Source organism: Homarus americanus, unplaced genomic scaffold, assembly GCF_018991925.1.
Source record: "Homarus americanus isolate GMGI-L3 unplaced genomic scaffold, GMGI_Hamer_2.0 scaffold14467, whole genome shotgun sequence".
Classification (NCBI taxonomy): Eukaryota; Metazoa; Arthropoda; class Malacostraca; order Decapoda; family Nephropidae; genus Homarus; species Homarus americanus.
The window spans coordinates 6428609-6500697 of NW_024733734.1; the positions used below are offsets into that span (position 1 = coordinate 6428609).

Genomic DNA, 72089 nt, shown 5'->3' on the forward strand with positions numbered 1-72089 from the left:
TGCTTCCTTTACACCATTGGATTAATCTCTCTCGTTGTAAACAAACCAACTACTATACTGACTTAACTGTTGTGTGGAAATGACTAAATACTCTTAAGCATTTCTTTCTTATTTTTTTTTTATAGTTGATGGATTATAGTGTCGTTACTACTAGTCTTGTTACGTGATTAAGGACATTAGTTGTTGAAGTGTAGTAATGACGTAATACCAACAGCAATTAAATTAAGTAGTTTTTAAGACAATTTATTTAATTATCTAGGTGAAGAAATTAACTGTAATATAGACGTCATTCTATAAGTAACCTAACCTATTTACCTTCACTAACCTAACTTAAGCTAACCTAATTTAACCTAACCTAAACTAACTAAACCCCATTTAACCTAACCCAATCTGTTATTTGTCCTGATATCCTAGACGATAAAGGTTTTAATGTGGTTTAATTCATGAAGTACATGAAGGCATTTTTGTCTACATCTTTTACATAAGGAAGACAAGTTTGTCATCCTCAAGAATGTTCTGAAACATCAATATCTTCTGATTTAACTTCTGGTGCTGATGTTGTTGACGTTATAATGTATTAGGTTAGGTTAGTTTAGGGGCCTGAGATAAGGTACAGTACAGAAGAGTTACCTACTACTACTTTGCTGTCACTTGGAACCAAGTATGACGATCATCCAGCTATGATACAATGATATGAGTTATTATGGATGTCATCTTCGTTGGTGAGTTTTAAGGTGACTAAAGAGACCGATACGGGACCGGCAGGGTCGTTCACAGACGTTGCACATGTGGAGGGCTCCATTTAGTGCGGGAGGGGCGGCGGCAACGTCTTTCCTGCGTTGGCGCTTGTCTGCCTCAGTTTGCAGTCGGGCTAATTCGAAATATTGACACCTTCTCTTGTGGTGCTCCTCCAAGCATTACGGTGTGGATTATCATCTCCCAGGTGAGGGGGTCGATTTGGCACCTTTTCAGGTTTGTCTTAAGACTATCCTTATGCCTTTTCAGTTGCCCGCCAGCGTTACGTTTACTATTCGCTAGATGACTGTAAAGTAGCCGCTTTGGCAGTCTACTGTCGTCCATGCGGGTAACATGGCCAGGGCCTTGAGGTGCCTCCTGTTTGTGACCCACGTCTCGCTCCCATATGGCAGCGTGGGGAGGACCACTGCTCGATATACGTGAAACTTTGTAGATAATTTCAGCTCCCTACAGCTGAAGACACGGTTTCGGAGTCTGCCAAAGGCTTGAGATGCACATCTGATCCAATGTTGAATCTAGTTACACACCTGTTCTAACGTACCTTGGGGAGGTAATGAGGCATCGTCCAGAAGTCGCCTCTGTTTGGTCCTGACGATCGGTTTAACTTCTCTTTAAGTTCATAAAGGTTGTCATCAGGGAGTTCTTGTCTACCACGGAAAACCCTTCTGTAGCGTACACCGTCAGCGACCACTGGGGAGTTTCGCTGCTGATGGGAAACACAAACATATACTATCACCTGCATCGTGACTTCCTGGATGGGACTGGTAATTAACGTTCAAGGGTCCTGGAGGCAAATGAGCGAGTGAATATTCAGCAGATCTCAGTGAGTAAAGTTACCAGGGAATTGACAACGTTAAGGTCTACTGTACCTCACCTCTCCTCCGTCCCCTATACACTCTCTTGGCCGCTGCAGGTATATACACGGTAGGGAATTACTCCTTTCCTCTTAATTAAACAGGTAAGCCGCAACACATTTATCCGTGTCAAGGTGTGAGGGTGGGAAGGTGGGAGGGGGAAACACTGGTAATTCAGGTGATATTCTGTGTTATATAACAATATTCTTGGGTGTACCATTGGAAAGATTAGGTCGTGTCAATATTGCTTTTGATCACTTTGTATCTGTTTTATTCTAGCTAAAGGAAATAATTTTATTTTTTATTTTCTAACATAAAATTAGACGACGAGCATCCTAATGACCAAAAAGCTAATGAATTATTGAACTCTTCTGAAAACAAGTGAATTACCTATATCAGAGACTTGGTTGATATCCCTTACTGATTGTTCGAATGACTGTGTTCACAACTTCCTCACACACACACACACACACACACACACACACACACACACACACACACACACACACACACACACACACACACACACACACACACACACACACACACACACACACACACACGTAGTAACAACATTCATATCTAAATCTTCCACCTGACACGATGGAGAACAAAAGTTTATGACACTCGTTCTGATCTGTGATATTCCTGACTCTCACAGCTGCCATGACGGACGTTTACTCTTCATTTACTAGACAAGGCACAGAGGGAAGAGGAACCTGTGGCATCACCATTCCTCCACCTAGAGTATAGTTCAAAAGGATTCTCTTTACCGTGACCCCGTGACCTACCTGTGGATGACAAGGCCAGGTGATATTAAACCATTAACCTTTTATTTAAAACAAAAATTACAGGTATCAATTGTACGATGTTATTCATTATTATTACATGTTAAACTAAGGTTAAATTCTTGATATATCCTGTAGCGTCCTCATGTCTACTGGCCTACTGTCCTGAGGTTGTTGACTGGATGTATTATTATTAATTTCTATTGGTGGTGATTAATGTTTTTACTAACCTAGATGGCGCACTTAGAGACTTAAGTTGCTGAAGCGCAGTGTAACATATCAATAGTCTTAAAGGCGTGGTGTTAAACTGTTATAGATCTACTGTTATGCCTTATAAGTAATACATTAAAGGGCTCTAAGGGCACACAGAATTAAATACCTTTACCCGGTATTTACCAAACCCTTGTTACTTTAAACCTAATATAACTATAGGAGAGAGATATTCAGGGGGAAGGGGGAAAAGAATGAGGGGTTAGGGAGAGGTGATAGGGAGATAAGAGGGTGTTCCATGCACTTTCCTGTGACATTGATGCCTACAGACGGTGGCTCGTGGTTGTGTTCCTACTGTGTCCACGGTAGAGCAACACGTCTTTACTCTAAGGAAAATAGAGAACGCTGGCTTAATCTTCTTTGTGTGTTAACTTAGTGCCAATGGTAGCAAGAACAGAGAGAGAGAGAGAGAGAGACCCCATCTTTATTCGTTACCTAACTTCCTGTTGCTGCAGATAAACGAAGCTAACTGATAACACAAACATTAACTGTACTCAGTCTGGTTTATGAGAACATTCAGTTAAACACTTAAGAGTTAATTGAAGGAAAAGTTATTTGTGGAGACTGGATGGTGGAATTAAATATATTTTTCAGTGGATTTATTGTCATTAACACAGGTAAGATATCAACGATGGACGAGTTTTGTGAGAGCTTTGAAGACTGAAATGGCAAAATATTAACAGTTAGAGGACATCTCCATAGGAAAAATATATTTACTCTGTCATGCCTAAAATACTCTGTATCTGTTATCAAATGAAATATTTTTTTGGTTCCACTTAAATCTTAAAATGCACAATATTTTTTTTTGGGGGGGGGGGGTGAAATTGAAGAAATAGAGGAATTTCAACAAATAATTATTCTTTTTGGCACATGGAGGATGACGTCACTAGAGGGCGGGAGAGGAGAGGAGAGAAGACTGCTAGTTAGCTATTTTCTAGTGATCAATACATTGTAAAATATAAATTAGATAAATAGCCACAAATTTAGTGTTAAATATAATTATAATGAAATTACTTAAATTATGAATATTCGTTTAAATAATGTTAATGAGTTTAATTACTTAATTTATTACTTTTTCGTGTGATATAAATTATTCTGAAATGGACCTCTAGTAAATATTCTGAAAATGACTTTGTTCTGTTAAATGTTGAATGTTGATGAAGAGAACACTCAAACACACACTCTCACCTCCCCCATACACACACACCCCACAACCACACCCTCTCAGTGAAATTTGGTAGGTTGGGTAGGTTAGGTTTGGTTAGGTTAGGTTTGGTTAGGTTAGGTTAAACATCTCCAATACAAAACAATATTTTTTTTTATATACAATTAATATTTTTTTAACAATAATAAAAAAAACAGTAAAAAAAAAAACACCCAGAAAGACAAACAAACATATGTGACCAGGCGTCTGTTTTTTTTTTTTTTTTCAGAGAGTTGGTTCAGATTCACGCTCGGCTGTGGTCGAATCAAAGCGTTCCATTAAGGTGATGGCAACGACGAGGACTCTAGTTGTATCTTTTGGGCTAAAACACGAAAACAATTGAACTTTTTTTTGTTTGTTTTTAATCCAATCAGATACAAACATGTATGTTGGATAGTTTCCTCTTGGAGTCGTGTTTTTTTTTTTATACTTTTTATCGTTCTGCAAGGACGGATTAAATTTGTACTTGATCCTTATGGTACTTGATGATGTACGTTACATAGAACCCGTACGTGCATAATGTTAACGCTAATAGGTGATGTACTGTACGTTACATGAATATACCACATGTTACCTGAGAGAGATAGATTACATACAGGTATACTCACAACCTCTTGATGGAGCACTATATGAACCACGAGTATATCCAGGTTGTTAAAGTATTTCAAAGAGGAAGTTTAATCCGGGTTATGCAACAGTGGCAACAGTGAATCGTATCTAGTATGCAAATGAGCAAAAAAAATAAAATAATGAATTTGGTTCTATAAAAAATTATGGTAATTACTTCCTCTGTAACCTCGTACGTTAAGAGGCTGAAAATAACACCAGCTCCATAATCGTGTCGTTGCTCAAGACAGCCAGTTAGACGCTCTCTCTTACATCATCAGCTGAGAGGGAAGATTTTACATGAAATCCTTAATTCTTGGAAAATCTGAATCCTGGCTGATAACGAACGCTTTAACTTAGATCATTTGTTTGACCCGAGAGAGAGAGGATCTTGATTAAATGCATTATACTTCAGATAATACTGTTACGAACCGCGCCACCAATTGTCATGATCTACCTTCCCAGCACCACGAACCACGCCATCTATTGTCCTGATCTACCTACCCAGCACCACGAGCAACGCCATCTAGGGACGAGACACGAGTATGACTCGTCTTAGTTACCACTCCGGGGTTTCCCTTCTCCATATCCTGGTTGTTGCGTCACCTCCTACAAGTCTTCTTTGTCAGCTCGAGTTCGAGGAGAGAGCAGTTCACTCTGGGAAGTGACCACAGGATCACCTATCCTGGAAACCTACGGCACAGTGACTACCTACCGTCTTCTACCATACTCAGCCTTACTCGTCAGCCATCTCAGCTCCGCACTTAAGTATTTATATTCTTATATTGCCTCCCCGCGTCCACCTTGCTTCAAATTATTGTATGCTTGTATAAATATGTATATACTGTTAATGTTTAGGTTAAGTATGGTTAAGGGTAAATTATAGAAAGCTGAATATTTTGTTAAGGAATTTATGGTACTTTATTATACACAACGAAAACTCGCATCCTTTGTCTACCCTTTTATAGTCCGATTGTCTTTGTTTTTTGTTTTTTGTTGACTGTTGGGATCTGGGTAGACTTTTAACTATATTCTAAATCCCCAACTCGTAACAATACGTATATATCACCATGCATTTATTCTATACAATAACCAGAAAGTCATCATGAACTAGTATGAAACACAGGCTCCCTCCTCCTCCCCCCTCCTCCGGTCAGTAAACGTCAGTCAGACCGAACCACTCAACCAGTCAACAGTTCTCGTAGGTGTTAGTGAACGTAATGTTATTATTTAATTTTTTTCCTCCACTATAATATCAGTTTAAAAATCCCATGCCAGTCAACATTTCATTAAAAACTGTCCATAACACTTCCAGTATACAAACTTGATTTACCAGCAAAATATTTCTACAACCATGTGAGGTAGTATATATCTTTATACAGTATATATAATATGTAGATATACTAGTCTATATATATATATATGTGTGTTTATAACGATGATATATATACTATAGAATATTAAAAAAAGAGTCGACGAAAAAATCTCTTCCTCGCCAAAGCTGTGATAAAGTTGAGTTCTTATTCCCGCTGTGTGGAGCCAACGAAGCGTCCTCCTCACCCTAAATGACCTTTTAAAGGGTTTATTAATATTTCAACAGAATCCGAATTTCGTTCAGTCTCCCCTTCCTCATTTTCCTCCCCTCGTCACCACTCTCCCTCACCTCCCATCTGTCCCTTGCTTACCTTACCCCTTCCTTTCCCTTTCCCTCCTAAGCCTCCTTCCACTTCTTCCTCCCTTCCCTTACATCCATCCTCTCCTTTTCCCCATTTTCCTTTCCTTGTCATTCTTCCTTTCCCTCTTCCCTCTCCTAAACACCCCCCCTCCCTTCCCTGCGTTCCTCTCCTCCCTGTAACCCCTCCCCTTCCCTCTCATCCATCCCACCTGCCCCTCTTCCCTCCCTCCATCCCTCGCCATCCCTCCCACCCGAGACAAGCGACTGGTCTCAGCATAACCTCTCTGCGTGTGCCAGTTTAGGACCGTCTGGATATACAGAATTATAATGGGAAGATATCAGGCAGGACATTACACTAAAGTTTGCGATATTTTTTTTAAGTGGTGGGCCATCCAGAGGGTTTTTTTGTGGGTGCCCGGTGGTTACGCTGTTGGTTCTGTGGATGTCGATAGAGAGGAGGGAGAGAGAGAGAGAGAGAGAGAGAGAGAGAGAGAGAGAGAGAGAGAGAGAGTATTATGAATAAGTTACGAATGGATGAGGAAAGAACAGAAAGACGGGATCGTAACCTAACCTAACCTAACCAAAATCCACGTCACTCCCCTTCACCAAACACCACGTCACTCCCCCTCACCAAGTATCACGCCCTTATGATACGAAAATATCAACAAAGAGAAAAAGAGCGAAACCTAATTTCTGAATCAGCCAAGTGTCCCGGGGCGGCTCATGGTGATTCAGGATGTCCCGGGGTGGTTCAGGATGTCCCGGGGTGGGTCAGGATGTCCCGGGGTGGTTCAGGATGTCCCGGGGTGGTTCAAGATGTCCCGTGGTGGTTCAGGATGTCCCAGGGTGGTTCAGGATGTCCCGTGGTGGTTCAGGATGTCCCGGGGTGGTTCAGAGTTCTCAGGGGTGATTTCGAGGTACTCAGGAATGGTCTACACGTACTGTTCCCTGACTAGAAAGATACTGACTACTGTAGGTGTGTTAACTACTGTAGGTGTGTTAACTACTGTTGATGTGTTAACTACTGTAGGTGTAAAGTAGTGTAGTGGTCGTGTGGTTAGGTTAGGTTAGGTTAGGTTAGGTTAGGTAAGGCACTTCCAGTCCACCCAGCTATTAAAGTATATCTTCCTGTACAGCTGAGGAAGTGAAGATGGTCGAGAGGCGTGCCCGGCCATGCTGCCTCCTTGCTTACCGAAGGCTTAGTCTGCAGTGTACTGTATCCACATTGTCTCTAAGGTAGCGTCATGCGTATGGAACTCAACTTATACTACCTCATTTTCAAACACAATTAGACTTAAATTAGCGTCGTATGTAGAAATATTACAACAGAGTGCACATAGCTTAAGTCTCTGGTTATAGCACAAGCCACAAAACTTCGCTTCTCCTCCCTTCTAAAGCAATCAATAGAGTTCTAAACACTTTCACCAAAATCTTGACCACAAAATACGATGATGAAAACTTTGCCTGATGGAGGGGCTTTCACTCACCCAAAGTTTACATCCTAAAAAGATAAAATAAAGAAGAAAGTGTAAAAGTTGTTTATATGAGATCTTTTTTACCTAATATGAATGAAAGTATCTTGGAGGCGGCAGCTTAAAGTTGATTGTTTGAAGGTTGAATTAAGATGTGTAGTGAGAATTTAATGGTTTATTTCTTTATATTTTTACGTTCATTGCATTCTCTCTCTCTCTCTCTCTCTCTCTCTCTCTCTCTCTCTCTCTCTCTCTCTCTCTTTCTCTTATCTCTCTCTCTCTCTCTCTCTCTTTCTTTCTTCTCTCTCTCTTTCTTTCTTCTCTCTCTCTCTCCATGCGACCCACTTTTTTTTTTCAGAATTGTTTATGTTAAAGTTAAGTTAGGTTAGGTTAGGTTAGGTTAGGTACGGTTAGGTTAGGTTAGGTTAGGTAAGTATAAACTAGATTACTTTAGAAGATACATCAAATTAAATTAAACTAAATTAATTCAGGAAATATCCGGGCTTGACGACATCTCGGTTACCCAATAGCCAAAATAATAAGTCTCTTTTATAAACCCTATCGGAAATAATTAATTTATATACGTATAGATAATTGTTATAAGACGAAGCACTTGAATGACCAAACAAACTAACAACATTGATTTATTTCGTAATTTATTTTAGTTTTTTATACTATTTTCTAGGTTAAATAAATACAACGAACCCAAACCATTTTTTTTTGTATACACGTAAATAATATTCAGTTAACAAGCACGTATTAGGAAGGAATACTGGACGTGTTTTGAATGTGTGTGTCACGGGAGTAAACAATTCATTTATACAAAATACACAGAGAACTTTCAAGTCAATAAATGGTAAATTGAGTAAAAATGGTAAGAGAGAGAGAGAGAGAGAGATAGAGAGAGAGAGAGAGAGAGAGAGAGAGAGACAGTCAGTAAAACAGACAGACAGACAGACAGACAGACAGACAAAAAATAGTTCCGTCATCATACCATAATATACACTCTCATTAACAACAAAATTAACATACAATAATATTAATAGAAAATGATAAATTACTCACTCTCTCTTCAACCAACAAAATGCAGATTTATGCAAATTTCATGAATAATGCATGACACTATCTGCACACAATGAATCACTGAAGTTTGTCTATATATATATATATGTATCTGTATATATGTATAATGTATATGTAATGTTTATGCATGTATATGAATATAAGAGCGAACATTAGTCTTTTTTTTAGGAGGAATGTGATTAAAAATTTTAGTACCTCCTTAATAGGGCCGTTTTCTGTTTATCTTCCGATTTTTTTCCCAGGACGCCATAAGGCAATCATTAACCTACACATGCTCACTCGTGTTTTTTTTCAGTATATAATCAGTTTTTTTGTGTATGTGCATTTGTTTATTTATCTTAATAATACAGTTGTCGTATATATATACATAGTGAGTTTGTAATATTTTTTCCTTATGAGAATACAGGAGTGAGGACTACAGGTAGAGTCATGGTGAAATGTAGTGTCGCCTCTACCTGCTTCGCGACAGTCCGCCCTGGAGCTTCGGACTCGTGAACCCGAAGCAGTAGACAGTGTTGCATGAACCTGTCCATAAATACTTCGTAATTCAAAAATATGAGTCTCGGTGTTCGTGGAGTAGCAGTAAAGACGATAGTGGTTTTGACCGTAACCGTACAGTACTCTGAATTTGTAAGTACTATAAAGAATTCTCATATTTTCCAACAGGTAAATATATATATATACCGTAAAACCTGACAGCCTTCTACGGGGATTAGTGTGATCCATGGCTATACATCTCTGACCTGACTACCGACCGTTGCTGTGCTTTTTAAAGATTAGTAGGGTCATTACCTAATACCTGACCATTGTGGACCTGGTCTCACCCTCCTCTGTATATATACACCTTGTTTTGTACTTCTCTTTAGTCTGTACTCACCCCTGAAGATGTGAATTACACGAAAGCGCTTGGGAACTTCGTGTTTTCTTCTTTCCTTGTGGTTATCAGCATATACCTAGATCACGCGCACCTACAGTGATTTACTTGCACATATATATATATATATATATATATATATATATATATATATATATATATATATATATATATATATATATAGATTCACACACGAGCAACCAAAAACTTACCCCATTGGCCGCTGACCCTCGAGTGTGGGAGAAAGAGACGACTGACAGAGACAGCTGGAGCACATATAAAGAAAGGCCCTGGCAACACCCTGCGGGGAGAAAGAAGCAGCTTCCTACCCCCCCCTCTCCCGCCACCAGCTGGGAATATCTTCTGATCGTTGCCTGCTAAGACCTAGTTAAAGTCACACAGACACACACACACATACATCGTTCACTACCACAGATTAAGGACCTCTCCTTCTGGCACTGTCTACTGTAGCTGCCTGAGGGTCAACATGCCGACTCCCTTCCCACCTCCTTCCTCTCAGCTTCTCCCCCACCAGGATGCAAGTGCAAGAATTGATTACAAATCCCCACGACTGATAACGAAAGGGGCACTTTCAATTTGAAAAGGAATTGAAAAACAAAGCTAGTTGTCATCAAGGGTCGTGACCGGCATCTGAGGCTCATGTGTGAAAAGGGGAACTTGGGCCAATACCTATAGTCTCACAACATCACATGAAAACTCCTTCTAAACACCATGTGGCAGTTATCAGCCAGGGGGACAGAGCTGCTACATCATCCTCACCACTAGCCATCGTGGAATGGATCCCGTCCAAGAGCAGCTGTCCAATATCACAGCTATATTGTTTCCTCTTCTTTTTGTAATGAAAGCTTTTGTTACATGACCCATTCCCAAATGTCTTCCCATAAAATCTTTGTTCATTCTCTTCATTGTGTGTTTTGCGTCTAAGGCTGGTATTTCCCTTCAATAAACCGTTCGTTCTTCTTCTACTTCTTCTTCTCGTTCGCTCTATTATTATTATTATTATTATTATTTTTATTATTACATGTAAACATCACTGGAATATTTTACTCACTTATATACAACATTTTCATATACTTTACAAACACCACTACCAAGTTATTATTGTACCACCATACCGTCAATACCATTATACTATAAAGTCATCATAATTGCACCACCATACCACTAGCACCTCATCACCATCATTCCACTAATACCTAACCACATCACCACCCCACCATTATGCCACCATTACCACTCTACCACCATCAAACCGCCACACCAAGATCCAACTACAACTGTCACTACCACACAAACACCACACAACTATATCACCATCACCACTCTAATACACCACCATCACCATTTCACACTACCTCACCACACCACCACTACCACACTAAAAACCAACGAATACTACTACTCCTACCACCACACCATTACCACACCACCCCACCACACTACCACAGCCTCCATTACCCCACCACCCTCACCACACCTCCCTTACACCACCATCACCACACCACCATCACTAAGACCTCACAAAACCACATAAAACAATAGCCGAGGTATTAATCAGCAGCAGTTGGTGGGCGCGACGCATCTGGCCGGCGCGGTACAGCACGCTAACAGCAACTTAGATCATCTTAATGTGTGATAACTTCCGCGGTGTTTGTTGACCTAAACATGTGCTTAAGATTTACCCTAACCAGCTGACACTCCCTTGGTTATAAATCAGTGTGTGTGTGTGTGTGTGTGTGTGTGTGTCTCTGTGTGTGTGTGTGTGTCTGTGTGTGTGTGTGTGTGTGTGTGTAGGAATACTCAGGCATTGTAGCGCATCGACAATACATTCCATCAACCACTTCCTCTCCATCTCTCTCTCTGTCTCATATTCCCTCACACACACACACACACACACACACACACACACACACACACACACACACACACATGCATTTTTACTTTCTCCCACCTAATCTAACCTAACCTAACCTATCCTATATTGGTCTAACTTAACCGAGTCTAAGATAAGCAAACCTGTTTTACCTTAACCTAAGCTATACTAAGATAATCTAATCTAGGGTACCCATACCTAACCTAACCTAACCTATAATGCCCATTAATCCGCACAACAGGATCAGGGACAACTTTTTATTATTTTATTAGGTAATTTATTTTGTATTGTTTATAGACATTAATAATTACATAGTTGTAAAGGATGTGAGGGTGCTGTCTTAGTGCTGAGGTCACCGACTTAGTGCTGGGGTCACCGACTTAATGCTGGGGTCACCGACTTAGTGCCGGGGTCACCGACTTAGTGCTGAGGTCACCGACTTAGTGCTGGGGTCACCGACTTAATGCTGGGGTCACCGACTTAGTGCTGAGGTCACCAATTTAAGCACTGAGATTATGCCTTCAGCACTGGGGGTCACCGAATTAGCAAAGCCCCTGGAGGTCGTAGCCTATTGACGTAAGCCTTAGTAGACCTTAAGACCGAGGTTCTTGAAGGCGTTCTTGAGGTTGTCGATCTTCTGGTCACTCAGCGCCTTGACAGGGAAGCGGACGGGGCCCATCTCCACACCGGTAAGGAGACTGGTGGCCGTCTTCAGGCTTGCCACAGTGTATTCTTTGCCAGCTGGTGGTGAGAGACGGAACACTTGTTAGTACTAAACCAGGTAATGCGTGCAGGTGTAAGGTAGGTGGTGATGTATGGATGTATGTACTGTATGTGGCTAGAGTACATATATTAGCATAATTTAAACTCCTTGAACACGATGATTTAAACATAAATAGAATCACTTAACCCCTTGAGTACAATGTCTTAACCCCTTGAGTACAATGTCTTAACCCCTTGAGTACAATGTCTTAACCCCTTGAGTACAATGTCTTAACCCCTTGAGTACAATGTCTTAACCCCTTGAGTACAATGTCTTAACCCCTTGAGTACAATGTCTTAACCCCTTGAGTACAATGTCTTAACCCCTTGAGTACAATGTCTTAACCCCTTGGCTGCGATGACTCAACTGTTTGATTAAAATTACCTATTCTTTTGATTACTGTTGACACTTTACTCAGGTGGATAAGTAATTACCTGTCGGTGTTTAATCATACTAATGTGTTAACTAAAGAAAGGAAGATTCTAGAAGATTATGTGAGAGATTAACTTAACCCTAAAGCTACCTGGGGGGGAGGTGTTAGGTTAGGTTAACGTTCGGTTATATTAATTTAAATTATCCTTAGGGTGGTTAATCTTCAGGTGATCAAATAATATAAAAAAAATCGTCACCAGGTGGACCTCGTGACCTCCAAGATGAGGCAGTAGCCAATAACAACTTCCTGTACCTCTCCTCACTAACCTCCATCAATACCTGAACACGATTACAGATTCAACTTTTATCGATTCTCAATATTCGATTATGGAATCTTACCACCATGGGGATATTGAAAGTTTTTGACGGTTTAATTTGAACGTACGAAGAAATTGCGATTCGAGGCGAAGTATGAGGGGAAGAAGATGGTCCAAATTTACGTTGGTTTTGGGAATAATGTTCAATGAAGGTAAGGGAGGGAGGGAGGGGAGATAATGTGGTCTGGTCTGGTCTTCCCCCTCCCCCTCCCTCCTTTTCCCCCTTCCTCTCCACCTTCCCCCTCCCATGGAAGAGATGAGATATATTATATATTTTGGCAACTCGTCTGAAGAGATTTTGAAGTCTCTCTCTCTCTTATAATCCTGACGTTCAGTATAATAAATCTTCGTCATGGACATCCCAGGCAGAGTAATGCAGAATGGAAAAATATTACAATAAGGGGACCATGTGATATGGATGGTCTGACACACACACACACACACACACACACACACACACACACACACACACACACACGCATACACACACACACACACACACACACACACACACACACTTTTTATTAGAAGTAGAAAGTTAACAGATGATAAGTCATTTTATTATACTCAGCCTAATGCAAGTTGAAGTAGAGATCTGGGACGTATTTTGTGCAAATGTTTGTTTATCCGTTTGTCTGTATGTCTACCTGTCCGCTTGTCTGTCTTTCCGTCTATCTGTCCGTCTGTCTCTCTGTTTGTCTATCCGTCTGTCTGTATGTCTACCTGTCCGCTTGTCTGTCTTTCCGTCTATCTGTCTGTCTGGGGGTGAGAGAGAGTAGGACGGCAACACTCAGGTAAAACTATTGGTCGGGGCGAGAAATTTCCTGGGAAGGAAGACACAATTAACTGAGGGGAAAACAAGAGAGAAGGAGAGAAGAAGGGGAGGAAGAGAAAACGGAGAAGGAAGAAAATGAAGATAGGAGGAGTGGATGAAGAGGAGGAGGAGGAAGAAAAAGCAGGAAGAGGAGGAGGAGAAGAAGCAGAAGGAATAGAAAGAGAAAAGGAGAAAGTAGAGGAGGAAAAAAAGAGGGAGGAAGAAACGGTCAGCAGTAAGGACGTGGCAGGGGAAAAAACTCCGAACCAGCGGGAGGGAGGGGGGTGGAGGGGGAATTAAACACGGTGTAGAAGAAACATTTGGGGAAAACAGACAAGTGAAGGAAAAAAAAGTTGTCAGGGAGATACTAAGAGGGTGAGGAGGGATGAGGGGGAGGGGGAAAACCTTGAGTGAGGAGGAGGTGAATACTCGAGAGGGGAGGGGGAAGGGGGAGGTGAGCCTTGAGAATGAAGAGCATGTATGAGGTGGTGAGACTTAATGAATGCATATTTTTTTCTATTTCTTTCTTCACTTCATTCATGGTGTTGAGTCAGAGCTTATATTTCTGATAGATAGATAGATAGATAACCTACATACATACATTCATACACACATATTAATAGATATAGGTATCGTCTTAAAGTGGTCGTGAAACAGTTATATATATACATACGACCCATTACCACTCTGACTATCTCCTTACGACCCCCTCCCTGAACGACCCTCCGCCCTGAACGACCCCCTTGACAGATTTACCCCTATTGGTATTTTCCTCAAGTCATAAAGGGCATTGAGTAGAGGCCTGGTGTCATATTTTCCTGGTATTGTCCTTGACCGACATGGTGGGTGACAATTATGACGTAAGGGGAGAGAGAGAGAGAATGATAAATAGACAGACAGACAGATACAGAGAGAGAACAGCCAAAAAAACAGACAAACAGACAGATAAAGAAAAGAGAGAGAGAGAGAGAGAGAGAGAGAGATCAGCTGCGGGTCACACTAATTTTGGGGACATAAAGTTCTATATGGGTACTAACTCCCTCCCCTTCCTCCTTCCCTTCCCTCCTTCCTCCTTCCTTTTCCTTTCTCCTAATGGGTTGCTGCGTTGTCAGGCCACAAAGATTAGTTAGGTGAGGGGCTAGGTTCTTCCCTACCTCTTCGATGCTACAACCCTCCAATAACATGATTCTCACCTTTCCTCTCCTCTTTCCACATCTCTCTCCTTTCCATCTCACTCACCTCTCTTCTCTCACTCCCAAACACATTTTTTCTCCTCCTGTTATTTGAGGCGTCACAAACACCCTTCTTCTGCAACACACACGGCATATAAGTGTGTGGGAGGTGTGTGTGTGTGTGTGTGTGTGTGTGTGTGTGTGTGTGATGACCCAAAAAAAACATCATTGCTAAACAGTTATAATTTTTTATGCTGGGTAACATTTTTGTTCTCGAAAATTTAAGAATTCTTTTTTTTTCTCTCTTTCATTTTTTGTTTTATTTTCCTATCTTTATTATCTCATAATTTTTTCTTTCTTTTAATCTTATCTTAATCTCAAAGACTCTATTAAAATGGCTGAAGAAAATAACCCAAATTTGGAATAGAAATCCCCCAAAAAAGGAGAGAGAGAGAGAGAGAGAGAGAGAGAGAGAGAGAGAGAGAGTATAGTGACCACCAACACCATCGTCATTTTCTTTTGACCAAACCATTAGCTCTATAAGAGATCACGCCCCATCCTATCATTGGTTCACTTTTATCGACGTCCAGACCGAATGCAGAAGTACGGCTCTCTGACTCTCTGCGGCTGACAGTTCACCCATCTGCTTCAAGGCAGTAGGTAGTAGGGCGAGCAAGGAGAAGAGTATCGTCAGGGTGGTTGAAGGTAGAAAGGAGTAAGGGTGAAGAATAAGGAACAAAAGATTACTTGAGAATTAAATGCTCTTTCCTTTCTCTTTATTCCCTCCTTCCTCCTTCATAGAAAAATGGGAACAAGAGAAAGAAAGACCCTCCCTCCCTCCCCCTTCCCTCTCTTACTCCTCCCTCCTTCCCTCCCTTCCTTCTAACCCCCCACCCCCCTTAAAAAGTGGGGGAAGGCAAGGCACTGAAGAAGTAGAATATGAAGGAAGAAAACGCAAGAACAAGTGATAATTAGCTTTTAATAAGCATTGTAAAGCACGTACGTATTAAGGGAAGGAGTTGAACCTAATCATCCCAGAAAGGTCAAACGAGGTCACTGTCCCCTCGGAAATATGACCTAAATAGGGGTAATTCTCACCTGAGTTTCAACAAAGGTGAAGTTAAGACCAGGTAACTTGTTTTACTGACATGACTTATTACCTTTTGCCTGTGTGACCTGTTACCTGTTATAATCAAAACCTCAGTGACCTTAAATTATTGGTATTATCTCACAGGTAAGTTTCAATTACCTGTCACCTCTTTGAGAAAAACTCCAATAAGTCATTAATGGCTCGAGATACAGTGCCAAGCAAGATCTTATTGACTCAAAACTACCCTATTAAGATCTATCAAGAAGGAAATAACAACATATGATTTAATAAATAGTAACATGACTTATAATAGAACTGTAGACAATGGTTCAGATGATTCTCCCCTCCCCTATCCCCTCCTCCCCGTCCTCCCAGACTCTCACTACGGTCTCTTCCTGCTTCCACACTACTGAGAGTTGGAGAGAAGTAGGAAGAGGTATAGGCAGCCGAACCTCCTCTTACACGCATGGTAAGGCTGCACTCTGATGGAAAACAAGACGATACGCTTGCTAGTTACCTACTGCCGGGAGAGAGAGTGAGGGTGTGACGGAGAGAAGCTTAGAGAAGGAGAGAGAAACGGAGAGATAGAGAGATAATGATGGAGGGTGTGTGAGGGAGAAATAGAGAAAAATAGTGGATCTGAGTGTGAGATGAAAGAGAGATGTAAAGAGGGAATGGAGAGGAAAACAAGAGAAAGGGGAGACAGAGAACAGTAAACCCCTCCTGAGTTGGTTCCAAGCGATAAAACATTTGTACACACACACACATACACACACACACACACACACACACACACACACACATACATTCACTCACACACACACACACACTGAACATGTTTCAATATAAACCCAGAATCCCTTTTTGCCCATTTAATGTTCAAGGTACAAGAAATTACAGTTAGTGTCACTCACTTTCCTTGAAGATGACATCAAAGTGGCTGGAGAGGACCTCTTGCATCCTTTTGGCTTCTGAGACGTTCCCAGCTTCCATTAGGGAGAAGATCTGACTCCCGAACTGAGGTAAGAAGCTGAAGCCTCCGTTGACAGCGCAGGAAAAGCCCACGCTGAGAGCCTCTTGAAGAGTCTGTCAACGAAAGAGAAAGTGTATGTGTGACAAAGCTCTGTGGCGAGTGCTTGTGTGTGTGTGTGTGTGTGTGTGTCAGTCAGTCGGGAATCTTAACAGGTTACAGAGATGATAAGACCCACATAAAACCTAACTTAACCCAATAAAAACATCCCATAAATAAACACAAAGATAAAACTTAAGTGAAATAATTGATAAATAGGAAGAAAATAATAAGAACGAACCATAAAGCACCACACACACACACACACACACACACACACACACACACCCACACACACACACACACACACACACACACTCCACCTCCCTCGTAACGGGAAGATATTTACTCAGGTCAAAACACATTTATCAAAAACCATTATAAACACTCCATTACCAGCCTCTGTCTCTTGGTTCCTGGCAGTCGATATTTTCCTCTCTAACTGGATGTGTACGGCGAGCTACTAACTGGTTACGACAGATAAATTTCTTCTCTATTTTTCCTCAATGTGTCGTAGCTTAAGTGAAAAATTATAATTGGATCAGTCTTAGTGCGTCTAACTTGTTCACTTTAAAGTTATGACACGAGGATAATTTCTCAAAAGATCCTAAGACATTTTGTTCACCTAAGTGGAATTGTAAGAATGACACATAGTTGATTTCCTTAAGCTATATGACTTGAAGATGTTGACCAAAATGGCGTTAAATTTATATTGTGACTTTCCCTTTGATGTATGATTCCTTTACTAAGTTTAAGAGAGAAATGAACTTATGAATCTTGGAGACTTCAAAGTGTAACCTCTGTAGGGTGAAGGTTATAACGATTACATGTCTGGTGGTGATGGAGGAGGAGGAGTGTCGGGCCCAAGCGTCGTAGATAAACAAAAGACAAGAGAATGGAAACAAAAAGTTGGAAGTAGCTGTGTGGCTTTTATTGGCGTCTTTTGTTTCACTCCTCTATTCAGCTGCCACAGATGTTCACAATGTTTTCTTTCCGGTCCGTTCCGAAATTCTGGCATTATTTTTTTTTATACAACTGTTACGTAATTCTGAAATGTTTTGTCGAACTGTCAAAATAAATCTGGAACTTAAATTTTTTTTCGAATTAATACGTAAATTTCGAACAGTTTACGAATTGGTACGTAAATCTGGAAGTTTTTTCTCTCTTAACTCTGATGATGAAGGACATGGCTGCGTCTTGGGGAAGTTTGTAATAATATCATGTTATAAGGAAGCAAGTGAGAGTGTTTTTGTCGTCAGCAGCTGCCAAGACTAACCTAGTCGCTTGATGAAAGAACTTGGACAAGAGTTTCCGTCGCTTAGAGAAAGAGAGAGAGAGAGAGCGTCGACCTTAAACAGAGAAAGTGAAAGCGAGAGAAAGAAAGAAAGATAGCAAAAAGAATAATGCCAGAGAGAGAGAGAGAGAGACTGACCCACCTTCTTCCTCCATCTCGTGTTCTCCATCTTACATCACCTTATCACTCTCTTTCCTTCACGTCCCTTCCACATTTTCTCCATCCATCATATCCTTTTCTCTCTCCCTCCTTTACCTCCTTCCTTCCTTCCTTCTCCTCTTTTCCACTCTAAAAAATTTCTCTCCCTGTTTTTCATCGAAATCTCTCTCTCTCTCTCTCTCTCTCTCTCTCTCTCTCTCTCTCTCTCTCAGGCCACGACCATAGGGAGGTGACCACAAGTCTTGGAACACTTGAGACAGCTTCCTCCCTCTTCGGTAGCTCCGCCATCCTCACCAAAATTCTTCATCGAAAATCCATATGCTGGTCAGCCTTGGAAATACAGAAGAGAGAGAGGAGAGGAAGAAAGGAAAGAGGGGAAGAGAGGAAGAGAGGAAGAGGGGTAGAGGACATTCTCTGCTCCACCTCCCTCCCTCCCTCACATACGTATGGGTCGCAGGTGACAATTGAAATTGTTTCCTCAACACTTTGCGTCTGATTTCCCTTGATACGGGAGGTGAGGGTGGGGTAAGGGGTGGTTTTAAGGGGGGAGGGGGGACGAAGGTGAAAGTGGGGGATGGAGTGGGGTCAGGATAAGGGGTGGTAATAGGGGGATAAGGGATGGGGTGAGATAGGGGTGGATGTTAGGGATAGATATGAAGGACAAATCATACTGGTATTAATATTATTGAGGGATTCCTTCTATGCAAGACAAATTTTTAGTTAATTTAGATTCGGTTAGGTGAGCTTAGCGAAGGTTAATTAGGTTACGTTACGTTAGGATAATTTAGGCTAGGTTAATGTGATTAGGTTAGGTTATGTTACATTATGTTAGGTTACGTTAGGTTATTGGTTAGCTCATGCTAGTTTAAGTTACAATGATATTAGATTAAGTTTGATTATGTTAGTTTAAGTTACGTTAAGGTTAGCTGAAGTTAGGTTAGGTAAGTTTAAAGTACGACAAGGTTAGATTAAGTTAATTTAAGCCAGGTTAAGTTAAAGTTAATTAAATTTTGTTACCTTGGGTTAGGTATGTTTATTTATTGGATCAGGGTCTCTAATTAAATCCGGGTTATAAAATAATGTTCTTCTCTCTCTCTCTCTCTCTCTCTCTCTCTCTCTGATACAAGGGACAGATACAACAGAGTAACATTCACAGAGAGGAAGATATTTTGACCTTCGCCTGTGACCCTGACCTATACCTTCCTGAACTAAGTCCTCCAAATGTTAGGACGACTCATTTGCATTTCTCCTTTTTGGTTGAGTGAGTTAATGGGACGTACACGTGACAGGCAGGTGGAAGTACGAATCAAGTGATGACTGAATACTTCGATTTCAGTGAAGCATATCAATTGACGAGGGAGAACGAGAGAGAGAGAGAGAGAAAGAGAGAGAGAGAGAGAGAGAGAGAGAGAGTATATATCGTCTGCATGGATGTCACGCAAGAGCAAAGACGAACGCAATCTGTTGAGTTAACCTGTCCTCCCCTTGTACAGTGAGACGAGAAACTGACGCGAGGGAAAGTGTTTTCTTTATCGAGAGGACGGAAGAGCCAATGTCCCCTGAAGGTGTTCTCGGCACCTATTAGGAGGAATGATCTTGCAAGAGGCAGTCGAGTTTACCTGCTTCAGAATCAGTCTGTTTCTCCGAGGTGGAAGTTTTTTTGATTTCAGGATGAGGAAGGGATGTCTCTCCTCCTCCTTCTCATCCTCATCCTCATCCTCGTCCCCCTCACAGTGACCTATCGGAAGTGTGGGTGGTGGAGAGAGGAGGTGAGGATAATGAGGAAGTATGGATAATGAGGGAAATGAGGTGTGTATACAGAGGATATGACTTTTACACAAACACACACACACACACACACACACACACACACACACACACATACACACACACATGTAGGTTCGTTTGACCTTTGAAAGTCTTACTAATTTCTGATTCCGAACAGTCATAACTGGTAAATGTTCTATCTTCCTGGTCACATATATAACCAAATTCCAGTTTCATACACACTCTCCTCCTATGTACAGAGTCTGCCGAGGGGAAGGACCTTGCCTGCTGTAAGGGCTAGGTATGTGTACTGAGTCTCCACCGATGACAGACTAACTCTACTCACTCTTACAGATCACAACTAGGGTTAGCGACGCCCTGAGATACCTTGGGTTACGTGACGCCTTACGGTCATTGTCTTGTGATCGATACATGTGGACTCTATTATATCAGGCTTGAGAATCTGCGTCGTGCAAGACCTAAGAAACTACGTCGTACAGCTCTTTGTCTCACACAGTTATAACCGCGTCACATGGCCCCATATCTCATGATCTGGTGGTGTCATCAGTGTTGTCATGTCAGTCGACCTCCTATGCAGTATTGAATCTATTATTAGTTTGATAATGTTCTAAATAGTTGAATTAAATACAATCTTGTGATGGAGTCTTACGTCTTATACACACACACACACACACACACACACACACACACACACACACACACACACACACACACACACTGGAGGGGGGTCAGCTGGGAATGGGTGAGTAAGGGAAAAATATGATCCCATCAGCTGGAGTCAGTGTAAACAAATCTCCCTACCCTCTCAGTCCGTCTCCCTCCCTCCCGTAGACCATAACTCTTCTCCAAAAATTACAAGGCTTCTTCCCTTCCCCCGACTCCATTTTTACCATTTTTTTTATTTTTACTGGGTGATTATTTTTTAGAAGATAATGATAATAAGAGAAAGAACCACCTGGAGATTAACCAACCTAACCAAACCTAACCTAATCTAACCTAATACTAACCTTGCCTAACCTAATGTTTAACCAACCTAACCAAACCTAACCTAATCTAACCTACAGTAATACTAACCTTATCTAACCTAATGCTAAACTAACCTAACCGAACCTAACTTGAAGATTAGACACCCCAGCTTAATTCACATGAAGATTAATCACCCTAGCACTAATCTACCGTAACATAATGCTAACCAAACCTAACCTAAAGATAACCTAACGTTCACCTAATCTAACTTAACCCTTGGTAGTGTGAGGTTAGGTTAGGTTAAGTTAAGTTAGGGTGGTTCAACTTCAGGTGAAATAAGCTACGGCGTTTAGTCTTCAAATAGCTAAGGTAAATTATGTATAATTATGAAGGAAAAATGTTGAAATATTAAAGAAAATGTTGAGGTACATTGAACAATTGTGTTTCCCTTTATTTCCTGCTTGTGACTCTGAGCCTTCGTGAAACACCTCCATGCACGCGACTGTTCCAAGCACGCCAACCACGCCTTCATCCACGCCTTCATGCACGCCTTCATCCACGCCTTCGTCATATTACTAGTATATTCTATCCATCCATCCATCGTGTGTGTGTGTGTGTGTGTGTGTGTGTGTGCGTTAGTTACAGTGGAAAAATGGTTGAAAGATTATTATTTCATTGTTGTTGTTGATTGTCTTGTTCTTCTTCTCATCATCATCATCATCATCATCATCATCATCATCATCATCATCATTAATCCCATACCTTTATTTTATTCCTAAATTTCATACATAACCTGACGAAGAATTATCCACTATATCCACTGAGACCCGAGAAAATGTTACCCAACCTCGCTTACTAAAGGCAACAGTTTATATTGTGAATGGAATTGCTTGTGTGCTTGTAACCTACGACTCAAAAGCTCGTTAGCGTCTATTGATACCCATTCAGAGAGTCAGTGAATGAGTCTCTCTCGAATATTTGACCAGGGAGACTATGTCTGTATATGTCTTTGTTTATGAGTCATTGTATTGTTATGTCTATTGATATGTTTCACTCTCATCCTGGCGACTATCACAGAGTAGAACAGCCTATGTGGGGAGAGGGGTGTTTACCATAGCTTCTGAACGGTTTATGAGACAGAGAGAGAGAGAAACGACAGACAAACAGGGAGACAGACAGACAGGATACAAAAGAGCATTGTATCCACCTATTCTTATTAAATAAAGTTTCAGAAGCAAGATGAAGTAATTCCCTGTATTAATAATGTAAATACCGTCTTTACACTGTCTCGTTAAGTCATTCGTATACAAGAGACACAGTAAATTAAACCTTCCTTTCTTATACTGGTGATGAGTCCTAATATCTCTCTCTACCATATCCCTGAAGCTGTCGCCCTTATCATGGTGTGTTGAGGGAGGGAGAGGGGTGGGGGGGTCATCACAGTGGAACTTGACTCATGCACTCTAAAACACGAAGAGGAAGAAGTTCACGCTTGGCCTTCACACACACACACACACACACACACATACACACACACACATACACACACAAACACACCCACACACACAGCCACCAGACACAGGCGATCACTCCTCTCATCGTCCTCACTCAGACGATGAAAGAAGTCTTGTCCGGGATCACATGGAAGCTACAAAGCTCCTCCTTCCTCGACACAGAGATTACACATTATTATTTCCATCGACTGTCACTCAGAATCTGTCAAGAGAATCACTACATGAAAAACAGAGATGAAGTTTTTTAGTTCTTTTTTTGCCATGTAGTTGAGTGGGATGACAGGCTGCTAACATGAACTATTACCATGACTGCCACCACTACGACTGCTGCCAATAATGACTGCTATCATCACTACTACTACTACTACTACCATCATGACTATCATTATCAAACACTATTACCACCATCACTACAACCACCACCACAACCACGACCATCACCATGACTGTCATCACCACGACTACCACCACCACCACCGCAACAACCACAACAACCATCACCACGACCACCATAACAACTACCACCACAACAACTCCCACTCAGGTTTCTCAATGACAGGATTTGCAGTTGACGGACCTAGATGACTATAAGCAAACGTCTACAGATACACAGTGGAGGTAGATATTTAATGCATACTCTCACAGCGACACTAATTACCCTGACGAGGAAAAGTTCTCTTGGTGAGGAGAGAGATGGGGGGGAGGTGGGAGGAGGGAAGGGGAGGCTAGGGAGGGGTCTACCGTGGCGTATTCGTTATCAATAATCCTGATGAGAGAGAGAGAGAGAGAGAGTTTCCATTCCTCTAGTCGTCAGTGACTTATCATATTCGCTCTAGTGAACGTAATATAACACTGATTTACGGCGCCCTATAAAATACCGCTAATAAAGGCCATATAAATCTCCGGACCAGGAATAGAACCCGGAACTGAAATTGGACTCGAATCCGAATATTTGCTATATAAGACGGAGGGTTTGGCCAGGCTAAGATTAATTAAGTTGAGGTTAATGTAAAGTATAATAAAACGTGAAGTTGGGCTAAGATAAATATTTTGGGGAAATTATAGAGAAAAAATAAAATAAAAAATAAGAAATGCGAAAATATATTGAAAGAATAATCCAAGATGTTGTGTAGATAATGACCTCTGTCTGCCAGGAGTCGGGTGGAATTTAAAGTGGCAGGGGAAGCATATATCCCATACACTAAGTCGCGTTATATCCTGTCCGACTTATTACACATTTCATAATATAACGTGGCTACATGTACAACGCTGTTAGGTTGTTATTATTTATTTTTCTACTGCTGTATGACGAGGTGGTGAGGGGTGGGGGGGCAGCAGGATCAGCTGTTCATCAAGCTGTCCGTACGGTGGTTGTGTTCTGATAATTTCCACGTGTCTTTATACCCATTTATATAATCTGCATAGCTTTATTATTGCCTTTTACAATGAGGTTAAAGGCAATTGTTACAGTGAGTTTGTTGGGACCGATGAAACCTTCTACACTAAGAGGAAAGAGGAGGGAGACGGGGGACCACTAGCCAGATTTTTAATGAAAATTCACGAAATATATTATATTTTTTTTATATAATTACTGCTCATAGATATAACAGTGAATGTCGCACATTATATTGTGAATACTTTGAAATGTGTATAAAAATCATGAAAATTGTTCGACACCTAAGTGAGTTATTCAACACTGCAATACCTTTAAAATTTTACCTTATCTTTCTCAAAATGCTGTTGTGAAGGTAAAAGTTCGAATTTCTAATAAATAAATATTCAATATAATGTTATGTGTATTTTTGTGGGATAAATATTGATTTCTTCTCTTTATTTTATTCCGAAGTTTAAAATGTATATAAAGATTTCATTTTAATGACTGTTGGCAGTGACACGTATTTCTGATATACTATGCGTACACAGGTAAGATTTTTACTACCGATACAGTCAGCGTTGTCAATCCACTCTCTCCCTGACGTGTGAACTCGGAGTGTATCGACTCGTGAACCGAAGCATTCACGAGTGAAGGGTAGAGGGTGGTACGGTGGATGACAGGGGTTGATGTGTGAGGGGTGGCGGAGGAGGGTGTTCGGGGCTACAGGGATGGGAGAAGGTTAAGGAGTTACTTGTGTAGTTACAACGCAGTAAGTATTAAACAAGGATATAAATACGTAGGCCGAAACACAGATTATGCTTAGAATACGTTACCTCACATTAGGTAGATATTCCCAGCTTGTCTTGGTGTCCTTTAATGACTGGGTGACTTTCATGACCCAGTAAATGACTGGGTGACTTTCATGACCCAGTAAATAACGGGAGTATTCTGTTAGTCGTGAGATTATAAACTTTACGCTAATATACTCTCTATCTCTCTCTCTCTCTCTCTCTCTCTCTCTCTCTCTCTCTCTCTCTCTCTTTATCATTGCCTTAATCCGTCGATGACAACATGACAAACACACACACACACACACACACACACACACACACACACACACACACACACAGGGCCAAAAAAAAGTTCCTCTCTCACTCAGGTTCAGTCAAGCAGGCAAACAGATGACTCAGGAACAGGATCCTAAAATGAGATTACCTTTTCTTAACCAGGTGAAGCTCAGGTGAAAAACATGGTTGTCTCACCTCATCCATTATACACGGGACTTCAAGGTCATCAAGGCAACGAGTTTTGATTTTTTTTTAACCAGAAAGAAAAATTATATTGATTTTAGGACAAAAGGAAAGGGCAGATGTTTCTAAGGAGCAGGAGAAAGTTATGTTTTTTTTTAGAGAGTTAGAAAGGGGTAATGTTTTCAAAGGATCTAGACGGGGTTTATTTTTTCGAAAGTGTTTGAAGAGGACCAACAGTTCCCATAGTGCTAGAAAGGGGCAATTGTTCCCACAGTCCTAGAAAAGGGGGCAACAGTTCCTACAGTGCCAGGAATTTTGTTTTTTTTTCAAAGATTTATGAAGAGAAAGAAGAAAGCAGGAGGTAAAAATAAATCCCGGGAGGTATATTAAAACTTTCATAATACGAAAATAACACAAGAGAAAGAAGGAATAGAGAAAGATAAAATAACTGGAGTAAAAGGATTAAAAACAAAAAACAAAAAAGTGATAGGAAAGATGAAAATAGAAAACCCTGGATAAATGAAAGTAGAGAGAGAGAGAGAGAGAGAGAAGAGAGAGAGAGAGAGAGAGAGAGACCAGATTCATCCCTCCTTACTACCCACACTAACTACCATCCGCCCCTTTTACCAATACCACCCTCTATCCACTGTATACAGCCCTTACTCTCCTCTATCCCCCCCCCCCAGTCCTTTAAAGGCTAAACAAATCCCATCAATGTTTTCAATAGACGCTGTTGTACATAATGTGTTTCGTCAGCTTCATTATCAACTTATCCCTTCCTGACCTGACTGGTGGATGTTGTATCTATCTGATGGATGTTGTATATTGCTGAGAATGTGGCTAAACGAGGCTTAAGGAGGCCGTTTAACCTTGATGATATGGATGTATGTTTGTACGTACGTCTGTCTGTCTGTCTGTCTGTCTGTAAAGTGAAAGTGAATGAATGAACTAAAGTGAATGACAAAGATGAATGAAAAACGAAAAAAAAGGTAAAAAAAAAATATAAGTCGTATTCATTGAAGCAAAAAATATATTGTAATTTTAGTTATAATATTTTATTGAGAACTTTATCGAGGTCAGTCATGATATAATACCATTTTAGAAGGAAGAAAATATATGCAAATAAAAAAGGGGGAGAAGATGTGTATGTAAAGAAAATATAATGTGTTGTTTTCTTGACCTGGTTAGTGTAAGACTTCCTGACCCTTGGATGGTGTTTTATGTAACACTATATAGAAGTGTCAAGTCTCTCTCTCTCTCTCTCTCTCTCTCTCTCTCTCTCTCTTGTTACTCCCGCTCTTCTAAGACCTAATGACGTCACGTTCGTTGGGAGACAGTCAGCACAAAGTGAAAATTATCTCGACCTAAAAAGAAATTGCAACAGAAATAATATATATCTTATTTATATATATATTTTTCACCTCAATTACTTTTTACTCTAGACATAAAAAATTCGCTGGAAATTTATATATATATTTTAGGGGGGGGTACGGGGGGAAGGTGTGATATATATAATTTTAATAATTTTATTCCGTGTGTTTTAATTTTATTTATGAATTTGTATCACTTAAGTAACAGTATAACCGTGAAAGTAAACATGATATAGAAGTGAAAGTAAACATGATTTAGAAGTGAAAGTAAACACAATATCCAAGCTATTAATGACCTACTGTAATATAGCATAGATAAGAAACATATTTAAATATATAGACGAGTATTATGTTCTGTATTATAAAAAGCTGCGTCTTATAGCGGTTTAATGGAAAGATATGAGAGAGACGCCATAGTTAAGTAATCGGAGGAATGAAACAGGTGCATAATGAGATCTGTGGAATACAGGTAAACTTGACAATAAAAAGATGTATTACTAATGATTTTTAATTGTTGGTGGACTTGTGTAAATACTAAACTAATTATGTATTTAAGGACTTCAGATGTTGATGTGTGGTAATAATATTATAACAACAACAGGGAACTGGGATTAAGGTGATGTGGTATGCTGGAAAATGACTTGTGTTGTGATTATGTTTATAAAAGAGAATGGGATGATGGATTTTATTTTTGCTCGTCATTATCGAACATAAGAAAAAACGACATAGAAGAGAGCTTAGGTGGATATTCTATTAAGGAGTGGATGTATGGAGGAAGTGAAGGAGTGGATGTATGAAGGAAGTGAAGGAGTGGATGTATGGAGGAAGTGAAGGAGTGGATGTATGAAGGAAGTGAAGGAGTGGATGTGTGAAGGATGTATGGAGTGAATGGATCTATTAAGGAGTGGATGTATGGAGGAAGTGAAGGAGTGGATGTATGAAGGAAGTGAAGGAGTGGATGTATGGAGGAAGTGAAGGAGTGGATGTATGAAGGAAGTGAAGGAGTGGATGTGTGAAGGACTGGATATTCTATTAAGGAGTGGATGTATGAAGGAAGTGAAGGAGTGGATGTATGAAGTAAGTGAAGGACTGGATATTGATGAGACAAACACCTTAAGATTGTACTTGATATAACAGTGATGAGAAGGACTGTGTAGCATTACCCACACCTGAGAGCAACACTGTACTGGTAAGGGCAAACTCTTCAAGAAACTATCAAGTGGTGGAAATGCGGTGGTTACAAATATTTCCAGCTAAAGGAGGACTTGGGATATTAACATAGCTGGCAAATATGGAAATGGATCGAGAAATTATCCTTTTTTTGTATGATAAAATGAGAGTTTATATTCTGATGGTGGCTGTGATTTGGACAAGAGTTCAAGGCAGGCGTAGCATTCAAGTGAGCTACTGAGAGATGATTTGACATTGTTATTATAACGATAGACTAGACTTGTATGTGGTGTAGGTTAGTAACACGAACAGAAGAGTGTGTAGGTTAGAAGCGAGAACTTAACCCTGATATAAACCAACATTGAGAAACAAATAGTGAAAAGTGAAAATTTTAAACCGTCCACTATTCATGGTTGAGGAGAAATAAGAAAAATCCAGGCAGTTAGATATTTTACGAACACCAAAACAAGGAAGTTTGGCGAGGAAAGCCTGATGCCAGAACTTGTTGAAAACTTTAGAAATACCAAAAGCAACAAAGTGTGGGATTCGCGGAAGTTGGCCAGAGCAAATAGAAAGTTTTAAGTCAGAAGAGCAAACATACTTGAGGTGGAATGGCTGACACGGTAGGGGACTTGAGAATCGGGGAGGAATTGGTGTTCTTCAAGGCGTTTATGTATCTATTTCTTGACAGATTCCATTAACTTGATGAAATCTTCCTCCGTTCATGAGTCAGTGTTTGATGATTTAATCTTAATGAAATTCACGTTTACGAGTATCGAGTTGAAGAAAGTCGAATGAGATATGACGGGTAATAACAGTTCGATAACAGATAAATATATCTCTCCGTCAATGCTGAATCAATGGATCAGTCAAGTCAGTTAAAACAAACCCACGTAAAACCAGGACTACAAATCAACGAATCAGTCAAATCAGTAAAAAAACAAACCCACGTAAAAACGGTTCCACAAAAGCAGCTAAAACTCCCACCCATCAACACACACACCAACAAAACAAGTCCCAACGACCTGTACTAGTAAGAGGTTCCCCAGACTCTCGCACCGCCCCCTCTCCCCCATAGAAATCTATAAACCAATTTCCATTATTTACCACCATCCCGCGGGTGTCGCTGACGTCGATCGCTATAGAATGAGGTGTCGGGTGCCGCTGGGGTGAGAGGTGAAGGTTGGTTATGTGGTTGGGATTTCGTTGGTGTTTGTGTTGTATCATGCCTTATAGGGGTTGGTGTGTAATCCGATAATCTATATATAAGATGGTGTGTAATACTGGAAGCTTTAAATAGGATAAAGTGTAATCCCTCTTCAATCGTATACAGAAGGCTATATAATTCCTATATAATATACCATAATGTATAGTGGATCATTTACCACTGGGAGTCATAAAATAATCACTATTTAATTCCTATGCAATAAATTAACCCCATTTTTTCTTCTTCAATAGATAATTAATTTATACGATTAGTTGGTTATTTCCGAAGCAAATTAACACTCGGCTCTTGGTTAATTATATTCTATAATAGTGATTATAGTTTTTATCTCTATAATTTAGTATATCAGAAACATATTAACATACAAACACTGATTAATAATACAGATTAATATTTAGTAAGTAAAATCATCAGACATGTCCACATATATCCAGTAGTTTAGGTTAATGATCTGGAGTCAAATGAACCTGGATTAAACCTATGATTACTCACCTTTAATCGGAGACCTAAAGAGGGATGATCATATAGGAGGCAAACAGGTATGGTTAGATTAGGTTGGGATGGGTTAGGTTAGGTTAGGTTTCAGTTATCCATGTCGAATGAGGGTCTTGGGAAATAACGACTCTAAGACAAGATAGGTCGGATTTCACTATCTATCTATCCACCTATCCATCTATCCACCTAACCATATATCCACCTATCCATCTATCCATATATCCACCTATCCATCTATCCACCTATCCATCTATCCACCTATCTATCTATCCACCTATCCATCTATCCACCTATCCATCTATCCACCTATCCATATATCCACCTATCCATCTATCCACCTATCCATCTATCCACCTATCCATCTATCCACCTATCTATCTATCCACCTATCCATCTATCCACCTATCTATCTAATCTCACCTTATCGAAGCCGCTGAAGATGGTGAGGGAGCCACTGTCCACCTCCACACACTTCCTTCCCTCACCACTCACGTCCATGTCGGTGAATTTGATACCGGCCAGTGTGGGCACCTTCTTAAACCCCTTCTTCAGGAACTCACTCATGGACACTGTGGGGGGGGGAGGTGTTGAGAGATGAGAGGTGTGGTAGTAGGTGTGAGGTGTGGTGGTAGGTGAGAGGTGTGGTGGTAGGTGTGAGATGTGGTGGATGATGATGATGATGATGATGATGATGATGGAGAAGTGAGATGATGGAAGACTCTTAATTACCCTCAAGGAAGATGCTATAACTAATAGAGAGCTAAAGTAGTTCTGTACACATATCTTAGGCGAATTACTGTAATCAAATGTCTATAAATAATTAAGTACCGACAAGACGTGGTTATGTGAAATCGTTATAGACTACTTGGTACATTTTTAGACTATGTGAGGAGATCGTTTAGACTACTAGTTGAGGTTACATGAGGTCTTTTAAACTACCCAGATGTTGTTTTAGACTAGCGTTTCTTAACCTTTACCGACCTCAGCACCCCCTGTAGTCAGGTCTAGGCAGTCCAGCACCCCCTAAAATCGATTTCAGCACCTCGGGTTAAGAAACGCTGTTCTAGACTATGTGAGGTCGTTTTAGACTACCAGGTGCTGTTCTATATTATGTTAGGTCGTTTTAGACTACTAGGTGGTGTTCTAGACTGTGTGAGATCGTTCTTAGCTATATATTTTTTTTATTCTGGACTATAGGAGGTCGTTGTGTACTTGTATTATAATTATGTAGCTGTTCTGGGCTATATGAAGTCGTTATAGACTATTTGTACCTGTTCTAGACTACCTCGGACACCTCATACCCATGAAGTCCTTCTATGACCAACTGGGGATATTTTGATCGATCACAATTCGTTCTTAATATGTCTGGGAACACTAAAGTCTTTATCGAAATTAACTGGTAACTTCGTAAACCGTCTAACTGGGAACTAAGTAAACTGCTTAAAATGATACTTCGACTGACTGGGTCACATACTGAACCACCTCAAATTGACTGAATTTTGACTGACGTTACCCATAAACTTTTTAGGGACCTTCCGGGGCTCTCAAAGGAGACTCGTTTCTTACTCACATGGGATCGCCTCATAAAGCAGTGATATCATTATCCGTGGAAGGGATGGAGAGAGGGTGGGTGGGTGGGAGAGAGGGTGGGTGGGTGGGTGGATGGGAGAGAGGGATTTAGGGAGGGAAGGGGGGAAAGGAGGGTAGCAGGGAGGAAGGAAGGGAGGAAAGCGTACCCAATTCATTGTTATAATTGAAGGTTTCCAGCCAGTGTGAATTCGTCCTGAGATTTTGGTTGCTCTCTCTCTCTCTCTCTCTCTCTCTCTCTCTCTCTCTCTCTCTCATTTGTCTGATTCACTATCAATCCATTTGTCATTATATACCTCTGTCTCTCTCTCTCTCCTTCATTTATTTTTATCACTCTTTACCCAGTTCTCTCTCTCTCTATATATATATCGTCTCTCCTCTTCCACCACCTTAACGTCTCTCTTATCTTCCATTCTCTCTACTGCGGGTGGGGAGAGGACGAGTGATGGGGTGGGGAGAGGATGGGTGATGGGGAGGGGAGATGAGGCGGGTATTGATTATAGTGTAATAACATTTAGTCACTGATCACCATGAACGAAGCCTCTCCCCTACCTCCTACTCCCCCTCTCACCCACCTCCTACTCCCCCTCTCCCCCACCTCCTCTTCTCCTCAGCTACCTACCTCCTCCTCCTCTTCTCCCACCTTCACCTATCTCCTCTCTCCTCTCCTTTACCACCACCTCCTCTTTCTCCCTTCACACACACACACAACAAAAAAACAGTGTTGCAATTGCGTTCAGAAATGTCCACCTTTTTTTGATTTTCCAATTTTTCTCTTTGATAATGAGTCACTTTTCAGTCAGTATTTTAAGTGCACCAGAGAGTTCCTTTTCAAGTCGAGGTGTAGTTTTTAAAGCACCAAATTGTGAGAAAAAAGGTGATAAAAAAACACCCTTTCTATTTTCAATGCTTTGATGTGTATTTTAGGACAAGCTGAGTTAATGCTATTTATAGGTACGGAGGTAAAATGTTGTCATATCATACTACACCCAGGTTAATTAAAGTTTGGTTTTAAGTAAGGTCAATGTTTCAGGTAGGTCAGGGTTGGTTGAGGGGTAGGTTATAGTAGGGTGAGGTAGGTTAACTTTGGTGAGGGTACGTTAGGTTAGGTTAGGGTAGGTTAGGTTAGGTTAGGTTAGGTTAGGTTAGGTCAGGTCAGAATGCCAAGAAGTCGTTTATAATATGTATATGGGCCTAAGATCAGTATATAATGGTAATTTTCATCCCGTGAACACACACACACACACACACACACAAAACACAACACAACACAACACAACACAACACAACACAACACACGATATAACATCTTCTCTTGTATTCTTACGTGAGATATAATCCCTTAAATTAAAAAAAAAGATAAAAAAGTTACTCACAATTGACGTTTGTCTTCATGGGTATGTGGTAGTAGAAGAGGTGGGTATTGGGGCAAGCCTTGGCCACCTCTACCATATACTCCACCAAGTCCTCTGTTGTGGTCGGTTTGTCGTATAGGCAGGGAAGTACAGCTACCCCGTCCACACCCTGACTCTCAGCGTGACGAGCCTGCAAGTGTGACCCAGTGTGTGTGAGAGAGAGAGAGAGAGAGAGAGAGAGAGAGGTTCTGTTAGTACGACATCACAAGACTTTCACCGTGTCGCTTTCCCTGTCTCTCACTCTCTATCTCTTCCCATTTGTCTCTTTCTCTATGTCACCGCTCTCTCTCACCCACCAGTAAACCTTCTCCTTAATCCTTCGTGTCTTATCGTCCTCAACTCTCTCACCAAGATGTCGTCACCAAGTCCTCCCTCGCCACTGTCGAGGAACTGAAGCCGATTGTTGACATGTCCTAAATTGTGTAGTGTTCTTAGGGCACGAAGTTCTCTACACACACACACACACACACACACACACACACACACACACGAAATAATACCTGCAAATCGACCGTCAAATCTTCACTGGAAAATACATGAAACATAATTTTGTTTTCCCTGACACATCGTCACATCAGGAGGTAAAGAACAGAATCAAGGCTTCAACACAGGTGACAAATACAACTTCTTATTTTACCTTCAGTATAAGAACACATTGATATAAACTCTTAAAATAATAACGGTTTAACTTTAACCCTTTGAGGACGATGGTTTAACCCTTTGAGGACGATAGCTCGGCCTTTATAGACGATGGTTTAACCCTTTGGGGATTACACATTCTTATCCTTGAAAAAAAAAATGAGCATAGCCCATAAAAAACGATCATTTTTGACCCCTTAAAGATGGCAGGTTAAATCAAACTCAAAAGGGATGGATGGTGGGTGAGGATGGGATAGGATGGTAGTGGGGGAAGGGATAGGATGGTAGTGGGGGAAGGGATAGGATGGAAGAGGGGAAGGGATTCAAACAATTCTCCTTCCAAAACTCTTCCTTACTATACACCAGCACATCCTCACGTCAGCTCTCGTTCCCAAACACTACCTTCTCTTGCATATATCCCCAAGGTACTGACTGTGTACCCTGCTGCAGTCTGACGCATCTCCATATTCAGAGACAGACAAGGTGTGGTGCAGATTGTCAACAGATGCTGGGGAACGCTTGAATGTTGAGTATTGACTTTAGAGAATAATATTTAGTATTTGATAATGGTAATAATCTTAGGTTAGGTTAGATTATGTAATGTTAGGATAGGTTAGGTTATGTAATGTTAAGATAGGTTAGGTTAGGTTAGGTTATGTAATGTTAGGATAGGTTAAGTTAGGTTAGGTTAAGAAGTTTACGTTAAGCTTTTAGGTTAGGTTTAGATTGTATTAAATTTGAGGTTTTACTGAATATCTCGTCAGAATGGTGTCCGTAATGCCTAATTTAAAGCTGCCGTGGCCGAGATATTTCCCCCACCGTTCTCTCTCTCTATTCATCTGTCTCTATCTCTCTTTATCTCTCTCTCTATATATATATTCATCTCCCTCTCTCTCTGTCTCTTTCTTTATCTCTCTCTCTCTCTCTTTCTCTATTTATCTCTCTCTCTCTATTTATCTCTCTGTCTCCAACGCGTGTACGGTGTTCTCCTTTCTCCATCATTTATTCATTGTTCTTCCCCTACACGTGTCTAATGTTCTCTCTGTTCTTTCTCTCCAACATTCCTGTTCTATCTCCAACAATCCTCTGCAGTTCTCTCCCCACTTCTCCTTCTGTTCTCCTGGGTGTTACTATCTCCTGGGTGTACTAACTATCTCCTGGGTGTACTAACTATCTCCTGGGTGTACTAACTATCTCCTGGGTGTACTAGCCATCTCCTGGGTGTACTAGCTATCTCCTGGGTGTACTAGCTATCTCCTGGGTGTACTAACTATCTCCTGGGTGTATTAACTATCTCCTGGGTGTACTAGCTATCTCCTGGGTGTACTAACTATCTCCTGGGTGTACTAACTATCTCCTGGGTGTACTGACCAGCTCCTGGGTGTCCATGAGGCAGCCAGCGCCGCAGTGGATGATCATGGTGGACACTTCCCGTCGGCACTTGACCCAGGCCTCCGTCAGGGACTTTCTCTCTTCTACTGTCATGGACATTCCTTCACCTACTGTCCCGTTCACTGTGGTTAGAGGGGAGAGTGGTGAGTGTGTGTGTAGTGAGAGGGTGAGGGAGGGAGAGGGATGGAGAGGGATGAGGATGCAAGAGTGGGTGGGGGTTGTAATGAGAGGATGAGGGAGGGAGAGGGATGAGGGAGGTAGAGGGATGAGAGTGAGGGAGGGAGTGTGGGAAACTGAGGAAAGGGTGGGGGAGAGAATGGAGTGGGGTGATAGAAAAGGAAAGGGAGGCGTGAGGGAGAGTGTGATATAAAAAGTTACAAGCAAACTGTCAGGGAGAGTAAAAGGGGGAGAAAGAGAGGGAGATTAAAAAGTTAAGGGAGAGTACAGGAAGAGTGGCAGCACGAGGGAGAGAAAATGACAATGTAAAGGGTGATGGTAAAGGGAGACTGAGTGTGTGTGTGTGTGTGTGAGGGAGGGAAAGGCTAGTGAAAGTGGGTGAGAGTGGAAGGAGAAAGAGTGAGAGGAGGGTAAATGGTGAAGGAAGACGAAGGAGGGTGAAGGACTTAGTGAAGAAGATGATGTGATAAAGAAGAGGGAGAGAAGGAAAGATATTGAGAGGGAGGAAGAGGAAGAGAGTGAGTTAGGAAGAGAACGAGGAGAGAAAGAGAGAAAAGGGGGCGACGAGAGAGAGAGAGAGAAAGAGAGAGAGAGAGACAGGTGCATTTAGAGGGGTATATGGGAATCTACTCCTCACACATACACACACACACACACACACACACACACATTAAAGAAGGATCCACACGCCGGCACTGCACTCGATCATCTTCACTTCCCCAACTATAAAATTAGGCACCTGGTTCACCCATTAAAACGTAAATAAAAAGGCGAACTGTTATGTTGACCCGACATTATCGTTGTTGGACTAACGTATCATTTAACCTTATGACGCACTTAAAAACCTTCGTTGTTTAAGTGTAGTAATAACATTATAACAATTATTTATTGATCATCATAACACAGGTACAATATGTGGTGAGATAACTCACTATATATATATGAGAGACACTGTTTTACCACCCTGAAATAACTAAACTAAGTTGTATATTTACGTTTGATTCGTCAAATATAAACCCTGGTAACGTCGGGTGCATCATCTAACATACTGCGTCATAACCAAAGGCGGAGGGGCAACACGTTATCAATCCTGGCCTTCTTTACACCCAGGGGATTGGTTAATTACCTCTCGTTTATAAAGACCTGCGTCACAGCCTTGTCAGGTAATGTCATCAAAAATCTAATGAAGTGAGAAAAGTTACTTGGTGAGAGTAAATAAGGAAGGGGGAATAGTTCGTGGAAATATTTGGTAAAAAAAAAAAGAAAAAAAATGTAAATTAATTAGTTTGGTGTGTGGGTGGGGTTGTGTGGGTGTGTGGGTGGGGGTGGGTGGTAGGTGGGCGGGTGAACCTGTTTTGTCATTTTTTTTGTCATTAATCTAATTCTTTTTCCCTTTTCTATTGAACTCACTCTCTCTCCCTCTTTCACTCTCTCTCTTCCCCGTTTTTCTCCCTCCCACCTATTTCTCTTCCTCTCTCCTCTTTCTTTCCCTCCCACCCCCCCCCCCCCCCCCCCCCCCCCCCCCCCCCCCCCCCCCCCCCCCCCCCCCCCCCCCCCCCCCCCCCCCCCCCCCCCCCCCCCCCCCCCCCCCCCCCCCCCCCCCCCCCCCCCCCCCCCCCCCCCCCCCCCCCCCCCCCCCCCCCCCCCCCCAAGGCACCATATTCCCCACCCTCCGTCTCTCAGTCTTGTGGGACAGGAGAACGTACCTCACCCATGAGAATAACAGACGATGATCACACCTGCTGGGAACTACCACAGGTGACTTCATTTCCCTCTCGTCTCAGGTGAATTATGTCTCTTTGTGGAGAAGGAGAAGAGATACTGGTCCCTAGAGATAACAACTAGTGTAATATTTTCCAAGTGGGTGATGATTAGATAAGGTTCAAGGCTTGTAAATTGTGTACGGTAGAGTTTATAAAGGTGTAACCCATTGATCAAATCACCACACACAGGTAAAATTATATAAACAGGTGGACTAATTAGCTTCGGAAGTATATATAGGGAGATGAAATGTGACATGTAAAACACACATAAACAAACACATAAGTAAAACACAAACAAACAAAATAAGTGAAACAAAAACATTGGGACTTGTGTGTTTGTGATATAAATACAACAAACAGAGATCTACATACAAACACGTTAACAAACACCTCGGGGGGGGGGGGACAAACAGGACCTTGAATTTTGATATAATAAATTCTCATTAATTATATAGGAATTTATAGATTTACAATAACAAACTAAATGTATAATAAATGTATAAATGTATATATAAATAAACAATCCAACGAGAAGAGATGCAGTTAGCTTTGTCTGTCTGTGTCTGTCTGTCTGTGTCTGTCTGTCTGTCTGTGTCTGTCTGTCTGTCTGTCTGTCCTTCCATATACATGTCTCCACCAATCATGTCGTAGAGCCAAATGTTAGTACACTCCCTGGTTGGTGAATCAATGACCCAGTTAAGTTAATGTATGTGTTTACAGCCCTGAGTTAGAGGAGGTAGTTAAGTATACAGGTATACACGGGGTCTTAGGCCATCCATCCATCCATCCATCCATCCATCTATCTATCTATCCATCTATCTATCCGTCCATCTATCCATCTATCCATCCATCCATCTATCTATCCATCCATCCATCCATCCATCTATCTATCCATCCATCCATTCATCCATCCATCTATCCACCCTCACTGTCTCACTCCCTCTCCCCTTTCAGTTGATGTTTGCTTTACTTCTCTACCTAACTTTATCATCTATTTGATTACATGTTTATCTTTCCGTCTGTGCTCTCTCTCTCTCTCTCCCCCATCTTCCACACTCAAGCTATACTCCTCCTTTCCCAAGTAACCTCATTGCTTACCCTCCTTCCCCATACAACTCCACAGCATTCCCCATAACCACATACCTCCTTCCCCATAACTCTCACAAGTTACCTCCTCCTCTTCCCCCACAAGTAACACCACCTCCCCCCACCCCTACCTAACAAGTAACATACATGTCACCATTTACGATCAATAACATCATCGTCCGCTGTTTTTGTCGTCAAGGGTGTACACTATAGACGGCCATTATGTCGTTTATCATCGTAATTGACAGTTAGTCTACAAGAATGATCCAATTGGGTGGCGTAATGGACATTCTCCTCACAAGTTAAGCAACAAATACTCGAAAACATTATAATAGGGTCTCTTATTTAGAAAACTTTATTAATAGTCATTCTGAAGTTAGTTTTGGTGTGTTTTAACAAAAAGTGAAAACCAACTAAACATTGGTCTCTATTAGAAACCTTTATAAGGCTATTAAAAACAACAATAAGATAATTGGTCTAAAAACTATAACAACGATTAAATTAGTTACCTGGACTAACTAAGGTCTAACAAGGATACAATTAACTAGGACAATAAACTAATAAGTGCCTTCTATGAACGAGGAATTAGTTATTTAGACAAACTAATGATAAAAAACTCAGCTATATAAACAAACTTGCAATAACGTGGAAACTAATCACATAAAACAACTCCGGTATCATTCCATTACTCAAGGACAAACGGGGGGGAATTTCACTCAATATCTTGTGCTCTTGAGCGTGGTGTGTGGAGGAGGGAGGGCGCTTCAAGTCCACATCATAATGCAATAAATCGTTCCAGAGGTTCAGTTCTGAGTGAGTTGGTCCGATAGTATACTTGTTGTGTAGTGTGGATGCATTAGTGGTAGATCTAGTGGTGGTGGTAGGAGTGGTAGTAGTGGTGGTGGGGTAGTAGATGTGGTAGTATAAGTGGTGATGGTGGTAGGGGTGAGGGAGGTGTTAGGTGGTGGTAGTGTTGGTAGTAGGGGGGTAGTGGTGATAGTAGAATTGATAGTAGTGATAGTGGCAATAGTAGTAGCATTAGTAGTGGTGGTGACAGTGGTATAGGTAATAGTGGTGGTGGTAGTAGTGGTGGCAATGTGGAAAATGGTAGTGGGCAAACTCTTCCCTCACCCTTATTCTATCATCTACTATATATAATTTTATTTAATATTCGTAAACAAAAACAAACATATCCATTGAATTATGTATAATATCAAGATGTGTTTCCTCTAAGAAGCATTAATTATTACTTTCCACTAAAAATCTCATTATTGTTTCAAGTGGATCTAAATACCACTGAGGATTTCGTACGTGTTGACCCCAGGCTCTAGTGAATAATACAACCACCACCTGATGTGTAATTTATGGTAAGGATGGATGTTGCGTGAGGGGAAGGCTTGAGTGAGGGTAGGGTTTGAGTGAGGGTTGATGTTGGGTACGCACATACATGCATAAAATACACACACACACACACACACATACACGCGCTTGTGAAGGAAAAGTCTTTTATAACCAATCTAAAAACATGAGTTGTCTTATAAACTTACCCCAGATACCTTTCACTCCTCCCTCCTGCAGACACTTGGCGTAAGCTGGGATGACCTCCAGGTTTAAGGATCTGTCAAGGTTAAAGTGACATACAGGACAAGAAGAAAGTGACATCATCATTATCATCCAAATATAAATTATCATTAAAAAAAAAAAACATCTACCGAAAAAACACATCAGCGGAGGATTACGATGAGATATAATCACCAAAACTAAATAACAGCTTAAGGTTATGTAGTGATAATCCACTACATACTCACTACAGTAAACCTTTTCTTTCCAATTAGTGGTGAGGGAAGTGGCTCCGTCTTGAGTACAGTACACAGCCAGACACTCGCCTCACTTATGTATATTTCTGAATTTAGCTGATGATGACAAACATGAGTTAATGTCTTGTTTAGCTGTAGATAGAATTGCAATTTTCTCCTGATCAATGATGATGATAGTTAATTTACTGTTTGTATGTCTGTCTGTTTCTGTCTGTATGTCTGTCTGTTTCTGTCTGTTTCTGTCCGTCCGCCCCCCCCCCCTGTCTCTCTCTCTGTCTGTTGAGACTTACCCATTTTTTTTGAAGGGCGTGAATGTGGGCGCCATCATCCCTCGGAAGGCAAACCTCGACTGTTGAAGAGAATTGTGAAAACAAATAATATTATAGTAAAACAAAGGAAAAACCCAGCCTTGACCTAACCTAACCCAACCTTGACCTGACCTGACCCCAAGGTAGTGTTAAGTTTTAATCATCAGGTAAAATAAGCTTAGGATCTCGGTTTAATTTTCCTGAAAATCAGACAACCGGAAAATTAACCTGAAGCCGCTATTATTCCGGTAGTCCAGTGATCTCTAGGTCAGCCCGTGTTGTGGGAGGCGACACAATGAGACGTGTGGTGTTGTGGTAATTTTCACAGGAAGATAATTTAACGACAGTAAGCGGTGACTTGAGTTACAGTTTTGTATCGCGAAATATACTGTTTAGTCAAATTTTGCTTTTAGACTTTGTACAGTAAAGTTGAAATACCTTCTCATATCATTATTTTAAAAGTGTAAGAGTGTCCAGGTAAATGTTGAATTAATCGAATATATTATTGTCATTTTACAAGGCTGTGTCATAGGAGTCAGACTCACGTGTGGTGCAGCTTACACCCTTAATCTAACATCAAATGACGCCGTCTTTTCAAACTAGGTCACGGTCGTATGAGGTCAAGGGAGTTGTCGAGCCTTCAGGTCACCAGGAGTGTTACCAGGTGATTTAATTGTGTGACCTTGGTTAATCCTGTTACCTCTGCCTTTACACGAGGGTTAAGGTCACCCCCCCTGTCCTCACACCTCAGTGGCTAGCTAAGTCACATGGCATCATCTTTCAATTTCATATTTCCAAGCTATGACGACTTTCTCTCTGCTATACCTGGAGGGGGTTAAGTTAGATTAGTGTGAGGTTAGGTTAGGTTAGAGTAGAGTAGATTAGATTATTTTAAGTTGGGTTGGGTTAAGTTAGCGTCACTTTATGTTAGGGTAATTAATCTTAAGCTGAAATAAGCTGGGGATTAATCTTCAGTTTATCCAATTAAAAGCGTCGACGTCAATAATGAAGAGGTAAAACGCAGTCATTACCGGCATGATATTTTGGGTAAATATTGAGTCATTATTAATTCAGCCGATGAAGGCAAAAATACTTGACATGTTTAATGAGAAAAATCCACTTGGTGATTATTTGTCAGTTTTCATGAGTGTTTGTACCACTACTCTTAATGACCAGGGTTTATGGTGAGGATACACACACACACGTATACACACACGTATACACACACACACGTACACACACACATGAATACACCCTGCACCCCCCCCCCACACACACACACCTTGTTTACAGGTTGCCTTACCTTTTTCACCCTCACGTTTACTCTTCCTGCTTTGCACTTTTCATTTCTCTCTGTCTCAAACAGGATAACTCTTCCTCCCTCTCATTTGTTACTGTCAACTGTTGTTTAAAATATTCTCCACATCTCCCTTTTGCTCTTTCACTTTTTTTTTAACCCGTTTCTCTTCTCACACTGCCATTTATTTGTTCTCTTGTCTTTATCATTCTATTCCTAATCTTCTGGAACAAGAGAATATAATAATAACGCCATTTACGACGTCCCTCATAATCTTAACATAATGAAACTTTACCCAAATTAAGTTAGGATAAATTAAGTTAGACCAGGTAGGCATCTGGTTCACCATTAGTCTGGATGACATTCAGGTACATTTATAACACAGATTCACCATGAAATAGGAAATATACTGAAATTATTGTCATGACACAATTTTTCCTAACAATTCCCTAGTACATTATCAAGTCATCTCTCATCAATAATTACCAACAATTACTAATATTAGAGAACAATTATGTGGAGTCAACAGATTCATTAGTAACTTCACTGTGATTTTAACGTGCAGCATTACCGAGGTTCATTATTTTTGCATCGTCAGTAATGGAAGAGATAACGTGTGTAGGAAGTGTTGTGAAAGGGAGTAATGGTGTTTTCCCCATCAAGATATAAAGGTGAGGAACTGTAACGCATAAGACATAAAGGAGTGACTTACCATTTTGGAAGATATTCTGGTGTGGTCTGTAAAAAAAAAAAGAAATGTTGAGTAATTAGTGGATGAGTGTATTGAATATTATTACTAGTGATTATATATACACACACACACACACACACTCCCCTTCTTGCCCTTGAGAACTCCCCGGCCACAACACATAGCAACACATGCTCAGTCAGGCGTCTTGTTCACACACACACACACACACATCCCTGAAAACAAATAATTATATCATTATTATCATTTACTTTTACCTTTAAAGTAGACAAAAATAATTCTCCTAAGAAATTTCACGACAAATCAAACTCCTATTTTCTTATACAAAATTAAAATAAATCATTATGGAACTGTAGTCTAATTTAGAATATATGTACTTTAGTTTATCGAGCACATGAGACCTATGATGAGGGAATGACTCAATAACAGCAATAATGAAGAACCAAGTACCTACCGTATGTGAGGTCGAGCAGATACACACTACAGCTTACAGTAGTACACTCTTGTTGTCAACTGGGCTTGGTGGCATCTGGTGGGTTTCCCGGATGCTCTCTACCCCCGTTTTCTGTGAACGTGCCCGAGTTTGAGGGAGGACTATGATCTTGGCTTAAGACACCTACCTCATGTTATATATCTTTAGTGATCTTAACTGATAAAACGCGTTAATCATTGTATCAAAACACTGAAGTAAACCTAAGACGTATATTAGTTTCCGTATAACATAATGAGGAACATCCTTGGTCGAATCAACCTCCTGCTTACCACTGTTTGTATACCATTCATACTTAGTGAATTGCTTTATATCTCTACTATGTGTTTGTCTGTTTAGTATTATAAAAACCTTACGATGATATTTGGTGTTGAAGGAGATGTGTATAGTTTTAACATTACAGAATACAAGACTCTGCACGTGGGATACAATAACCTTTAATAAAAATATTCTGGATACTGTTGATAAATCAGTCATTGAAGGCAGCACAATAAATGGGAGCAACAGTGAAAAGCCGACCGAGATTTAGGAATTATAAGTCGTATTTAGAAACGTAGATAAGAAAATACTCCTTCCATTTTTAAGTCTCTCGCCCTGGAAGCCCCCCATCTGGATTACTGTATAAAGGCATGGAAAATCTAACCTCCAGACAGACTTAATATCTATAGAAAATGATGGCCATTAGGTAAAAAGGTAAAAATGTGGCTCACCTGAACGTAACCACTCGCCCCCCCCCCCTTGCGCCTCCAGGTAGCATTTGAGTGATTCTTCAGCAAGTTACATGAGCTGAGGGGGGCTGTTGTTCATGTGATCCAAAATTAGTCCTTAATCTAATCGCCTGGTTATGTCAACACCCTGCTTGCACACTCACCTTGGTCTAGACGTATCGTGTGAAGGTCTGCATTGGGTCTTGGGATTACATCAAGATTAACCACCCTAACGCTAACCTAACCTAACATAACCTTGAGTCAAAAGTACCTCTCTCTCTCTCTGTCTGTCTGCTTGTCGGTCTCTCTCTCTCTCTCTCTCTCTCTCTCTCTCTCTCTCTCTCGTGCAAAATTATATAAGCTATAAAATGTGAGACCAACATACGGTTCTTCCCAGAGCTATCAGCAGGGCGTCGGCTCCCATGCCACAACCACCACCACAGTGCAGTACAGGTCATATATTGCCTCCTTGTGTGCCGAAGGTTTAGTATACAATATGCTGCACCCACACGTTCCCTGTCAGTCAGGCTTATGGGACCCACTTTCACTTTCATCTTTCACGGTCAGTCAAAGGTTAAAAGACAGAGAGAGAGATAAAGTAGTATAGACGTTATCGGTAATCGGCAATTATCCCTATCCCTATTTATCGCGACATTCAGGTTAGAAGAAGTAAATATGAAAAAGCAAAAACTCGGAAGGGATTTTGTAACATAATCGCGTTTATATAATAATACTAATACGAATGTACTGGTCAACATCTGAACTGTAAATTACTTGTTTTTCTCCCAATTTCTGTTGACATTTACATTTTCCATAATATAACATAATTATCATATCACCCATGATGTGCGTGCGTGCGTGCGTGCTGAGAGAATCAAACCAAGAATACAGAACATTTATTTACAGTAATCAGTAGAGGTACAAGAGCAAGTGGTGTTTATAAAGCACGTGTCAATACTCGATTACTCTGCAGCACGGCTTTGAGTTCCGCCGAGTTCTTGAATATTCATGAACATCAAGAAAAACTGAAACTGTGGAGGGAAATTTTCTGTCTCCTTGTCTTTCTCTTTAGTTCTCTCTTCCTCTCTCTTTCTATCTTTCTATCTCACTCACTATATTGTTTTATTGAGCTTTTTTCCATGTTTCATTTTCTCTCTGTCTGGTGTGTGTTTACGCATTTATTTCTGTTCGTTTTTCTCTTTTTTTCTGCATCTCTTCCTCTCTTTATTTCTCTCTTTCTCTCTCTCTTTCATTGTGCCTCCCTGTTCGTCTTTGTGTGTGTCTCTTTCTCTGTCTGTTTGTCTGTATTTCTTAAACAATAATGGGTTTGTTTATAGATTTCATATTAGACAGAGAGAGAGAGAGAGAGAGAGAGACAGGTGATTCCGGAGGTGAGTGACATGAGAGGGTGGTGAAGAAGCTGTCAGTGTACGGGAGGAGGGACGAAAAGAGAGAGAGAGAGAGAGAGAGAGAGAGAGAGAGAGAGAGAGAGAGAGAATAAAAGATAAGAAGGAATAAAACCCAATAGTCAGTTTACAAGATGAATTACAGAACAGAGATAAAGCCAAGGGAGATTGGTTTTCATTTTTCCGCTTTTTGTTTTAATACCAGTAAGTCAAAATAGTGTTGGTCTGTGTATTCCTGATTGGGTCTGTATATATTCAAAGAGTCAATATGATATTTTTTACTTATCCACTATCTATTAACTGATTGGTTTCATTGTCATCCTGAGGGAAGATGGCAACGACTCCTCCTCATCCATCTGTACGAAGGAGGTGAAGGAGGTGATATCCCTTAATGTGGCAAGTCTCAGGAACAATTTGCCACGACTCATAGATGGTAAAGACGTTGGCAGCAACTGACATGATTGTGGTAGCGAGCTCGTCAAATATGTTGTCCAGGGAGGTGACGTTGGAGAGCAGTAAGGAGGGGAGATTGTACCATATTAGGGGAACTTCAGTGTATTGGTACGGTCTGTCAGGAGTAAGTTTCTTTGGTTTTCTACTTTAGGTGACGGTCTTGATGGGCTTCTGTTTATGACGTCCTTATCTGTGGCTACCAACATGGAATATGTTCAGTGAATTTATTAGCACAATAACACTGCCATCAGTATATCCGTTCCTTCGCTTTGAACTATACAGGGTGCGCCAGGAGTACTTCACTGGTGGACATCTGTTAATATCTGTCTCGTCGTAAACACCGCGGTAGTCCTTGCCTCTGGTACATTGAGGGTCACCGACATACAGTAGTACCTAAGGGTTAGTACTACACTGCTCACTGGTGATAGTTATTGTAAATCACGCTTGTTTTTCAATTGGGATACATAATTGGATCACTGTTTGATAACCAATCATTGCACTGAACACTTGAATGTTTCGCTGATAAATCTCGGTGTAGTGAGGTGGTGAAGGGGATGAGGGAATGTATGGTGGGGCGGGAGGAGGGCAGGGCCAAACAAACTGCCTGGAGGGTGCCAAGGCCTTTTAGGAACAGGTCCTATAAATGCAGAAACTTAACAGAAATGTTGATTACTAGATCTGGGGGCCTATAAGAACTGGGATCTATTATTAATGTGGTATATTCGTAATGGGGTCTATTAGAACTGGGGGTTACTATGACTGAGTTCTTATTAGATTAAATATTACAGGTGTTTATCAATATTGGGACCGCTTAGGACTGGGGCCCATTAGGACGGGGCCCAATATCATCTACAAGCACTTTACCAATCGTGTCAGTAATGAGTGATTTTATTTACCTCAGAAACTCTACTCTCTGATACACGCCTCAAGTAATCGAACCATCACCAACCTCCTGGTCACACTCTAACCCACCTACACCCTCCCATTGCCCGCTTCAGTGTTTCAGCCTGGTGCTCGGATCTTGTTACTTGCAACTTTTCGGATCATTTTATTGCAATAATTCTTATACTGTATTTCAATATATTAGAATATTATAGTTTGATAATTTATTAGCGAATTATATATTATAATTTTGATAGATAATTTAATTATACGAATTTTATATTAAAACTTAAATATACAACTATTATACACGAATTTAAATACTACCGTCAAATAGGCATTTAACGTTGGGTGAATTTTATATTGTTGGAATTAAAATTATTATGTTGCTTCAATTATACATTCGATATAGTAATGCATCACAGGATTTTATTGAGAAAATTTTATTTGGTAATTTCCTGTATGAATCTCGCTCTACAGGTAATCTTACTGGAGAGAGGAAGTGAAAACATCTTTTATGACCCTGATGAAGACGAACCCAAAAAGTTCTTAATTAAAAGTGGGTCCAGAAGTAATCTAGCGACAGATGTGAAAAATATAAATCTTTGTCGAGGACGGAAGGTAGTGAGAACACACAAAAATACGTCACTAGTAATTCTCGCGTGATCACACACCCGGTGGCGGAGGGTAAAACATTGGAGTTACGACCCCATAGTGAGTAATGAGCCACCTCCTCGTGGGTAAAGGTCCAGAAGAGGAAGTTAATAACCTCCTTTGAACCACTAGTCAGGGGATGAGAACCTTACAAGCACCAGCCATTAGGACTAGAACCTTCCCAGCACTAACCATTAAGACTTTAAACCTTCCTAACACCAACCATTAGGACGAGAACCTTCCCAGCACCAACCATTAAGACTAGAACCTTCCTTGAAGCACCAGTTGGCACGACAATAACCTTCCTACAAATCAGAGGCTGAACGAGATCCAGAATAAGTACTCCCCGGCTACAGAAACCCTATGCAACCTACAGAATCCCCGGCTACAGAAACCCACTACAACCTACAGAATCCCCGGCTACAGAAACCCACTACAACCTACAGAATCCCTGGCTACAGAAACCCACTACAACCTACAGAATCCCCGGCTACAGAAACCCACTACAACCTACAGAATCCCCGGCTACAGAAATCCACTACAACTTACAGAATTCCCCAAATTTACACTCCAAAAAATTCCTTAAAGCAAAGTTTGTTTGGTCGAAGTTCATTTCTTGGAGTAGGCTAGCAACTGGGGTATGGAAAAAGTACTCTGAGAGGAACGTAAACACCGTCAGTAGTGGAGATCATGTCCCCTGGGGTAGAGGAAACGAACGTAGGTAGCGTCAGAAGTATGCCATAGATTGTTTTAAGAGGATTTGGGGTGTGAACTAAAGGGCCATTTGGTCTTATTGGCAGCCTCTGATGTGTACTGCGGCAGATATTGTACTGTGTTGTGTTGTGTTGTGGGGATGTGCGTTGTGTTGTGTTGTGGGGATGTGCGTTGTGTTGTGTTGTTGGGGTGTGCGTTGTGTTGTGTTGTGGGGATGTGCGTTGTGCGTTGTGTTGTGGGGATGTGCGTTGTGTTGTTGTGTTGTGGGGATGTGCGTTGTGTTGTGTTGTGCTGTGTGTTAGATTATCTTAGCATTAGTTTGTTTAATCGTCAGGTGAAATAAGCTAGGGTGTCTAATCTTCATGTGATCCAATATCTTTGAGAAGTTGAATTCCGTTGACGATTGAGTCTTAGTGTTATCTTAAAACACAGATTTAGTGATTAAATAGTATAGGTACGTGTGCACCAAACTACCAATTTTGTTGTATTTCCTTTTCAATTTCATGATATAAATATGATTAATTTGATATCATTGTCAGAGGTCACTGCAGTATCTTCGGGGGTGTCATGTCAAGTGGTTAGGTCATCACAGAGAATGACTCGGCACGCTGACCTCACCTGACGGCATATTAGAGCCAACCTGTCGCTGGTACACAGAGAAGTGTTCATCAGCGCTGACACGACAACAGTGCCAGAGGTCAGGTTATCGCAGAAGCTCCCCCAAGGACCAAGTATTAAAGACGGTCTGGGGTAATAAAACAGTGTGTCATTAATTCACCATACTGTAATAATCAGTGTGTGGTAATATGAACCTTATGTGGATACCTGTCTCACCTTACCTATTATAATTAGCCGTGAACCAGGACTCAGGCAAGGTAACTCACTACCTGTACCCAAACATAACCAAAATTAATATATTGATTTGAGGTCTGGAAGATCTCCTACAAAAATACGAGACCGAGAGATTTCTAGGACTTTATTACTGATTATATGGGATAATTCAATCTGTTGCGTCGTTTAGAATCATACAGTAAACACACACACACACACACACACACTCACACGCACACACACACACACAGACACACACACACACATACACAGACACACACACACACACACACCACGAAGCGTCGGACCAGCTGAAGATCATCAAAAAATAGCCACACTTAAAGAATTATACTTCACATTAACTATTAAAATCATGTTCAAACGCCACAGAACTCGGCTCTCGGTAACACACACATATCATACTGACGTTCTGTACCTTCACTACCCCAAATATATATATCTCATGCCGAGTTCTCATTGGCTGGGAATTTAATTACACTTCCCTCGATTGGACAAAAGCTGAAGAGACTGTGTCCTTAAAATACTGTGGATGTATCGTTAATTCATTACACACGTCCTCTCTCGTGTACAGTGAACCATGGACTCTCTCTCTCTCTCCCTTGTGTGAGTCGGGTTAATTATCCAACTTTGTGTGCCTAATTCATGTGTATATTACCCCATTAATGGACCTATTTCCAGTAGAATTTATCCTATTTATGGACCCATTTCGCCTTTTAATTACCCCCACTATTTTTTCCTATTTCAGGGGTCTATTTACTCATTATACGTTATCTACTGAGATTCCTATATTATATTCCCCTATTTCATTTTTTTCTCCATTTTAAAGCTCCAATTCAGATTAATTCAACTATATCAAACGCCAATTTCATTTATTTCCCAATTTAAGGCCCCAATTCATAACTTATTTACCCATTTCACTCCTTAGTTTAAGATACAAATTTCTAACTAACGCCCTATTTCTGATCAAGTATATCTGTTTGAGGTCTCTATTTCAGGATAAATTTCTCCAAGTACTTCGTTGTTTCAGGTCGCGTGTCCCTAATTACTGTGCCCAAGACTCACGTGTTAATTGCCCCTCATTAGGAAACACCCTCGTTGTGTTAGAGGTTTTTCTGAGCTATAATTGCTGTCATTAACTATGTAACCTAATCTAACCTAACTTTAATCTTAACCTAACAAACAGACAACCTAAGTAGGGATCTGTGAACGAGAGAAGTAGCTCTGGGATGAGTAGGGAAGAGGAGAAGGAAGAAGGTAAGGAGGAGGAGGAAAAAGGGGAAGGAGGAGAAAAGACGGGAGGGAAGGGGAAGAGAAGAAGGGGGAAAAGGAGGGAAGAGGGGAAGGAGGCGGAGAAAATAAGGGAAGGAGGAAAAAAGAGGGGAAGAAGGAGGAGGGAAGAGAAGAAGGATGAAAGAAGAGGGGGGAAATAGGAGGAGAAAAGTGGGTAAGATGAAGGGAAGAAAGGAAGAAAAGGGAGGAGAGAGGGTGAGGAGGAGGACACGAGGGAGAAGCAAAAAGGAAAAAAAAATGTTAACCATCCAGCTGTGTGTTTATGAGATGGCCTTCTGGCACGGACACCCCTTGGCAATATTTATGTGGCACTCTCATCTCTCCCTGGTTCACTGGCTCTACCTGGCAACGTGGGTTAACCTGGCACAGTGGCACTCGATAGTAAGGTGGCTCTCTCTCTCTGTAATGGTGGTACTCCTTGGCTTATTAGGTTAGGTTAGGTCAGGTTAGGTCAATCAATATACAGGGTAGAATAGAAATTGATGAGGTTAAGTTAGGTTCAGGAATTAATAACAAACAATACTTTATGTTACTTAATAATTTTCTTCAGATAAATGTACAGTACTTAACAGGAGCCTTCAAGGGACCTGTAGCGCACGAAAGACTTAAACACATCACAAATATTCCTGTTATTCACTTATAGTAACTGAATTGTCCTTGTTAGATCACCTGTTTCAATTCCAACACCAAAGATAATATTCGTATTTCACTGATGAGTTATAGACGCCGCAGTATCGATTTCAGGGTTTAAATCTTGTCTAATTTGATCGCCTAGAATACCCATCAGAGCATCACCAATCAACACTATTGGACATAAACATAAGTAATTAAGTATCGACATTAACTTCTGAATCATGAATTACAAAACAGGATAACAGTGGGTAGAGAACTCTTATGTAAGGTGGTCGGTCATGGTGGGTGAGTTACGTCTCATATATGCTAAGTAAGCCATCGTCATCTCTCACTGTAAAACACTGTCTCCTGCCTTCGTGTGTTGCCAAGAGGGTCGTATAGGGGTGTGGGAGAAGGAGTTGATCGATGAACGGCAGACACCCCTCCCCCCCCCTCCCCTTTGATATGTCACTGTTCCAATACCTGTTCACACGTTGGCAATTATCTATGAGAGTGTATCTTGTTGTTGTGGTTCTTCTTCTTCTTCTTCTTCTCATCCTCCTTTATCGCTCTTTCTATGTCTCTTTTCACTCTTTCTCTCTCATCTCGCTCTTGGTCTGCCTCACTTCATGTTTCAATCCACCACCAGTAAATTAGTCGAGTCGCTGCCACATACTGAAACAACTTTATTCAATTTATTCGATACATGATAACAAAAAAAAGTCATGCAAAAAAATAAAAGTAACAAGAGTCGGGTAAATAATGTCTTTTTATGAGGTATTTGTAATATATTTATTTTTTGTTTTTTTTATTTGATGTTAAACTACGTCACACACATATAAAAAGAACCAGGTAAATCATTATCTCACCACCTGGGGAATTTATTTACCTGTATTATAACATAGAGATTAAGGCACCACCATACTTCACTCTCTTCGTTCTGTCAATTACTGTGTATATTATTGATTCTGTATGTCACTCCCCCAGTCTAATGAGGAAAGAGTCCTACCTTGTTTTCCACGTTGACAGGTGAGAGAATTTAACATATGAAGATAAGTTGTAGGTTAAGATGTAACATTAATTAATCAGTCAAGATGTTTGAGGGTTGGCGACCACGGCCCTCCTTTCCATATATTATCAGGCCGTCTTTATCATTCCTCCCTCCCATACCTTCTATCACTGCAGATTACATGTTCAGTGGTACTTCATTGTCTCTACCTTTCCCTTAACCCTTCTACCATTAATTTTACTAATTATTATCTCAACTGTTATAAATTCAATAAACTCATCTTTAGTCATAGGAAAAAAATACAATATATAATTTCCCCGGTGAAATAAGTTCCCAGGGTTACTGTCGCTGCTCCTGCCAGTAACGGAAGTACTTGAAAAAAAATTATTTCAATAAACCTTAAAACCTCAAATATTCAATTGTTAATAACACAGTAAATGTCATCAGGGGTAAAAATACGAACAAAACCCGCCCGAGTTTACCTCCTGCTGGTGCCACATATAACACGAAGTTTTGTTTAAATACTGGCGGTGGTGTTGTCAGCTGTGTGTGAAGGTAAAACACGACACGTAAATTGACAAGTGGACGTGGTTGATGGAAATACTCTTTGACGAGTGAAAACTTTAGCAAGTGACAAATGCATCTGTCTAACTGTGTTGGATTATTTGTCACTTACCGACTTGACACATTATTGGAGTATATATATATATATGTGTGTGTGTGTGTGTGGATCGGAACTAAGAGCAATTACACATACAATTTATCATTTTATTTAATGTCTCATGCAAAAAGGCCCAAAATCTTGTCCACACACACACACACGTCAGCATCACCCGCCAACAATCACTGACCGTCATGTTCTTTACTCACTCACCCACACCGCTGCTTCCTGGGTGCTGTTCTCTTCATTACACTCATATAATAATGTTGGCTCAACCATCCTTCCATACATCCCAATATTGGTCGTCTTTCTCTTAATCCATGTATCACTTTCTACCCCTTCCTCTCCCCTGTAGTAGTCGAGGTCATCAATCATCATTCTTTGGGCTGACTCGTCCAATCCCACCTACCTGTTACACCTCACTTCCTCCATTGTCCCTCTACGAGTAAACATTGATTTCCCTCCCTGGCTTCTGAATGTTGTAGGTTCAAACTAACATCAATCAGACTTGGTGTCTCTGGAATGAAAAAAAAAAAAAAACACGAATAACTAAAATGAGAAATTAACAGTGACTTATGGTATAATTTCAGGTTAAATATTTATACAAGAATGATTTTATGGCTGTGTAAATATCTGGCAAACACGAACATAATACCGAATTCTTGGTGGAGATAGAACACGCTAGAGACATATAATTACTGTTTGTGTCAACTCCCAGAGAATAAAAAAAACACGATGAAAAAAGTCAATATCATAATGACTAATGATTGATGTCACCTACGGTTCCTACTCGTTTATAATGTAACACAACACTGAGGAAACACCCGAGCGCCTAACCACAACAAACTACATTATATAAACTTACCAGGACTAGTATTAAGCTTTTACATATCTCATACTATATTTAATTTCGTGTGTATTTTAACAATATATAAATGTATTCGTTCAACTCTTCACACGCAAATACTCACGACTGAAGAGGAACGTTGAAACAAAAGAAGAAAAGTTTACAGCAGAGATAAATACACTCATGAACTACGGTGGTGTGTGTGTGTGTGTGTGTGTGTGTGTGTGTGTGTGTGTGTGTGTGTGTGTGTGTGTGTGTGTGTGTGTGTGTGTGTGTGTGTGTGTGTGTGTGTGTGTGTGTGTGTGTGTGTGTGTGATGATGCAGAACAATTAACTCTTGTATTATATATATCCATATCCAATCAGGCTATAATTTAACATCAAATTAACACCATAGGAAAGAGTCAGTTTGATTATCCATACATCGTAAAGGTCAAGTACCACACACACACACATACGTATCAGTAAACGAAAGAATTCAATTAACATAACTAACTCTTTCCTTCACTCTTTATTTCTCGCGTTCAAAAGCAAAAACAGAACATGGTGTGGGATCTTTGACACCATGCTGAGACAACTAACACCTACAAAACATAAAACTCGGGATAGTTCTTGTTGTTGGTAATTTATCTTGTGGTTTGTTGTAGTCGGTTGCAACAAATTCCTCTTCTTTAGTGGTTCAAAGTTTGTTGTAAATATTATGGGCGAATGTATGTGTGTGTTTTGTTAATCACTTGTGTCATAATCTTTAGAATGTGGTTAAGTGGTGAGGAACGATGAGGAGGAGGAGGAGGAAGAGGAGTAGGAAGGGGAGAAGGGGGAGAGAGAGGAAGAGGGGTCTGAGTTCTCATGGGCCCTTCTCTCCCTGATGGACCTTATAGCTCTGTTGACCCTCTATCCTAAGGGTTATTTTAGGGTCGTGCCTATTACAACTGTCACCCCATTTGACCTGTAGCTAAAGTCATACTAACATCATACAGAGAGAGAGAGAGAGAGAGAGAGAGAGAGAGAGAGAGAGTATTTTAATTACTAAAAACTTATATATTATTGGATATGTTAAATTAACGCTTACTGACATTACTTAGCTATGTGTAAACAGGTCAACATATTGTATTTTCCAATGTAATTAATTAAAATATATAATAAATGAATATTACGCTTTCATATGATTGAAATATTACACAAATTGTACACAGTAATTTGTTGATTAGACAATTAGACTCATAACGAAATACTATAAATGTGTGTTTATAAAATAACAGTCTTGTCATAGATATTTATTAATAAACAAAAAAAAATATTATTTTTGTCAATGTAAATATTAGAATAAGATGTAAAGGAAAACACAGTATAATTTTCCTTTAGTTAACAGAAACAGCAAAAGCTTTTAAATGACCACTTAACACAACAACAAAACCATCACAGATACTGATTAATATTTCCCACGAAGAGAGACACACCCCTTCAGAATACAACCAGTCTCACCTCCCTACTGGCAATATCGTAACGCTATTTTTATTTTTTTTTCACCGAATTTAATTAAAAATCACTGGTAGGGCGCGACGGTAAAGACAACAGCGTGAAAGAGGGGTGGGTGGACTACACTCGCCAGCTAAGTGTTATCACCCGCTATTGTACGTGAAAGACATACAAGCAAAAGTCATAGAGCTGTGACTTACTCTGTTAAATGTTAGTAGTTGTTTCTTGGTGACTGATTTTATTACCAAACCAAACGACCTTTTGTTTACCCTTGTGTGTGTGGGGGAGGGGGGGGGGAGGTGGTAACTTGTTGAAATATTTGTAACGTGTTGAATATGTTAGTTTTGTTGTGATAAATGTTAAAATTCATTAATGTGTTATAAATATCATTGATTTGCAACCTGTTCATTTTTTTGCAATGTGTTCAATATTTGCAACATATTCGTGTTCTCTGTAGTAAGTTAAATATCTGTAATATACCATCAATTTAATTCCAGTATATTAAACATCTGCAACGTGTTAGTTAGGTCTTTACAACATGTTAAATACCTGTTACACTAGTCATTGCAAATTAAGAGTTAAATGTCAACAGCAAACAACGATCAACATCATTAATCAATCAGTGTCAGAGGTAAACAAACAGACATACATTATAGATGCCCTGAAAATACCCCCTCATATTTGTTTTAATTTCATTACCGAGACAAAGATAAATAAATTAAATAAAACCTGTAAATAAAGTATCGACAACGCTTGAAGTGTGTGTGTGTGTGTGTGGGTGTGTGTGTGTGTGTGTGTGTGTGTGTGTGTGTGTGTGTGTGTGTGTCGTTCCTTGGTCAAAGATAAAATCATGACCTCTAGACATTTTTGACCCCGGAAGATAACGCTGTAGATTTGTGTTCATTTATGACAAGTATAACAGACAGACAGACAGACAGGCAGGCAGACAGACAGACAGAAAACCCGATGGCATTGACCACCTATTCACAATCATCAGGAGGTTAAAAAAAATAGTGTAATTTTTTTCCTCTATTTTTAAGTTCCTATTTACACGAAAGACAAACAAATTTATTCCATCTTTCAATTTATTTCGATTTCTTATTTCCGGGTAAATCTCAACACGATTCAGAGATCCGCAGAAGTAAACTGAACACCAATATTATCATCTGTCCTGAACCTTTGTCTCTTATTCTACAGTTTTATATTTTGAGTAGCTCCTTCGTCCTCCCATCCCCACGAGGAGAAAACACAGAGAGGGGAAGGAGGAGAAGGGAGGGGAAGGGGAAGGAAGGGGGGAGGGAATAAGGGAAAAGGAGAAGAAGGGAAGGGAGGTGGGAGAGACGGGGGGTTACATTGTTGACTTTTGCCAGGTAGAGAAAGGCTATCACCCCTCAACAGACGTATAGGGATGAGCCACTTTTACAGCAGGTAGATGGGGCTTAGCTGGCAAACTGGACACTGCCTGGAAAAACAAATATTCGCTGGAATTTGTATATACGTATTTTTTTTTTCGTTTTTTTAGGGGTGTTTTTTTTTGTCGTTACTGAAGAACAATTATTTTTTTTTATACGTGTGTTTATGAATGTGGTATACATACATACATACATACATACAAACATACATACATACAAACATGCCTACATACAAACATACATACATACACACACACTGGTCCTTTATGATTCGATACAATATTATAAAAATTACTTAATTTTGTCCCCCTAACCAAAAGAATCATATGTTAGTATATTTAAAAGGTGTTGCATCTTCTACTTTCGAAAGGGGAAAAAAATCATATTGTTGTTTTAATGTATTTTTGAGGTTATTGTATTTGTTATTGTATTTCTGGTATATAGGTTAAGGTTAGGTTAAGGTTAGGTTAAGGTTAGGTTTAGGTTAGGTTAGGTTGCCATTCAAGAGTTAAAGTAAGAGGTGGATGAAATAACACGGATGTAATGTTATGGTTGGGTGGATAACAGAAGGTAATATAAGAGTTGGATGAGTAATGGAGAAATGATCTGGTTAGGTTAGGTTAGGTTAGGTTAGGTTAGGTTAGGTTAGGTTAGGTTAGGTTAGGTTAGGTTAGGTTAGGGGGGGTAGTTCAGACTCAAACCTGTAACCATCATTGACAGTAACGAAGGATTTCAGAACATAAGTGTAACGCGACATTTCTTCATACTTGTGTTATAATGAGACCTTACATTATAAAATATCCTTGTGTTATAATGTATTGTATATCTTCATTGTTATAATGTACTGTTTGGCTTTCACACATGACGTCTCTTTAGTGAGGAAATTGAACTCATTATATATATATATACACTCGGTCATTATACACACCCAGTCATTATATACACTTGGCAATAGCTGATAAGGGTAAGAACAATTACAAATTTTAAGTATTATTATTAGTAATTATTCTGATATAGATAATAATGCGTCGACTCCTTGATTTACACGTTAAAACTCAACAGGATTATTATCAAATTGTACACAGGATTAATTAGGTGATTTTACAACTATTCTGTCCGTTTTCGGTGTCTCTCTCTTTCTCTCTATTTCTGTATATTTTTCTCTTTCTTTCTTTCTCTCGTTTTCTCGTTTTCTCTCTTTTTCTCACAGGATTAAAGTGTTAGTCCAACTATTCTGGGCTTTTTCGTCGTCGTCTCTCTCTCTCTCTCTCTCTCTCTCTCTCTCTCTCTCTCTCTCTCTCTCTCTCTGTGCAGTGAAAAGCTGACACACACCCACACACACACAAAAAAAAACACGTGTTCAATTTGAGTCTTCCAGAGTGGGACGACCAAAATTTCCAGGGCTAGTAAGAGATTCCCGAGTAATCCAAGAATTCAGAGTCAAAAAAAAAAGAAAGAAAGAGGAAATAAAAAGAAAAAAAGAAAGACGTAAAGAAGAAATAGTAAAAAAAGAAGCTAGGAAATGAAAGGATCACTAAGAGAAGAACTGTCATTTACGAAAGTTGTCAGGTGAAAGAATGGACTTTTAATCGTAAGTTATAAAGTCATTGGGTTATTAAATTCGGCTCAATAGACGAGTATTTTTTTTTCTTGGAGGAGAGGAAGGGAAAGGGTTAACCATGACACCTTAATTAAACTTTCATTGATTACAAAGAAAATGTAAAAAAAAAAAAAATCTCAAGGAAAATGTAATTCGTTTTATGAATAGTTGATGTAATCTGTTAATTCTTTGAGTACGAGTATTTAATTCCTTGAGTACGAGTATTTAATTCCTTGAGTACGAGTATTTAATCCCATGAGTACGAGTATTTTAATCTCATGAGTACGAGTATTTAATTACTTGAGTACGAGTATTTAATTCCTTGAGTACGAGTATTTTAATCTCATGAGTACGAGTATTTTAATCTCATGAGTACGAGTATTTTAATCTCATGAGTACGAGTATTTTACTCCCATGAGTACGAGTATTTTAATCCCATGAGTACGAGTATTTTAATCTCATGAGTACGAGTATTTTAATCTCATGAGTACGAGTATTTTAATCTCATGAGTACGAGTATTTTAATCCCATGAGTACGAGTATTTTAAATCCTTGAGTACGAGTATTTAGGAGGAACTGATTTCATTATGAAGGTTGTGTTAAAAATCAATATATTACAAAATTAATTAAAAAATACAATAAAATTAATTATCTGAAAAAAATGGCATTAAATTAGACACGCTAGTATGACGTGAGGTGTTGTGTGACCCGTCATAAGTGCGAGTGGGAGAGATGAGGTGACACGACTGCCTTAGGTCAAGACAACAGACCAACATGAGACAATGGTTCAAGTTTGTGACGTGACATTATTGTGTTTTTTTCTAATTATAAATATTGTTGTTTTTGTTGTTGTTTTAATTATTGTTGATGTTGTTGTTATTATTGTTATTGTTATGATTATTATTATTGTTGTTGTTGTATTTGTTGTTATTATTATTATTATTATTATTATGTACAAAAACTAACTCACAAAATGAATGTTACAGACACACCATATCAGGGAGTGAAACTTTTATACAAGGAAACAGATTTCAGAAAACACACTGGTTCAATGGCTCTTACGGCCCTAATCTCTGGATGAAATCTGTCAATTCCGAATTCAATTTTCGTGTAAAGAAAAGATGGTGTGATGATTTTGGCGTAGAGAGAGAGACGGAGAGACGTAGTAAGTGAGAAAATGGAGAGAGAGAGAGAGAGAGAGAGAGAGAGAGAGAGAGAGAGAGAGAGAGAGAGAGAGAGAGACGTATTAATTTCCTTGGTTGAGAGAGGAAAGGCGTTTCTGATCGACTACATTACATAATTATCACATGATTTAATGAGTCTGTGTTTACCCAGCGGCTGGTGATTTCCTGAAAGAGAAGAGGGAAAGATAGATGGCCATAAGAAGGAAAGAGAAAGAGATAATGTAAAGGACAGGAAAAATAGGATAAAGAATAGGGAAGTAGAGAGAGACAGAGACGAACAGAAAACAGACAGGTACATTAGAAGACAGACAGATAAATAAAAAAAAGGGAAAATGATGACAGATTGACAGGCAAAAAGAAAAGAGCGACATGAAGAGAAATACTGACAGAAAGATAGACGGACAGAAAGATAGACAGACAGACAGGCAGACGAAACAGACTTTTACCAAATTCTTATTAGTTAATCCAGTTAATTTATTATCTAAAGGCTCTAGGGTAGGTAGGGTAGGATAGGGGTAGGGAAGAGGGGTAGGGTAGGGTAGGGGTAGGGTAGGGGTAGGGGAAGGGGGGGATAGGGGTAGGGTAGGTTAGGGTTGGGAGCACAGTTCTAAAATCAACAGAGAGAGAGAGAGAGAGAGAGAGAGAGAGAGAGAGAGAGAGAGAGAGAGAGAGAGAGAGAGAGAGAGAGAGAGAGAGAGAGAGAGAGAGAGAGAGTATCCCTCATGCCCGGACTTCACTCCCTCATAACTCATAATTTATCGATCAGTCTCTCAACTCTCTCGAATAATATTACATTTGGTATCGAAAGGAATCATCAAGTTTGTATTCTTTTTTTTGCTTTTTGTCAATGATTTAGAAGTTAGTTTTTAAGGAGTTCGAGTTATATATATATTGTTGTTTGTGTTTTTTTCCCCCGACAGCCACCACCGACAGCTTTCTCCCCGACAGTCGCTATTAGACAATATCTCTCACCAATAGCATTACTGTCTCCCAATTGAAAAGCCTCACAGGACGTTTCTCTCTCTCTCTCTCTCTCTCTCTCTCTCTCTCTCTCTCTCTCTCATGTCCAGCGGTGACTAATCCTGTTAATATATTATTTTTCTTATATAAGTTAACTATCCCAGCAACCTCATCTCCCAGTAACATCGTTGTTTCCTAGGAACTTCTCCTCCTAGCAGCATCGTCTCCGCTTACCATGTATCCCCCCGTCACTCGTCCACTTATCTCTGCCATTCCCATCAGCCTCCCCCACTCACCCCAGACTCATCCCACTCACCCTAGTCTCATCCCTACTCACCCCAGCCTTATCCCCACTCACCCCAGTCTCATCCCCACTCACCCCAGCCTTATCCCCACTCACTCACCCCAAACCTTTCCATACATCTCTCCCATCCAATTCCACCCACCTCTGGCCCCCACCCTCCTCCTCACCCCCACACAGGTAGTAGTAGAAGGAGGAGCCAACAGCCTTAAACAACGCTGAATGATCTTAGACCTTGAATACTCCTTGTAATATTGTCTGTGAAAACACAAAGATAGAAAGGCCCTTCCCCCCCTTCCCTCCCCTCCCCTTCTCCTCCGCCATCCACCTACCTCTTTCCCTTCTCCTCCCACGTTCTCCTTCCCACCAGCAAATCTTGGCCTGGCAGTTGAGGGAGGGAGAGAGGAAGGGACAAAAAAGGCCACTTCAGAAGCACCGAGACGACCTGTCAAAACAACCGGGTATTATCCCTGACGGAGGAAGGCACACAATATTGCCATCTTGTCTGAGCTCTCCTGTAGATCTCGTGAAGGAGGCGAGGGATATGATTGGGCCCTGAGTCTGTTGTTGTGTATGTATGTGTGGGGAGCAGCAGCAACGATGACGCGGAGGAACACAAGGAAGAGCATGATAAAGAGGAGCAGGAGATGGAAGAGTACAAGAGGAGGGGGAAGGAAGAGACGTAGGGGGAAAAAAGAGGATAAAAGAAAGAGAAGGAGGAATAGGAGGAGGAATGACTTTTTCCTTCCACAATTAAATCAACTTTTGGGAAAAGTGTGTAAACATTCGGATCAAAATAGTATTATATATGATATGTACACACACACACACACACACACACACACACACACACACACACACACACACACACACACTGAATAATTTGAAAGCCTGAGAATTAGAGATGTACCCACCGTGGAGGGGGGGAGGGAGGGAGGTAGAAGCCAATTGTTGAATGTCCATCACCACAGCATTGTGTTCGAAGGCTGTGTGTCCACGTTTGACTAATACCTCTGACAGTCCTTCCCACCGGAGGAACGAGGGGTTGGGGGGGGTGGGTGGGTTGAGAGAAGGGGGACAGACGCCACACACCAATATTACGTATAATATGGATTTTGAGAAGATATAAATAGGTACAGTCCCGGACAGAAGTTAGTAGACACTGATCTGGAGTAATATGGACATTGAATCTCTTGAGCTTTTGAGTCTGGAGCTTCATAAACAAGTTGTTCTCTTTACCAACAGATGGCGCGCTTCTCTGAGTAGTTATTGGTGTGTGTGTGTGTGTGTGTGTGTGTGTGTGTGTGTGTGTGTGTATAATATAACAGTGTTTTAGCTGTCATCAACATAGACGCGTGGTAGCAGCGTGGTGGAGTGAGTGACCCGCGATAGTTCTGAAGACCACAACTCCTAGTTTGCCAAGTCTTTTGTCCTCTTTTTTATTTATTAGTTTTCTACTACTACTACTACCAATAATAATAATAATAATAATAATAACGACAGTAATAATAACCAATTAAAATTATAATAATAATATTTTGAGGAACAAATCTCACCAAACATAACGAAATATTAGAAAAAATATTACTATTATTATTTTTCATTTATTCACGACATAAATTTCCTAAATACGACTAAAAAAGAAAATGAAGTGCAAATCTAATCTAAAAGTGAACGTAAAGAAGTGACAAACGAAGCAATAAAAAAAATATATTACCGAGGTTTACTTCCGTCCCAGCTGTTGATGGATAATTTCGAGAGCATATTTAAGAATTTCTTGAAAAAGTCTGAAGTAATTTGGGACTGAAAAAAAAAAACGAAAGTATAAGGAATTACAAGTTATTTAGCGTTGAGAGGAGGTGGAGGTGGTAGTTAAGGGAGGGTAATTGAGGGAGAGAGAAAGAGGGAGGAGGTATAGTTGAAGGGAAGGGAGAAAGGGGAGAGTTTATTTGGGGGAAAAAAGGGAGGTTAGTTGAGGGAGAGAGGGAGAGAGGGAGGAAGAAGGTGAGAAGAATTGAGGGAGAGGAGGAGTGGGAGGTTAGTTGAAGGGGGAAGAGGTGAGAGGGAAGGTAATTGAGAGAAGGGGGGGGGGGTGAGGGGGAGGGATTCAGTGGGATGAGGAATAAAAGAGAGTTGTGAGGAGGATGGAGTGACCATCTCTGTACGCCCACTCCAAAATTTCTCTCACTGTACTACACACACACACACACACACACACACACACACACACACACACACACACACCTCTCAACAATGCATACAAACAACCACTAGTATTCACTTCTCTTTGGTGTTTGTGGAACAGAACACAATATCATATTTATACAATTAATTCTACCTCTGTCTATCCATTTTTTTTTATCCCACTGCTTTCAGCTTTCCCTCCCTTTATTGTTTGTGTATGTGTGTGTGTGTGTGTGTGTGTGTATCTCCCTCTGTCTGTCTGTGTTACTCTATCTGTGTGTGTGTGTGTGCGTGTGTGTGTGTTTATTTTCTGTCTAGTGAAACGCTCTGATAACATAAATAACTTGAAGAGAAGAAGAAAAAGATGACAAAATTTCAGAGACTTCCTCCTCCTCCTCCTCCTTGCTGCATGACGACACTCAGCAAGGAGGAGTAAGCTCACGTCTTGTGTAAATTATCATAGATTAACATAGAATAGTTAATATCTTTTGAAATTTCTTAATATACTTAAGATAAATTAAATACTCAAGATGTGTAGTGACTTTTTTCCATGCCCGTCTGCCAGTTAATCAGATGCCCCGCTACAATCTGATCCTCGAGAGTTTCAGTTACAAGATTGGACCGAACAGACTATATCGTTCTGTTTTTTTTTTTAAGTTATTTATTGATTTATCTCTATATATTATTCGTATGACTTTTTTGTATTATCTTGATTTGTGTGTTTTTATTTATTTATTTAACGCATTAGTTTATAGGACGTAGAGCTTAAGAAACAAAGAGGTAAATAGATGTGGCTGAGAAAGAAGTCAAAGGCAGAGAACGGATGAAGTCAACTCAGCTAGTATAGTGGTATTGATAAAATGGGAAGTGATAGAGTGTTCAAACTGATTACTTAATGCAGATGTGAATATTTTGAGCAAGGAAGATAAAATGAAGGAAGGACTTGATGTGAGGGGGATGGATCGCGTGATGGTCCAGTGAACTTCCTTTTTTGTGCTGTTGATGGGAGATGCTACTTACTCGTGTGACTTTATGGGAAAATCATGGAAGGAACATTTTATTTTACAAGTAATGGGTAACTCAATGTACACCGTCCCTCACTTGACGAGCTACCTAGTGCCTTAATAGGAAGGGTTACAAATTACGACGCAGTAAACACAAAATTATCAAAGGGAACGTGACCACCACTGTTCACTGTCCAGCACAGAGAGAGAGACTCACGCCTCAAGCCCTCCGGATATGGCAGGAGCCCAGACGAGATCACAGCTTTGGCCTGGAGCGATGTCTGACGGGTGATGGGGGGATTACACGTGTGTCCTTCCTTTACCAACATCCTGCCGCCAGAATACGGGGTGCAATTAACCCCGTGGAGGCTCAGAATATTCAGGAAAATACGGACATTGACAACGTGTATTGTTTTTCTCTCGACAGATTCAGAGGTCAAAATTGATTAAAGCTTCCCAACAAATTATATATATATATTTTTTTTTTATTACATCCTCCAGGCGTCGAAATGGAACTCATAATATTGAGTGTTACATCCTGTAGTGTCAGATAAGCTTCAAGCTGGGTCGTCTGAAACTGATACCTGAACTTGACAACTCTTAACAAGATCAATCATTATCAAGCTGTATACCTGAACTTAACAACTAAAGCTTTATAAAGTTTTAAAATAGGAACTTTTACCCCACTAGAAAAGTTCACAAGGTTATGAAAGATGGATAACACTAGTGACTGCCGTTGAGCCGTGGCGATAAAAGTTCTCACCAGCTGTAAACTGTTGAACACCTCACAACACGGAAATAAATAATACACATTATATGAACGATAGGAAATTCCATACCTATTCCCAGCTAATGACGGTGTAGTTAATTCGACTAACACATCCTGCGCTATAGTCGATAACCACTGGACTATTATATATACTCTTAAATGCTATATACTGCATATGGCCTATAACTCACGCCATTCTGTGTCTATGTGTGTGTGTGTGTGTGTGTGTGTAAGAACGGCGTATCAACAGGTATCTCGCCGTGTTGCCAATTATTAGCGTTTACATAGTCAAAATAATTAAGACTATCCACTTATTTTATACTATATCAAAATCGTATTTGGTTATATTATTATACCGAAAAAAATAATATATAGAAGGTAAAATTATATGGTTATTTCCTTATATCCTATACTAACTATATCGTGTTATGTCATATTTACATAGCGTGACTACCAGTGTTTATCTTGACCCGTATCTAAGAGGCGAGTAACTGTAGCGTATGAGGGAGTTACGTATCGCGTGACTACATCCTCCTCCTCCTCCTCCTCATCATCATCATCATCATCATCATCATCATCATCATCATCATGCCGGGACGCCTCTGACTCCCTTCTTTTAGGCCTAGGTTAAGTTTAGCTTGGTTAAGTCTGGTTAGGCTCAGTTTGGTTAGTTGGTTTGGGTTACGTTTGGTTAGGCTATGTTTTGGTTAGGTTAGGTTAGGTTAGGTTGGTTAGATTAGGTTAGGTTAGGTTTTGTACCACTTTTACGCCATTTTATTGATAACCAACGTTAGAAAAAAAAAGTACATTACGTATTGTCACTGAAAATCATGTTCCTTTACTTTTTTTTAAGTGGTATTGTACCTATTAATAGAGTCACCCAGTGTATAACATGCTAGCCTGGTACAGATCCGGTGTCTCTGGGAGGTTGGACTTTAAGTTGATTTATTATTCAAACCATACCAAGTCTCTGCCTTCCTACGACTCCAGATGTATATATATATAAACCAATCAATATATCACTCCATCTCGACCTTCCTCTGGCCATCTTTATCACATTAATCTTACCTATCTATTTTATATTTATCATTGTCTTATCCTTATCCATCCTTATCTCCTTCCCTTCTACCATCCCTACCACCTTATCCACTACCACCACCACCCTACCCCCACCCCTACCAGCCTCTTGTTGTTCTTGTGTTGGTCACGTGTAACTTCGAGGTGATGGTGGTGGTGGTGGTGGTGGTGGTGGTGGTAGTGGTGGTGGTGGTAGTGGTAGTGGTGGTGGTGGTGGTGTTGGCATTTATGCATTATACACAGTGAATGAGCCCACGCCGGCCAACTAGCGGGTCGATAATCCACTCCAAAACGTATGGGTCAACTGTGTGGTGTGTGGGAGGCGAGGGAGCGAGGTTGTGTGAGCTCCGGGCTGGTGTGTGTGTGTGTGTGTGTGTGTGTGTGTGTGTGTGTGTGTGTTGTTTTTGTTGTTGTTGCTCTTCTTCTTCTTCCTTTTCAACTTTTTTATTTGTTTTGTTGTTGTTCGTCTATTTTCTTCTCTTTTATTCTTTCTTGAGGTCTTTGTTCCTGTCAGTGTTCCATCAATTCTTCATCCTCCTCCTCCTTCCCTTCTTTCACCTCTTCTCCTTCTCCTCTTCTTTCCTTCTATCCCCCTTATTTATCTTCCAATTCTTCTTCTTTTTTCTTCTTCCTATCCTATCCTAACCTAACCTAACTTGAACTACCAATACAGCCACGGTCTTAGAAGGACAACATGGGTTCATTCCACGGCTAAGGCTCCGGATTCGGCTCTGGTTTGGGGGCCGAACAAACCCAACGAACCCTTCCTTGTCCACGCACTCCCCGGGAGAAGATGGATGGCAGGTTATGAATCAAATGTGTCGAGGGAAGAAGCCTCTTTCAGGAGACTTATGAAAGAAAATGAAGAAATAACAGAGACGTGAAGAATGTTAAGTATGTTATGAATTAAAGGATAAAAAACGGAAAACAAAGGAGATATTAGGATTTTTTTTTTACCCATTCGGATTAACTTGACCTGACCTGACCTGACCTCACTAACAGGATTAAAATTAGGTTACGTTAGGTTACGTTAGGTTAATTTGAGTGGTTCAATTAGGGCCTATTACGAATTGGAGGTCCATCAGATTAGGTGCCCCCATGTGTATGAATGGAGCAAATTAGAACCCTGAGTTAAATAAGACTGGAGCCAATTAAACATTAAGGTCCTTTAGAGATGATGCCAATTAAGACTTGGAACCGATTATGACTTGAACCAATTAAAATTTAAGACCTTATTGAACCTTGAAAGACTAACTTACATGATACAGATGGCACAGATGACGCAGAACTTGGTGGTATATATAAAGTCGTACAACATTTACACAACCCAGAAATAAACTGCGGTGCTGAAACATAACCCGACCAGAAAGAAAGAAAAACAAAGAGAGAGACAAAGAAAAAGAAGTTATAATTACTCTTATTTCCCTGGTAAAGTTTTTATCTATTCACATATCTAGTAGTGCATCCGGTTATTCGCACAGTATGGTTGCCTGTCTGTCTGCCTGCTTGCCTGCTTGCCTGTCTGCTTGTCTTTCTCTCTGTCTGTCTCCCTGCTTGCCTGCTTATCTGTTTGCCTGTCTGCTTGTCTTTCTCTCTGTCTGTCTCCCTGCTTGCCTGCTTATCTGTTTGCCTGTCTGCTTGTCTTTCTCTCTGTCTGTCTCCCTGCCCTGTCTGTGCCTGTCTGCTTGTCTCTGTCTGCTTTGTCTGTTTGCTGTCTCTTGTCTTTCTCTCTGTCTGTCTCCCTGCTTGCCTGCTTATCTGTCTGCCTGTCTGCTTGTCTTTTCTCTCTGTGTCTGCCTGCTTGTCTATCTGTGTGTCTGTCTGCTTTGTCTTTCTCTCTGTCTGTCTCCCCTGCTTGCCTGCTTATCTGTTTGCCTGTCTGCTTGTCTTTCTCTCTGTCTGTCTCCCTGCTTGCCTGCTTATCTGTTTGCCTGTCTGCTTGTCTTTCTCTCTGTCTGTCTCCCTGCTTGCCTGCTTATCTGTCTGCCTGCTTGTCTTTCTCTCTGTGTGTCTGCCTGCTTGTCTGTCTGTCTGTCTGCTTGTCTTTCTCTCTGTCTGTCTCCCTGCTTGCCTGCTTCTCTGTCTGCCTGCCTGCTTGTCTTTCTCTCTGTATGTCTGCCTGATTTTCTGTCTGCCTCTCTGTCTACCTCACTATCTACCTGCTTACCTGTCTATCTGTCTCTACCTATCCCTATCCACCCCTCCACCCCGTCCACACACACACACACACACCCCAGCCAGCTAGCAACAAGACCACTATTCCTCTCTGTTTGACCCAGAAGTATCGAACCACTAAGTGTTTACCCATCAAGACAAATTAACATACAAATTAATCATTATACGAATACATATTAGATTTGCCCGGACTGCCTTTGTCACAGCACTACAAATACTTAACATATATATGAGTCAAAGATGTAAATAAGGAGAAGTTTTATAGTATCAAAGGACAGAAAATGTATATAATATGAGTTTTGATGTTGGTGTTATGTATATATGGATGGTTTTTAAACATTATGGATGCTTGGGGAAAGTATATGGAATATCCGGAGTGTATGTTAACTTAAATCACTACCTAATGTTAACCTACTCTTAAGGTAAAATTAACCTATAGTAATTTAAATTAATCTATACTAATTTAAATTAATCGAAACTAATTTTTTATTTATATATGCTAGACTAAACTAACCCTAAAACTCCACTGACCTAAAACCCAAACTTGCGTGCGTGCGTGTGTGTGTGTGTGTGTGTGCGTCTGTGTGTGTGTGTGCACTCTATTGTCTCTGTGAACGTTTGTTTCCTATTGGTTGTTGACTCACTTTTTTGACCATTCACAGTGCCGCTATTCCGTTCCCGCCTCCCGTGTATTGCCCGGCTGAGGACAATATATGTTGGCCAGAGATATATGATCACATTTACTGCTCCCCCCCCCTCCCTCCCTCCCCCTTCCCTCTATTGTGAGAATTATATATTACTTTTATAGGCCTATAGGTTGAGAACCGATTATGCTTTAAAACATGACTTATGTTTTTTGGTCAGATAGGAATTCAATTTTTCGATAATATTACTAAAACTCAATTTTTCATAGTTTCCTTTCATTAGTTGTTTACACACAATGGGCAGTACACAACACTAGTAAATTTACCCGTACTGACAAAAAAAAATATCTTCTGTTTCATTTTTTATAGTTAGTTGATCCTGGTCTGTGATTCTTGGTGCCAACCGAAGTGGTGAACGGATGGCACCAGTCCTCACTTACCAGGATCACCAACACAACAGTCCCACACGGGTGATCAGCCCGGGTGAGTCTTGACCTATGCCCCACAGAGCCCGACGGTGCCAACAGTCCGTCAGGCCACACGAGGTGGTATAGGAAGTAGTTTTTGGAAGTTGTATTTATGTTTTCTGAACCTTTATACTGATTATTTACCTGTTATTGTATTATTATGGTGTATAGTTAAGATTAATGGTGATATACTGTATAGTGTAGTGTGAGTGAGGATAAGACGCGCTGTACCCAGAGTATTGACAGTATAACTTAATTTTCCCGATTATATGCGTGTGTGCGTGTGTATGTGTGTGTGTGTGTGTGTGTATGTGTGCCTTTTTGATGGGCTGGTAGTCTCTAAGTTTCACCTAAATTATCCACAATACAATGAGAATTACACTTGACTTGTCGTAGGTCTTTCATACAAGTGTTTATAATATAACCCAGTCCCAGACGTGGTCAATAACCTTGAGTAAAAAATTATAATACAATCTGTGAATAAGGAAATAACACTTTGCTCTTTGGTGTCTAAACCCGATAATTAAAATCTGTTCTGTGTCGACAAACTCATAATTGGCTGTCATTAGTCTATTCCATAAACCGAAGTTATGTTAGTAATTTGCATTTCGCTCGTTGTAACAATCACATATACAATCATGTTTTAACGCCCACATCAAAATTAGCGGAGTAATTTATTGAGGTTATAAATTAAAAGTTAATTAGTCGATTTGTGGACGAACAATTCCTCATTTTTGGTTTGGGGTTAATTATACATATATGACAAAAAATTAGACGCTCTTCATCCTGTCCATTAACGGGGCCAAAATATTGTGATGTACAGCCGTTTTATACATATTGTAATTATTTAACAGAATGAACAAAACTCACTCACCTCCGCCTAAAAAAAATGACGTTGAAAATATGAAATATACTTTATAGATTTACCATTATTATGTTGTAATAGGGATGACATGAAGATTAGTACCCCAGCTTATTCCACCTGAATGTTAAACACTAATGCTAACCTAACCTTGCCTAACCTGAGTTCATTTGACTGATTTTTTTGTGTATTTCCTCCTGCATGGTCTTGGTTACTCTCGGTGTTGAGGTATGTGTCACTCTCCCTGGTCTTGCGTGTCTTAGGTGTTCCTCCGTCAGGTTCCGTCAGGAGAGTTAGTCGTCTTTGTCCTCCCAGACTCAAGAGTAAAATATGAAAGACTCGTCATAACAGGAGGAAGATTAGTTGGTGTCTTAAGGTAAAATGATGCCCCTGGGAGCCGTCCAGGGTGTGAGTGGCTGCTGTATGATGCTGAGAGATTAGCGAATGTGTGCGCTGGGAGCTGCCTGTCGGGGATGTTAATTTGAGGAGATCTCAGTAGAACAGCTGCAGGATAGTCGACCTACAAGCAAGACGAGGATGAGGACACACGACCTGGGGGCTCCTGTGGTGGTGGTGGCGTCAAGAGGATGGTATACGAGTATTGATATTATGCCATGGTGCCCCGTGTAGGTGTCATGGTTAGGTTAGGTTAGGTTAGGTTAGGTTAAGTTAGGTTAAGTTAGGTTAGGTTAGGGAAGGTACACAAACACTGGCCTGCAGATGAAGAGACTTGATACACCTTTCCTTGTGGGTTCATCAGACGGAGGTGGGTCACAGCCAGACAACCGAGATGAACCTCTCTCACGCCACTCACGTATACACTGAGGGTCTAGAAGGCTCACAGATTCCTAAGTTGATTTTTACCCCCCGCCCCCCCCCGTTACTGTCAGTCCGTGCTGAGTACACTTGATTACAGTATTTGTGAACTCCAAGGGAAGGGTTTCAGGGGTGATGCTTCCTATTAAGAATGCACGGTTCGTATAAACATGGCACAGAACTGGGAACTCAGAAATCTGTCAATATTTTTATCTATAAATGAGAATATAAGAAAACATACAAGTGCCTGAGCTAATCTCAACACAGAAACGACTCCCCAAGAGTCGTTAAAATCATAATTAATTGGGTTAGAGTTTCCTCATCAACATTCAAGAGAAAACATTAACACAATCTTTAAGCAGCGAAGAATGACAAAAATGATTCCGGGACTTAGAAGCCTTCCATATCAGGATAGGCTAAAGAAACTTAACTTGCATTCCCTAGAAAGACGAAGAGTGCAGGGAGATATGATAGAAGTATTTAAGTGGGTGAAAGGAATCAATAAAGGTGATATAGATAAAGTTCTTATAATATCCGAGCAGGATAGGACTCGGAGCAACGGATTCAAGTTGGATAAGTTTACGTTTAGGAGGGAGATAGGAAGAAACTGGTTCACAAATAGGGTGGTGGACGAGTGGAACAAGCTTAGCAACTTTGTAGTAAGTGCGGGAACTCTGGAAAGTTTCAAAAGGAGGCGCGATAGATTCAGGGATGATAGAGAGTGGTAGTAACTCTCGACAGGAGCTGCCATGCACAGGCCAACCGGCCTATTGCAGACTCCTTATTTTCTTATGTTCTTATGTAACGAACCACCAAGACTGCTGAACCAACTTTATAAACGTGACAGTTGAATACGTTCTCACATCTCCGTGGGGAGGGAAAAAAATACCAAAAGAAACAATGTCGACAATTTTTTAATGGCAACTTTTATGTGTCGTGGTAAGGTGCGTCAGGGAAGAGGATATATTCAACGTGAGATCCTTTGAGTGGACGAGCTCAGTGTCGGTAAGTGAGGTACATTAACACCTCACTCGGGGGAGGGGGGGGGAGGGGGGTTCTTGATGACAATATACACGGGTATATTTTATGTATGGCGTCATCTGCACCTTATCGTGATCAGTGCGGAAATGAAGGTCCTACGTGGGCAGTTTGTAATTTGGAGTCGGCGGAAAGGTGATAGAGGCGCGGAAAGGTAACTGGAGAGGAGTAAGTAGAAAGCTGATAGGGATGCGGAAAGGTGACAGAGGAGGGGTATAAATCTGACAGGAACGAGGAAAGACAACAGAAGGGACGGGGTAGAAAGCTGACAAGGATGCTGGGACGTGATATGAGAGGAGGATGCGGAAAGCTGACAGTGACGCGGAAAGATGACAGCAGAAGAGGGAATCTAATATAGCTGGGACAAGTTAAGAGGGTAGGAGAAAGAGAGGGAGGAGGAGGAGGAGGAGGGGTATCAAGGAAGAGTAGGAATTGGAAGAAGCAAGAAAATTAAACAAAGAAGAAGAAGAAGAATTATTTCCAGAATGAGGGAGGAAGGGAGATGGGAAGAAATTATTGAGAGAGAGAGAGAGAGAGAGAGAGAGAGAGAGAGAGAGAGAGAGAGAGAGAGAGAGAGAGAGAGAGAGAGAGAGAGTAAACCTATAGACAAAAGCATTATATTATCCTTCAATTAATTATTCACAAGATATTTATAATTTTACCACCGTGTTGGACCCCATTTTTTTTTGGACATTTTTCATTCCGATATTGAGGGTAAAGTTATTCATGATATTCTCTTGGTGAAGGATGACTAAGGTGTATAATTCATTGAGGAGAATAATTTTTTTGAATTATGTCGACTATAATTATATTGGTTAAATATTATAGAATTATATGTAAGGGAAAGTTGTTTATTTCGTAATATCTTGTTATAATTATAGAGTATATGATTATAATGAGTATCTATAATTTAGTTCTTTAATGTATTTTTTTATATCGTTATGATCATTGTATAATTTATCTATATGTGTGTGTGTGTGTGTGTGTGTGTGTGTGTGTGTGTGTGTGTGTGTGTATTTCCTCACCTGACCTTACCCCACCGCCATACACATCAGAATCACACACAGAAATAAGGGTCCTCCCTCCTCCTCCTCCTCCTCCTCCCCCCTCCAACCCCCCAAAAAAACAACAACACTACTAACGTCATTTTAAAACCCAAGCATCGTGTCAGTACTTGTGATTCTTTCCGTGTTATGGGTACGTGTGGGAGCCTCTTGTTGTGAGCCCGTGTGATCCTTCCGTGTTGTGAGTACGTGTAAGCCCTCCGTCTTGAGCCCATTTGAGCCTTCTGTACTCGTATAGTGAGCCCCTGTGAGCCCGCCTTTCTGTACGAGCGTCAGGGTGGTTGAGCCGCCCACTCTTCTCCCTGGGGCCACTTCAGGACGCTTTTGGTTAATGACGAATTTCTTATGCAAAGTGACTTACCGAGAGTGTGTAGGAGGGAGGGAGGGAGAATAGGGTGATGGATAGGAGGAGAAGGAGAAAGAAGGTAGGGAGGAAAGGGGGAGAAAGAAGGTTGGGAAGGAAGGGAGAGGAAGAAAGTAGGGTGGATGGGGAGAGGAAGAAGGTAGGGAGGGAAGGGGGAGAAAGGAGAATGTAGAGAGAGAGAGAG

At 40.5% G+C, this 72089-nt stretch overlaps 1 protein-coding gene across 2 annotated transcripts; it reads right to left on the minus strand.

The window, feature by feature from the left end:
- Positions 1–11730: 11730 nt before the first annotated feature.
- Positions 11731–42497, minus strand: LOC121869955 (N-acetylneuraminate lyase-like). 2 transcript variants are annotated; one of them, XM_042371563.1, is made up of 9 exons: positions 42384–42497; positions 41933–41958; positions 39906–39964; positions 39346–39416; positions 34752–34894; positions 32703–32871; positions 30160–30308; positions 16979–17150; positions 11731–12217 (listed from the first exon to the last, which is right to left on the minus strand). In XM_042371563.1, the coding sequence occupies exons 2-9, from the start codon at positions 41933–41935 to the stop codon at positions 12060–12062; spliced, it is 924 nt and encodes a 307-aa protein (XP_042227497.1). In that variant the 5' UTR covers positions 41936–41958; positions 42384–42497; the 3' UTR covers positions 11731–12059. The 2 variants fall into 2 exon arrangements, with proteins under 2 accessions (XP_042227497.1, XP_042227498.1); XM_042371564.1 differs by lacking the exons at positions 32703–32871; positions 34752–34894.
- Positions 42498–72089: the final 29592 nt, after the last annotated feature.

Bases quoted from the DNA above. Each gene is read 5' to 3' on its own strand.
- LOC121869955 (XM_042371563.1), bottom strand. The intron at 32,872-34,751 runs GTCAGTACACCC...TCACACTTGCAG, and splicing joins TCATGGACACCCAGGAGCTG to GCTCGTCACGCTGAGAGTCA. The intron at 30,309-32,702 runs GTGAGTAACTTT...CCCCCCCCACAG, and splicing joins CATGAAGACAAACGTCAATT to TGTCCATGAGTGAGTTCCTG.